Below are 71,103 nucleotides of genomic sequence, written 5' to 3'. Positions count from 1 at the left end.
TTCTTTGACCATGGGATGGTGTTCCAAGAAGGAGTGCTAGGCAGAGACGGGCTCCACCTAACGAAGAGAGGGAAGAGCATCTTCGCAAGCAGGCTGGCTCACCTAGTGAGGAGGGCTTTAAACTAGGTTCACTGGGGGAAGGAGACCAAAGCCCTGAGGTAAGTGGGGAAGTGGGATACTGGGAGGAAGCACGAGCAGGAGTGTGCAAGAGGGCAGGGCTCCTGCCTCATACTGAGAAAGCGGGGCGATCAGCGGGTTATCTCAAGTGCCTATACAAAAATGCAAGGAGCCTGGGAAACAAGCAGGGAGAACTGGAAGTCCTGGCACAGTCAAGGAATTATGATGTGATTGGAATAACAGAGACTTGGTGGGATAACTCACATGACTAGAGTACTGTCATGGATGGATATAAACTGTTCAGGAAGGACAGGAAGGGCAGAAAAGGTGGGGGAGTTGCACTGTACATAAGAGAGCAGTATGACTGCTCAGAGCTCAAGTATGAAACTGCAGAAAAACCTGAGAGTCTCTGGATTAAGTTTAGAAGTGTGAGCAACAAGGGTGATGTCGTGGTGGGAGTCTACTATAGACCACCGGACCAGGGGGATGAGGTGGACGAGGCTTTCTTCCGGCAATTCGCAGAAGTTACTAGATCGCAGGCCCTGGTTCTCATGGGAGACTTCAATCATCCTGATATCTGCTGGAAGAGCAATACAGCTGTGCACAGACAATCCAGGAAGTTTTTGGAAAATGTAGGGGACAATTTCCTGGTGCAAGTGCTGGAGGAACCAACTAGGGGCAGAGCTCTTCTTGACCTGCTGCTCACAAACCGGGAAGAATTAGTAGGGGAAGAAAAGTGGGTGGGAACCTGGGAGGCAGTGACCATGAAATGGTCGAGTTCAGGATCCTAACACAAGGAAGAAAGGAGAGCAGCAGAATACAGACCTTGGATTTCAGAAAAGCAGACTTTGACTCCCTCAGGGAACTGATGGGCAAGATCCCCTGGGAGAATAACATGAGGGGGAAAGGAGTCCAGGAGAGCTGGCTGTATTTTAAAGAATCCTTATTGAGGTTACAGGGACAAACCATCCCGATGTGTAGAAAGAATAGTAAATATGGCAGGCGACCAGCTTGGCTTAACACTGAAATCCTTGCTGCTCTTAAATACAAAAAAGAAGTTTACAAGAAGTGGAAGATTGGACAAATGACCAGGGATGAGTATAAAAATATTGCTCGGGCTTGCTGGAGTGAAATCAGGAAGGCCAAATCACACTTGGAGTTGCAGCTAGCAAGAGATGTTAAGAGTAACAAGAAGGGTTTCTTCAGGTATGTTAGCAACAAGAAGAAAGTCAAGGAAAGTGTGGGCCCCTTACTGAATGAGGGAGGCAACCTAGTGACAGAGGATGTGGAAAAAGCTAATGTAATCAATGCTTTTTTTGCCTCTGTTTTCACGAATAAGGTCAGCTCCCAGACTACTGCACTGGGCAGCACAGCATGGGGAGAAGGTGACCAGCCCTCTGTGGAGAAAGAAGTGGTTTGGGACTATTTAGAAAAGCTGGACTGGCACAAGTCCATGGGGCCGGATGCATTGCATCCGAGAGTGCTAAAGGAGTTGGTGGATGTGATTGCAGAGCCATTGGCCATTATCTTTGAAAACTCATGGCGATCGGGGGAGGTCCCGGATGACTGGAAAAAAGCTAATGTAGTGCCCATCTTTAAAAAAGGGAAGAAGGAGGATCCGGGGAATTACAGGCCAGTCAGCCTCACCTCAGTCCCTGGAAAAATCATGGAGCAGGTCCTCAAGGAATCAATTCTGAAGCACTTAGAGGAGAGGAAAGTGATCAGGAACAGTCAGCATGGATTCACCAAGGGCAAGTCATGCCTGACTAATCCAATTGCCTTCTATGAGGAGATAACTGGGTCTGTGGATGAAGGGAAAGCATGTTCCTTGACTTTAGCAAAGCTTTTGACACAGTCTCCCACAGTATTCTTGCCAGCAAGTTAAAGAAGTATGGGCTGGATGAATGGACTATAAGGTGGATAGAAAGCTGGCTAGATTGTCGGGCTCAACGGGTAGTGATCAATGACTCCATCTCTAGTTGGCAGCCGGTGTGGAGTGCCCCAAGGGTCAGTCCTGGGGCCGGTTTTGTTCAATATCTTCGTAAATGATCTGGTGGATGGTGTGGATTGCACCATCAGCAAGTTTGCAGATGACACTAAACTGGGAGGAGTGGTAGATACCTTGGAGGGTAGGGATAGGGTACAGAGGGACCTAGCCAAATTGGAGGATTGGGGCAAAAGACATCTGATGAGGTTCAACAAGGACAAGTGCAGAGTCCTGCACTTAGGACGGAAGAATCCCATGCACCACTACAGACTAGGGACCGAATGGCTCTGCAGCGGTTCTGCAGAAAAGGACCTAGGGGTTACAGTGGACGACAAGTTGGATATGAGTCAACAATGTGCCCTTGTTGCCAAGAAGGCCAATGGCATTTTGGGATGTATAAGTAGGGGCATTGCCAGCAGATCGATGGACGTGATCGTTCCCCTCTATTCGACATTGGTGAGGTCTCATCTGGAGTACTGTGTCCAGTTTTGGGCCCCACACTACAAGAAGGATGTGGAAAAATTGGAAAGAGTTCAGCGGAGGGCAACAAAAATGATTAGGGGACTGGAACACATGACTTATGAGGAGAGGCTGAGGAAACTGGGGATGTTTAGTCTTCAGAAGAGAAGAATGAGGGGAGATTTGATAGCTGCTTTCAACTACCTGAAAGGGGGTTCCAAAGAGGATGGCTCTGGTCTGTTCTCAGTGGTAGCAGAGGACAGAACAAGGAGTAATGGTCTCAAGTTGCAGTGGGGGACATTTAGGTTGGATATTAGGAAAAACTTTTTCACTAGGAGGGTGGTGAAACACTGGAATGTGTTACCTAGGGAGGTGATGGAACCTCCTTCCCTGGAAGTTTTTAAGGTCAGGCTTGATAAAGCCCTGGCTGGGATGATTTAGTTGGGGATTGGTCCTGCTTTGAGCAGGGGCTTGCACTAGATGACCCTCTGAGGTCCCTTCCCAACCCTGATATTCTATGATTCTATGATACTCTTCTGGCTCTATCAATCTGTTTCTTCACTTCAGCAGGTGGGTATTGTAGTAAGAATGCTTGATAGAGATCTTGTAGGTGTTTGGCTCTGTCTGAGGGGTTGGAACAAATGCGGTTGTATTGTAGAGCTTGGCTGTAGACAATGGATCGTGTGGTGTCATCTGGATGAAAGCTGGAGGCATGTAGGTAGGAATAGCGGTCAGTAGGTTTCCGGTATAGGGTGGTGTTTATGTGACCATCGCTTATTCGCACCATAGTGTCCAGGAAGTGGATTTCTTGTGTGGACTGGTCCAGGCTGAGGTTGATAGTGGGATGGAAATTGTTGAAATCATGGTGGAATTCCTCAAGGGCTTCTTTTCCATGGGTCCAGATGATGAAGATGTCATCAATGTAGCGCAAGTAGAGTAGGGGCATTAGGGGACAAGAGCTGAGGAAGCGTTGTTCTAAGTCAGCCATAAAAATGTTGCCATACTGTGGGGCCCTGCGGGTACCCATAGCAGTGCCGCTGATTTGAAGGTATACATTGTCCCCAAATGTGAAATAGTTATGGGTGAGGACAAAGTCACAAAGTTCAGCCACCAGGTTTGCTGTGACATTATCGGGGATGCTGTTCCTGACGGCTTGTAGTCCATCTTTGTGTGGAATGTTGGTGTAGAGGGCTTCTACATCCATAGTGGCCAGGATGGTGTTTTCAGGAAGATCACCGATGGATTGTAGTTTCCTAAGGAAGTCAGTGGTGTCTCGAAGGTAGCTGGGAGTGCTGGTAGCGTAGGGCCTGAGGAGGGAATCTACATAGCCAGACAAGCCTGCTGTCAGGGTGCCAATGCCTGAGATGATGGGGCATCCAGGATTTACAGGTTTATGGAAACTACTCTACTTGCGCTACATTAATGACATCTTCATCATCTGGACCTATGGAAAAGAAGTTCCTCAGACATTCTTGTCAACTGCTGGAAATGGCCCACCTTGATTATCACTATGCATCCAATGAAGTGAGCTGTAGCTCACGAAAGCTTATGCTCAAATAAATTTGTTAGTCTCTAAGGTGCCACAAGTCCTCCTTTTCTTTTTGCAAAGTACAAAGTTATCCTCAGAAATATTCTGAATGAGGCCTAAAGCATTTTCTGAGATGCAGCTGTACCACTTGCTTTATTTTACCCTGATAAGGCTGGATAAAATCCATATTCTTCCAATCCTTCACTCACAGCTGCCCTTAGAAAAGCTCCAGACAAGAGCAACAGTAAATGCAGATCCCAGCATTGCCACCCATCTCAGTGTTAATCCCAGCTTGAAGTATGACACATATCCAGACAGGAAGGAAAGTGATAAGGAACAAAGAATAACCCCTCTGATTCCCCACTGTCCCATGGCATGTGCTCATTCAAAGTTGTGCAGTGGGAGTAGAAATTCTACCCTGAGTGCGAGTGAACAATTCTGGGTGGCTTAGCATTTCATACCCATGCTGCACTCACTTTCCCGTGTGCGAACGGCAAGATATCAGGCATGGGAAACCAGCCCCAAGGCACACATCAGCTAGGTCGGGGGCAGAGGGAGTCACAGAATCACAGAATCATAGAATATCAGGCTTGGAAGGGACCTCAGGAGGTCATCTAGTCCAACCCCCTGCTCAAAGCAGGACCAATCCCCAACTAAATCGTCCCAGCCAGGGCTTTCTCAAGCCCGACCTTAAAAACCTCTAAGGAAGGAGATTCCACCACCTCCCTAGGTAACCCATTCCAGTGTTTCACCACCCTCCTAGTGAAAAAGTTTTTCCTAATATCCAACCTAAACCTCCCCCACGGCAACTTGAGACCATTACTCCTTGTTCTGTCATCTGCTACCACTGAGAACAGTCTAGATCGATCGTTTTTGGAACCCCCTTTCAGGTAGTTGAAAGCAGCTATCAAATCCCCCCTCATTCTTCTCTTCCACAGACTAAACAATCCCAGTTCCCTCAGCCTCTCCTCATAAGTCATGTGTTCCAGACCCCTAATCATTTTTGTTGCCCTCCGCTGGACACTTTCCAATTTTTCCACATCCTTCTTGTAGTGTGGGGCCCAAAACTGGACACAGTACTCCAGATGAGACCTCACCGATGTCGAATGGAAGGGAACGATCACGTCCCTCAATTTGCTGGCAATGCCCCTACTTATACATCCCAAAATGCCATTGGCCTTCTTGGCAACAAGGGCACACTGTTGACTCATATCCAGCTTCTCATCCACTGTAACCCCTAGGTCCTTTTCTGCAGAACTGCTGCTTAGCCATTCGGTCCCTAGTCTGTAGCGGTGCATAGGATTCTTCCATCCTAAGTGCAGGACTCTGCACTTGTCCTTGTTGAACCTCATCAGATTTCTTTTGGCCCAGTCCTCTAATTTGTCTAGGTTCCTCTGTATCCTATCCCTACCCTCTAGCATAACTACCACTCCTCCCAGTTTAGTGTCATCTGCAAACTTGCTGAGGGTGCAATCCACGCCATCCTCCAGATCATTAATAAAGATGTAGAAAAAACCGGCCACTGGACTGAACCCTGGGGTACTCCGCTTGATACCGGCTGCCAGCTAGATATGGAGCCATTGATCACTACCCATTGAGCCCAACGATCTAGCCAGCTTTCTGTCCACCTTATAGTCCATCCATCCAGTCCATACTTCTTTAATTTGCTGGCAAGAATACTGTGGGAGACCGTATCAAAAGCTTTGCTAAAGCCAAGGAATAACACATCCACTGCTTTCCCCTCATCCACAGAGCCAGTTATCTCATCATAGAAGGCAATTAGATTAGACAGGCATGACTTGCCCTTGGTGAATCCATGCTGACTGTTCCTGATCACTTTCCTCTCCTCTAAGTGCTTCAGAATTGATTCCTTGAGGACCTGCTCCATGATTTTTCCAGGGACTGAGGTGAGGCTGACTGGCCTGTAGTTCCCCGGATCCTCCTTCTTCCCTTTTTTAAAGATGGGCACTACATTAGCATTTTTCCAGTCGTCCGGGACTTTCCCCAATCGCCATGAGTTTTCAAAGATAATGGCCAATGGCTCTGCAATCACATCCACCAACTCCTTTAGCACTCTCGGATGCAGCGCATCCGGCCCCACAGACTTGTGCTCGTCCAGCTTTTCTATATAGTCCCGAACCACTTCTTTCTCCACAGAGGGCTGGTCACCTCCTCCCCATGCTGTGCTGCCCAGTGCAGTAGTCTGGGAGCTGACCTTGTTCATGAAGACAGAGGCAAAAAAAGCATTGAGTACATTAGCTTTTTCCACGGAGTCCCCACGGAGAAGCTGTAGCGTCAGGCTGGAGCACAGGGAGGACGTGTTCATCCATAGAGATACCCTGCACTCGGCCCACTGCTCAGGCTAGATGCTGGCATATGTGTCCAATTATGAGTGATCATGTCCTCCTCTAGTGGCTGGTCCTAGCAACTGTACAGCCTACTGCCTGAATCAAGAGTTAAAGAAATTCTCCTTTTGCTTAAGTGATAGAGACTTGTGGGTTTGGGCTCTGAAGGTCTTGTTCAATCCTGTTAGTGTGATAGAGGAGCTGTTATGCTGTCTCCCTCGTTTTGACCATTAGAATCCAGTCCTGCTATCTCCTAACTTCAACAGAGGCAGGATCCCCTGGCTAGCAAAGGTACTGGCCCTCAAAGTGGATTATGGCCATTCTGAGTTAATCCTTTGTTGCTGTGTCTGTGTAAGAAGTATGGGGCTGGAATGTTTTTTCCAAAAGTGCATTTTTCCCCACTTTCCCATAACTCAGAAATGGATGAAGGGATTTTCCAGAAGGTCACCATGTGGCCATGCCTGAGTTTGAGAAATATCAGCCCAAAAGGCAAAAGGTGACCTTTTTCTCAGAAAATTATGAACCTGAAAAACAGAGGGTTAAACTCAGAATAGAAACTGTTTTGCCATTTTAAGTAAAACAGTCACTACTGCCCATGCTATCTTATAACAGTTGCTAGGGGGACAAAACTTAGTTAACAGAGAGTTATAATTGTAAATATTTATTAATAACTTGAGAAAACACCTTTAAATGTCTCTCACTCCACACCTCCATGTGTGCTCTCCATTTCCAGCTAGTTGACATGGTGAGCCCCAGATACCTTGCCGTTTCATCTGCAGATATTCACATCTGAATCCACACTCACTGTGATTTACTCATAAAGAGGCTACACCAACAGAGGGTACCTAGATATATGGGGCTTAAGGTGACCAAGGTGGGATAATAATGGATTGAAATGGTTGTAAAATCTCCAGTGGCCAGCATGAGGGAAGTGTATTAGGAAGGTGGGATGGGAGGGTGAACTGGCACCTGGTTTCTGGTGGAGTAGTGGGTCAGTGGTGCCTGCCTTTAGTCCAATACAGTGCTGTTGAGTATGACATGATGCTTTTTCTCCACATGTACATACACTGCCTGTGTGTTCAGTGCAAGACATTAAAGCAACCTAGTATTTTGTATCACTATTAATTTATACTTTTTAAATGAAGGCTTGGTTGTTATATATTTTCTCCTTTTCGTATCATATGTATAGGGCAAAGTTAAGGTTGTTTGTGTGTTGCATTTTGGTTTAAATATTATGTTTATCTCATATGAGTTGTATGATTTGGCTAAAGAGTGTGTGCTCTATAAGTTGCTTGCTTTGTGTGTGCTCAATGGGGCTTACCTGTTAATTTCCTAGATATTTAATGTTTGTTATGCTGGTTGTTTATCTTGAGCAACATAACTGTTACCTAGTGCAGTGTTTTTGTGCATGAATATATATTGGAGCAGAGTGCAATTTAATCACAGCAAGAATATGCAAAAGATTAGCAACCATCCAATCTTAATACCAAAACTTTGTTTCATACAGCAGACACATTATGAATAAGTGTGGCACAGTCACCCTGACATGACAGTATAAGCCCTTCTGAAATAGCAGAATAGGAAGTTGCATGTGTGTTTGGGTTAATGAGCAAATGCAGAAAACAGGTGTACAACAGGGTGCAACAGACATTCTTAAAGAATCTGATGTGGTGTTGAACAGACTGGGATGGATTAAGGATATTAAACATCACACTGATATATATCTTAGTGTGGTACCCAAAATGTGTGCACTATGTAAAGTCCCATTAGCCCTGAGAGATAAAATATGAGCAGAACTTGATCAGATGATAAAATTAGCTGTTATTTAGCTAATTAAGACAGTAGTTGACTGAGTCAACAATATGGACACGATAATAAAACTACGCAAGTTAAAGATTTGCTGATATCCAAAAGATCTGAATAAGGCAAGTGCTAGCCCGAGAACAGTTGAGGAGGTTGCATTTGGCCCTTCAAACTTCAAGAGTATTTTCAAATTTGGATGCAAGCTGAGGTTGGGAAATGTTTTTTGTTCCTGTGGAAAATTTTGACAGAAATGAAAAAGATTTTGGTTGTGTTAAAATTTTTCTCCAAACATTTTCAAGTTTTCATCAAAAAACTGGAAACCCCCAAACCAAAAAAAAAATAAAAAAAATCTGTTTTTGGTAACCAAAAACTGAATAAAAAATGGACATTTCCACAAAAATATCCATATTGATTTTTTTTTAATAAAAAAATTGAGTGAAAATTTTTGAACAGCTCTAGTTTTGGCTGGTCTGATTCAATACAGGAAGAGCAACACTCTGCACCTACATCCCCTCCTTTACTAGCAACTTCCCTTTGTCATTGTCTCTGCACCTGACATGCACCAAGGCATCACATCCTGGATCTTTCAGAATGGGGATGGGACAGAAGTAACAGTTGGTGGTCTGTTAATTTAAGGCAAAAATGGTCAACAAAACAATGAGAGCCTGCATTTGATTCCGCAGCATAACAAAGAAAACAACCTTCCACTGAACAGGAATAAATGCCAGGTCAGGTATGGGTTGGGCTATGTATCATCCCAGAAGCGGCAGATGAAGTATATCGCTTTGTAACATGTTTTGGATTCTATCTCAGTGTATTATTGTTAGCATTAATAACAATGAGTCATTTTAGCAGTCACATTTGGGGCATGAAAGTTATGTTACAATTGTTTATATCTCATCAGTAATTTAACAGGGTTTCTCACTTGTGTTGCTATTCCCATTTCCTTCACAATGTTCCTTACCACTCCTGAGCCTTCTTCCATTTCATAGAGAAAAATCCTGACGAAAGTTGATTTAATGGCCCTGCCCTTGCTTTGGGACCTGGATGTAACAGCCTCCTTCTAAATCTCTAAACATAGTGCTGGATGTGCATTAATCTACAATGCTCAGAATGCACAAGCAATAAAACATGAACTGTGTTGTGATTAAAATTAACTTGGGATCAGTGGCACCAGAATGAGACAATGAGCAGGAAGGGGATCACACTCCAGAATGAGACAGCTGCTGTACTTCCTGGATTCATCTCAGATCCATAAAAACATCTCTTCTCACTACCTTATGCAGGATTCGTCTATCCAGTCTAGACTCGTTTGCTGTGTATGGCAGTTGCAACTTACCACACTAGTACATAGATTCTTCTTTGTTTTATTCACCTATTTTATTTGCCTGGTTCTTTTGAAGGCCCAGCCAATGCCAGGGCAGTCACCAAATCAGTGGATTGTTTAGAACTGAAAGCAGCCTGAAGAACTTGCCTTCCCCATAAGGAATTGGGAGCAGGCATGTACTAGACCTCAATTCTGCTACTCTGGCCTCCCTTCTTTTGCAAAATCCAGTTCCCACTGACACTGGTAGCAGTGGGAGCAGAGTGGTGGAGATAAGATCCAAAATGGATTGGAACCTCTATTGAGCTAGGTAAGATTTGGCTAGTTGGCATCTGGGGCCGCAACTATGACTTCTAATCTGTAGGTTGATTTTCAGTGCTAGTGTGCCAGCGCTGATGATCCATCCTGAGGGGACTTGCCTCAAATCAGCCAGTTGTCCATTTATGTGCAGATGTAATTTCCATTCTCTTGAGATGGGCTGTCCCCAGCTCCAGGCACTTGGCAACAAGCACCCACAGGGATGCAGACAAGCCAAATGGCAGGAGCCCATATTGACAGTGATAAGTTCCTACCACCAAGCAGAGGATCTCCTTGTGTACAGCATGGCTATGTGGGCATACACATCCTGGAACCAAGAACAATGAAGCAGTCATGAAGGTCAAGGGTGGGGATGGTATGGCCAGGACCACCGGCTGGAATTTCATCTGTTTGCTGAACTTGCTTGGACATCCACAGTGGGATGAAGGCCCCTTTCCTCTGAAGAGTCAGGAAATACCACAAGTGGAACCCCTACTGCCTCCATTCTCAAGGTACTTCTATGATTCCCAGCTAGAGGAAGGATGCTACATCTTCCCTCAGTAATTTCTAGTGCGAGGTATGAGGCATGGCTTGGAACTGGCTGTACAGCCTCATCTAAATGTTCCTGGGTCCATGGCTCTCAAGTGATTCCACTATGTGCTAGGAAACATAAGCTGCCAGATGGGAGTAAAACAGAGTACAGATCAGGAAGGTTTTATCTGGGGCTCTTCACTGGACCCCAGACTTGCTGCTTGTCTCCACATGCACCAGGAGCTACCTGTACCACTGAGCTAGAGGATACTGAAGAAATCCTCTTTGGGGAGAAATGTGGCTTTTCCTTGAGAGGCTCAGGTGGTCTGTGGTATGGCCTCTGGGCTGGTTTCTTCCAGGAGGGCCCTGACACTCGAAGAAGGATGTTTCCCTTCTGTGGGAGTGTACAGATGCAGAGAGCTGAAAGCGGCTGTAGAATCGTGCCCATCACCAAGGGGAGGCAACAGAAAGTGTCACTGCAGCCCCCAGCACTCAGCAGCCATGGGAGTAAAAGTGCCGCTCTGTCTGTCTGTCCTGCTGCAGTTGCTCAGCTGCCCCCTGCTGGCCCCCTGCTGCCTGGACAGTGGGGAACAGAGGGGGAAATAGGAGCTCTGGCTGCTCCCCAGCTCTGAAAGCCCCAGAGTGAGCAGAATAGGTGCTTTCCTGGCCTTGCCCAATCCCTGGGGAGAGTTCATAGCACGGGATGGCTCCTTCCCCAACACAGGCACCCATGACAGCATGGGAGAGGGGCATGGTGGTGCTGCCAGTACTAAAGACCCCTCCCCCAGGGGTTCTTTGTAAGTTAATTGGGGGGCTGAGAATCAGTTGTCTGGGAGGGGAATTGGGTGGGAGAGGTGGGGGGAGGAACTGAGAAGTAGTTTTAACAAGGGTTTCCTTAAAATCGTTCTGCCACTATTGGTGATACGAGTGCCGTTCCCTGGGTCATATGCTCTCCCCACACAGCCCCCCTCCATTCCAAACTCCTCCAGCCCCTCAAAAGTGCTTCAGCCAGGCACACTGAGAGCTTTCCCTGCCACCCACGCAGACCCCAGCTCGCAAATCTAGACAGAGCAAGGAGCCGATCCCCTTGGCAGGTATGAAAAATGTAAGGGGACTGTTGGCCCCTTACTGAAACTGAGTGAGGTTTGGTTGGCCCTCCCCCAGTACCAAAAGAAAGGGGAAGGGCCAATGAGAAATCAGGACCCTGAGACTGACCGTCCCCAGAGCCAATGGGAAGAGGCCAATGCTACAGGTCAGCCTGATAACAGGGCAGGCAGGCCAATGAGGGAGCCATGAGGCTGCGGGGGCTCCATCCTCCATGTGAGCTGGAGCTGCCTGGGCCAGAGCGGGGCTGAGCTAACGAGAGAGCAGGGGCCCGAGCTGAGCTGGGGAGCAGGGACGTGCCAGCCAGAGGGGCCAGAGAAGCAGCCCAGGGAGCTGGAGGCAGAGCAGCAGCCGTGCTGAGACAGAGCAGAGCTGGGGCTGGGGCAGGGCTGGAGCCATCCGGAGCCAGGTGCGGGGAGCAGCTGGGGAGAGTGAGGAGGGACCCTGGGCAGTGGGCCCAGCGCAGGGAGACGCCCCCGGCCAAGACGCCCTGCAGGCCAGACTGGGAGGGGGATCGTAACCCCAACGGGGCGGGGGCGATGCTGGGAAGAAGGGTCCTGCCAGCTAAAGCCTGAGGGCGTGTGGCCACCGCCAGAGCAAGTGTCCAACCCACAGCGTCCCTGCAGCACAGCCAGGGCCTGGGCAAGGGCCTGGGACGTGTGAGGAACAGACTGAACTTCCCTTACATTCCAGAGATGGCTGTTTGTGATGTCCCCATGCCACAGAGCGGGGTGATATGTTTTCCTTTGACTTTTCCCATTTTTCTTTATTTTTTTTAATTGGTTGGTGTTTAATAAATTTTATTTGCTTTGAACTGTATGCAATTATCAGGGGTCAGAGAAGTGTCCAGAGTGGAGACAGCATCCCGGAGCGGGGACACCCTAGCCCTGTGTTAAGTGACCACAACAAGATTGGGGGTCGAGTCCCTCAGAAATCCCGGGCCAACCCTTGTCGGGGTTACAAGGACTCTGCCACCCAGGAGAGTGGAAGGGGAGTCCTCAAGGTCAGGCAGGCCTCTGGGTAAAGGGCGTGGGAGTGAGGACTAAGATCCTTTTGCTATCCAATTCCACTAGGTGTATAAGCCAGGAAAGTTCCCCACAATAGCGGGACCATTTCCCTGCTTACATATAACAAGGAGTTGATGAAAAGGTATGAAAAGTAATGAGTATCCTCTGCAAATTTACACCACTAAGGGCAGAGATTCAGCTTTCTGATAAATGACAAGTAAATCTGTTAATTGTGTTAGGAGTGATGCAAATTGCTCCTTTCTGAAATGGAAACTTGAAAGGTGGCTCGCTTTACTTCTAACAAAATCTCCCATGGGAGATAGTTTGGGGTTTCATCTTTGATTAAAATTCAGAAAGCATTGTCCTCCCTACCTGTTTGATTTATTTTTAATGCATCTGATATCAAAGCAGCTGATGGTTTTAAGCACAGCTTGGAGTCACATTGGTGCAGGCACATTCTGGTACAAACCTTTCTCTCCCCCATCTCTTCACACCATAATACAGCCCACATCATTGACCTGTTTGGTCATCAGAGTAAACATTTAGGCCAGGATTTTCCCAAGTGGCCACTGACTTTGGGTGTCCAACTTGAGACACCATGATTTTCGGAGGATGGATGCTCAGCGATGCCTGGAAACCAGGACCCTCTGTGGTTTATCAAGTTGGGCACTGAAAATCATGAGTCATTTCTGAAAATCTTGGTCTCAGATTTTACAAGTGTAGAATGTAGGCGCTTACCGTTCATGCTCAGCAGGCTGGGCTGGATTTGGGAACAAGAAATGTCTCTGGGCAAGAGAATCAAAACTGACCAGAGTTCAGCCCTCCTAAAAATCCACTTGTCACAAGTCAACCCTCCTAACATTAACCAATACAACTTTTCCATTCTTCTTCCTTTCCACTTCTCCAGCTGCTGCTGCTGCTTAGCTCTGCCCCGCTCCAGGGAGAAAGTAAATTCTGTTGCTTGGCCTGTCCATTTATTCAAATCTCTATTATATAAGGGCCTTTGCAATCTGGTTTGTTTTGGATTATCACATGAGCACTCGTTTTGGGATTCAGGTGGGGAGACCTTATGTGATCATTTCCTGGTTTCTGAATATTTGAGATTGGGGTTTTGAAATCATATGTTTCAAAAGAGGATCAGGTTTCAGAGTAGCAGCCGTGTTAGTCTGTATCCGCAAAAAGAAAAGGAGTATTTGTGGCACCTTAAAAACTAACAAATTTATTTGACCAAAAGCTTTTGTGAGCTAATGAAAGTGATCAGTTAAGGTGAGCTATTATCAGCAGGAGAGAAAAAAAACCTTTTGTAGTGATAATCAAGATGGGCCATTTCCAGCAGTTGACAAGAATATGTGAGGAACAGTAGGGGGGAAAAATAAACATGGGGAAATAGTTTTACTTTGTGTAATGACACATCCACTCCCAGTCTTTATTCAAGCCTAATTTAATGCTGTCCAGTTTGCAAATTAATTCCAATTCTGCAGTCTCTCGTTGGACTCTGTTTTTGAAGTCTTTTTGTTGTAATATTGTGACTTTTAGGTCTGTAATCGAGTGACCAGAGAGATTGAAGTGTTCTCCGACTGGTTTTTGAATGTTATAATTCTTGTCGTCTGCTTTGTGTCCATTTATTCTTTTACGTAGAGATGATCCGGTTTGGCCAATGTCCATGGCAGAGGGGCATTGCTGGCACATGATAGCGTATATCACATTGGTAGATGTGCAGGTGAACGAGCCTCTGACACTGTGGCTGATGAGATTAGGCCCTATGATGGTGTCCCCTGAATATATATGTGAACACAGTTGGCAACGGGCTTTGTTGCAAGGATAGGTTCCTGGGTTAGTGTTTTTGTTGTTTGGTGTGTGGTTGCTGGTGAGTATTTGCTTCAGGTTGGGGGGCTGTCTGTAAGCAAGGACTGGCCTGTCTCCCAAGATCTGTGAGAGTGATGGGTCGTCCTTCAGGATAGGTTGTAGATCCTTGATGATGCGCTGGAGAGGTTTTAGTTGGGGGCTGAAGGTGATGGCTAGTGGCGTTCTGTTACTTTCTTTGTTGGGCCTGTCCTGTAGTAGGTGACTTCTGGGTACTCTTCTGGCTCTGTCAATCTGTTTCTTCACTTCAGCAGGTGGGTACTGTAGTTGTAAGAACACTTGATAGAGATCTTGTAGGTGTTTGTCTCTGTCTGAGGGGTTGGAGCAAATGCGGTTGTATTGTAGAGCTTGGCTGTAGACAATGGATCGTGTGGTGTGATCTGGATGAAAGCTGGAGGCATGTAGGTAAGTATAGCTGTCAGTAGGTTTCCGGTATAGGGCAGTGTTTATGTGACCATCGCTTATTAGTACTGTAGTGTCCAGGAAGTGGACCTCTTGTGTGGACTAGTCCAAGCTGAGGTTGATGGTGGGATGGAAATTGTTGAAATCATGGTGGAATTCCTCAAGGGCTTCTTTTCCATGAGTCCAGATGATGAAGATGTCATCAATGTAGCGCAAGTAGAGTAGGGGCATTAGGGGACGAGAGCTGAGGAAGCATTGTTCTAAATCAGCCATAAAAATGTTGCCATACTGTGGGGCCCCGCGGGTACCCATAGCAGTGCTGCTGATTTGAAGGTATACATTGTCCCCAAATGTGAAATAGTTATGGGTGAGGACAAAGTCACAAAGTTCAACCACCAGGTTTGCCGTGACATTATCGGGGATACTGTTCCTGACGGCTTGTCGTCCATCTTTGTGTGGAATGTTGGTGTAGAGGGCTTCTACATCCATAGGGGCTAGGATGGTGTTTTCAGGAAGATCACCGATGGATTGTACTTTCCTCAGGAAGTCAGTGGTGTCTCGAAGATAGCTGGGAGTGCTGGTAGCGTAGGGCCTGAGGAGGGAGTCTACATAGCCAGACAAGCCTGCTGTCAGGGTGCCAATGCCTGAGATGATGGGGCATCCAGGATTTCCAGGTTTATGGATCTTAGATAGCAGATAGAATACCCCTGGTCGGGGTTCTAGGGGTGTGTCTGTGCAGATTTGCTCTTGTGCTTTTTCAGGGAGTTTCTTGAGCAGAATGTGTAGTTTCTTTTGGTAACCCTCAGTGGGATCAGAGGGTAATGGCTTATAGAATGTGGTGTTGGAGAGCTGCCTAGCGTCCTCTTGTTCATATTCCGACCTATTCATGATGATGACAGCATCTCCTTTGTCAGCCTTTTTGCACATCAACCAATGTGATATATGCCATCATGTGCCAGCAATGCCCCTCTGCCATGGACATTGGCCAACTGGACAGTCTCTACGTAAAAGAATAAATGGATACAAATCAGACGTCAGGAATTATAACATTCAAAAACCAGTCGGAGAACACTTCAATCTCTCTGGTCACTCGATTACAGACCTAAAAGTCACAATATTACAACAAAAAAACTTCAAAAACAGACTCCAACGAGAGACTGCTGAATTGGAATTAATTTGCAAACTAGACACCATTAAATTAGGCTTGAATAAAGACTGGGAGTGGATGTGTCACTACACAAAGTAAAACTATTTCCCCATGTTTATTTTTCCCCCCTACTGTTCCTCACACATTCTTGTCAACTGCTGGAAATGGCGCATCTTGATTATCACTACAAAAGGTTTTTTTTCCCTCCTGCTGGTAATAGTTCACCTTAACTGATCACTCTCGTTATAGTTTATATAAGTTTAACTTGGATTTAAACTTGAAGAGTGGTCAGTTTGGATGAGCTATTACCAGCAGGAGAGTGAGTTTGTGTGTGTATGGGGGTGGGGGGGGTGAGAAAACCTGGATTTGTGCAGGAAATAGCCCAACTTGATTGTCATGCACATTGTGTAAAGAGTTGTCACTTTGGATGGGCTATCACCAGCAGGAGAGTGAATTTGTGTGGGGGAGTGGAGGGTGAGAAAACCTGGATTTGTGCTGGAAATGGCACACCTGATGATCACTTTAGATAAGCTATTACCAGCAGGACAGTGGGGTGGGAGTAGGTATTGTTTCATATTCTCTGTGTATATATAAAGCCTGCTGCAGTTTCCACGATATGCATCTGAGGAAGTGAGCTGTAGCTCACGAAAGCTTATGCTCTAATAAATTGGTTAGTCTCTAAGGTGCCACAAGTCCTCCTTTTCTTTTTGCGAATACAGACTAACACGGCTGTTACTCTGAAACCTCTCGTTATAGTGTGTATGATAACGCCCATTGTTTCATGTTCTCTGTATATATAAAATCGTCCTACTATATTTTCCACTGCGTGCAACCGATGAAGTGGGCTGTAGCCCACGAAAGCTTATGCTCAAATAAATGTGTTAGTCCCTAAGGTGCCACAAGTACTCCTGTTTTTTAAAAGAGGATCAGGAAGCAGAAGGCCCTGTCACCTGGGAGCCACCTGAATAAAGTGGGGGTCTTTTTTTTGGGGGGGTGCGGGGAGAAGCGGGTAAGTGAATTAATATCTTTGTTAGCTTAAGATCCTTCTACTTTGTCATGTCTGCCAGGCAGCTCAAATACATGTGTGTTTGATGGGTCAGCAGCCTATAATTCCTGTGAAGTGCCTGTCTTGTCATGTGTGTCTCTGGGCTTTGGTACATGCCTGTCAGATGATTCAGGTGCTTCTGGTGTTAGTGCATTTCTGTTATCCCAAGAGCATCATGTTTTCATGTATGCCTGGTTGAAATCAGGTCCTTGGCCACCTGGCCCTGGTGGAAGTTAGAGCATAGGTAGGCTACTCTAACATAGCAGTGGAGGATCAGATATAATGCACCTCCTCTCTCCCTCCCACACCCACAATACCCCATACATGCCCCTTCCCTGCCCTTGCAATGGGGGCATGGGGCAGCTTACGTAGGCATGGGGAATTTGCTACTATCTCTGGCCACAAAGTGGCCTTCGCAGACAGGAAAAGACTGGTTGTATTTTTCCATTTACATTTGGTTGCTTCATCTCCCAGAGGCTTCAGAAATCTTCATTAGACAGATGCATAGATCTCTCCTTTGACAATGATTTCTTTCTGCAGCGGGTTTCTCAAGCTTCCCTATCAAGTGTATTTATTTAGCCAGGTACTAAACCCTAAGTACATCACAAGATCCCTTCATTTTTGCTTGAATCTATTATTTCATTTTCCTGAAAACCCTGATTTGTACAAATATTTTAATAAAAGTCTAGAGCTTACTGATTTCTGTATGGCTTCTCTTCCTCTCAGAGAATAATTCCCCCAAATCCTCCAAGACACTAGAGAAAAATGCAATGGCTTCACTGTGTTATAAAAATATATGTTGTTCTCCTGCTGTGTCACTAGATCTCCTATTTGTCTTTGCCTCTTTGAATCTTTCTGTTCTCTTTTGACCACCATGTTTATGTACAAATGGTCGCCACACTTGATTTCTATCATCTCCTGTCTGGTTTCCGGTTCTGTTGTTTTAAGTGGTCATTTCTAAAAATTAAATGCAGACTTTCAACACTCAAACTCTGCTATGAAAAAAAAGATTCATGTTCTAATGTGAAAATAAAGTTAGAGGTAAAAAAATCTCTACTGTGACATTCATTGTCTGTGTGTTTATGAGGAAGCAACAGTTTGCATCTGGGATCAGACTGGTTAACATATCTCCATTTTGCTGATTTCTAATAGGTAGGTAAAGGGTAGGAACTGTCTGATGTGTTACATGAACGTTTTCAGCCAGTTGTGAGCCAGAACTATTTTTATTGACTGTACCAGTATTCGCTGTATTTTTTGTTTGGCACAATTATGAGACCAGAGTCCTTTCTACAAGGAAAGAGCATGTCTCCCTGTCACCTTCCAAAGCTCATACCTGCACGCTTCCTCCCAGCCGGAGTTAGACGTTCCACTCAGACAGCACTGCAAGGCCTTTGTTCCAAGAAGGAGGAGTGCTAGGCAGAGACTGGCTCCACCTAACGAAGAGAGGAAAGAGCATCTTCGCAAGCAGGCTGGCTCACCTAGTGAGGAGGGCTTTAAACTAGGTTCACTGGGGGAAGGAGACCAAAGCCCTGAGGTAAGTGGGGAAGTGGGATACTGGGAGGAAGCATGAGCAGGAGTGTGCAAGAGGGCAGGGCTCCTGCCTCATACTGAGAAAGCGGGGCGATCAGCGGGTTATCTCAAGTGCCTATACAAAAATGCAAGGAGCCTGGGAAACAAGCAGGGAGAACTGGAAGTCCTGGCACAGTCAAGGAATTATGATGTGATTGGAATAACAGAGACTTGGTGGGATAACTCACATGACTGAAGTACTGTCATGGATGGATATAAACTGTTCAGGAAGGACAGGTAGGGCAGAAAATGGGGGGGGAGTTGCATTGTATGTAAGGGAGCAGTATGACTGCTCAGAGCTCAAGTATGAAACTGCAGAAAAACCTGAGAGTCTCTGGATAAGTTTAGAAGTGTGAGCAACAAGGGTGATGTCATGATGGGAGTCTGCTATAGACCACCGGAGCAGGGGGATGAGGTGGATGAGGCAACTAACGGAAGTTACTAAATCACAGGCCCTGGTTCTCATGGGGGACTTCAATCACCCTGATATCTGCTTGGAGAGCAATACAGCGGTGCACAGACAATCCAGGAAGTTTTTGGAAAGTGGAGGGGACAATATCCTGGTGCAAGAGCTGGAGGAACCAACTAGGGGCAGAGCTCTTCTTGACCTGCTGCTCACAAACCAGGAAAAATTAGTAGGGGAAGCAAAAGTGGATGGGAACCTGGGAGGCAGTGACCATGAGATGGTCGAGTTCAGGATCCTGACACAGGGAAGAAAGGAGAGCAGCAGAATACAGACCCTGGACTTCAGAAAAGCAGACTTTGACTCCCTCAGGGAACTGATGGGCAGGATCTTCTGGGAGATTAACATGAGGGGGAATGGAGTCCAGGAGAGCTAGCTGTATTTTAAAGAATCCTTTTTTGAGGTTACGGGGACAAACCATCCCGATGTATCGAAAGAATAGTAAATATGGCAGGCGACCAGCTTGGCTTAACAGTGAAATCCTTGCTGATCTTAAACACAAAAAAGAAGCTTACAAGAAGTGAAAGATTGGACAAATGACCAGGGAAGAGTATAAAAATATTGCTCTGGCATGCAGGAGTGAAATCAGGAAGGCCAAATCACACCTGGAGTTGCAGCTAGCAAGAGATGTTAAGAGTAACAAGAAGGGTTTCTTCAGGTATGTTAGCCACAAGAAGAAAGTCAAGGAAAGTGTGGGCCCCTTACTGAATGAGGGAGGCAACATAGTGACAGAGGATGTGGAAAAAGCTAATGTACTCAATGTTTTTTTCCCTCTGTCTTCACGAACAAGGTCAGCTCCCAGACTGCTGCACTGGGCAGCACAGCATGGGGAGGAGGTGACCAGCCCTCTGTGGAGAAAGAAGTGGTTTTGGACTATTTAGAAAAGCTGGACGAGCACAAGTCCATGCGGCTGGATGCGCTGCATCCGAAAGTGCTAAAGGAGTTGGTGGATGTGATTGCAGAGCCATTGGCCATTATCTTTGAAAACTCATGGCGATCGGGGAAAGTCCCGGACGACTGGAAAAAGGCTAATGTATTGCCAATCTTTAAAAAAGGGAAGAAGGAGGATCCTGGGAACTACAGGCCAGTCAGCCTCACCTCAGTCCCTGGAAAAATCATGGAGCAGGTCCTCAAGGAATCAATTCTGAAGCACTTAGAGGAGAGGAAAGTGATCAGGAACAGTCAGCATGGATTCACCAAGGGCAAGTCATGCCTGACTAATCCAATTGCCTTCTATGGCTCTGTAGATGAGGGGAAAGCAGTGGACGTGTTGTTCCTTGACTTCAGCAAAGCTTTTGACATGGTCTCCCACAGTAATCTTGCCAGCAAGTTAAACAAGTATGGGCTGCATGAATGGACTATAAGGTGCATGGAAAGTTGGCTAGATTGTCGGGCTCAACAGGTAGTGATCAATGGCTCCATGTCTAGTTGGCAGCCGATATCAAGTGGAGTGCCCCAAGGGTCAGTCTTCGGGCCAGTTTTGTTCAATATCTTCATAAATGATCTGGAGGATGGTGTGGATTGCACCATCTGATGAGGTTCAACAAGGACAAGTGCAGAGTCCTGCACTTAGGACGGAAGAATCCCATGCACCACTACAGACTAGGGACTGAACAGCTCGGCAGCAGGTCTGCAGAAAAGGACCTAAGGGTTACAGTGGACGAGAAGCTGGATATGCATCAACAGTGTGCCCTTGTTGCCAAGAAGGCCAATGGCATTTTGGGATGTATAAGTAGGGGCATTGCCAGCAGATCGAGGGACGTGATCGTTCCCCTCTATTCGACATTTGTGAGGCCTCATCTGGAGTACTGCGTCCAGTTTTGGGCCCCATACTACAAGAAGGATGTGGAAAAATTGGAAAGAGTCCAGCAGAGGGCAACAAAAATGATTAGGGGTCTGGAACACATGACTTATGAGGAGAGGCTGAGGGAACTGGGATTGTTTAGTCTGCGGAAGAGAAGAATGAGGGGGGATTTGATAGCTGCTTTCAACTACCTGAAAGGGGGTTCCAAAGAGGATGGCTCTAGACTATTCTCAGTGGTGGAAGAGGACAGAACAAGGAGTAATGGTCTCAAGTTGCAGTGGGGGAGGTTTAGGTTGGATATTAGGAAAAACTTTTTCACTAGGAGGGTGGTGAAACACTAGAATGCGTTACCTAGGAAGGTGGTGGAATCTCCTCCCTTAGAAGTTTTTAAGGTCAGGCTTGAAAAAGTCCTGGCTGGGATGATTTAATTGGGGATTGGTCCTGCTTCAAGCAGGGGGTTGGACTAGACGACCTCCTGAGGTCCCTTCCAACCCTGATATTCTATGATTCTATGAAAAGCCTGAAGAGAAGGCAGCTAGCACTTTGCTCCGAGGAGCCATTTATCTAGTCTTCCACAATGTCACTCCAAGAGGCCATGTACATTCAAAGGAATGACTCAGACACTTAGGAGAGTTGTGTATATCACCTGAAGAATAGCAACACTTAGCTCTCATACAGCAGTTTTTGCCTTCTTAGATCTCAGAGCACTTTGCAAAGGAAGGTCAGGATCATCCTCCCCTTTTAAAGATTGGAAACAGACACACAAGGGAAGTGATTTGTGCAATGTCACAGAGCTGCTCAGGATTAGAGCTTGGGATTCATGACTCTGAGAGCAATGCCTCATCTATGGCCCCACGCTGCCATTCCTGGCGGAAGCTAGGCACTTGGCCTCAGTGCCTTGGAGAAGACTTTCAGCATGAGTTATCAGTGGTTCTTGCTGGCTTAGTTTACAATATCTTCTTTACAGCTGTTAGTCAATTCCACAGTTTTCTTAAGACTTTCACCTTCCCCGCCTCCAGTCCTGGGGGTTGACATCCTGGGACAAACAGGTCACAGGGTTTCTTCTTGCAGGGGGCTATATTTATTGTGCTTCTCGTGATTCAAAATGTCCTGAGTCAATGAGCCCTTTCTCCTGAGACAGGGCTCCATCCTGTGCTCAGTGCCATCAGGGCAGAACTTGCATTGACTGCAGATGTAGTATCAAGCCTAAAGAGTCTGAACCTGCAAGGTGCTGAGTGCAATGGCAGTCGAAGGTGCTGATCACAGCTCAGGGGTCACTCAGTTTCCTGCAGGATTGGGCCCATGGTGAGCAAGTACATGCTGAAAACAGACAAAAGATTAAATTGTTTGAACAGAAAATAAACGGGCCTGATCCTGGGTGACATTCACAATGTGCAAAGACCTCCTCCCCTCCCTGTAATGGGGGGTGACTGCCGTATCTGAGACCATGAGCCTGGAGAATAGTCAGTCATCATAAATGTGTTCTATTGTGGACCCAACTAGATGGATATTTTGCTATACCCATGGGCTGTGTGATAAATTTAAAGTGAGAGGGGTTGGTCCTCATATAGATGTTTCATTACAATTTATGACCAGTTGTTCAACATCTGAGTACGTTAGCTCAAAGACTTACTACATGTTTATTTAGTCCGGACAGTACCTTGGTGAGTCTTATAAGCCCACTATGATACCCCATCTTGGAGGTTGGAACCATGATTCAGTCAGAATCATAGAAATCTCATCTTAATACAGTACCATTCAGAATAGACAATTCATTTTCATTTCTATGAATTGGAATAAGTTTGTCCAATATGCAGTTTGGCCATTTTCTCCTCCTTTGTACAAAGTTCACATAAGAGCTCTGATTGCTGAGAAGGGATCTTTAGTTCCTCCACAGTTAATGCTTGCAAATCTGTGGTACACACTGAAATTCTTTCATGCTAAGCCACCTGCTATCGGGTCAGAGGCAGTATCTGGAAAAAGAAGAGGTCTCAAAGCATCAGCAACATTACTTTTTCTTTTGATGTGGTTCCTAGTAAACTCACCTGGTTGAATTTTCCATCTTAGGTGTTGGATTTTAGGTGATAGGTGGTAGCATGATAGATTAGCTAGGATTTAACCTTTGAATTAAGGGTTTATGGTGAGTCATAAACAAATGTACATCCCCAAATACACACATTAAAGTGTCCTATGACCTAGGCAAAGCCAGTGGGCTTCCTGTTCAGTCTGTAAAATAGCCTCTTCACATTTATAGTAAATCACTGGAGTAGGCCACAGCTTTCCTGGAATCATCATTTTGCACTTGGAACACACATATGTCAATTGGGCTAACGTCACTTACAGCAAATATTGATTTCATTTGGTTTATAATGTACCGGACACAGTTTATTTGTTAAAGCATTTTGAATCCTTGCAAAGCTGTTTCTGTATGTGAATTCCACTGTCATACAGCACCTTTGCTGACTGGTCATCAGAGTGGCTCTAAAATGTTTGGATAGTTTGAAATAAATTTCATAAGAAAACCACAGGTTTCTATAAAAGAGTGCAATTGTCCTGGCCTCAAGGCTTTAAGAACAGCTTCCCCTTTCTTTGGGACTGACTTAATACCATCTGCTGTGATGAAACCTTCTAATGTTTGTGTTTCATTCAGGTTAAAACAACATTTATTTCTACTGAGCGTCAATTCAATCCCCTTCCTTGAAATTTATCAAAAAGATCTCAACCTTCCCTCCAGCTGTTACTCACTGTCACAAAGATGACACCATCATCCATATAATAAACAACTCCAGGTAAACTACAGAGCATTGAATCCATAGCCATCTGATAAGCCTCAGGAGCACTGGGAAGTCCACAAGAAACATTAGAGTAACTGTAAGAGCTACAGCAAGTAATAAATGTCATCAGATTCCAGGAATCAAGCAATAATACTGCCTGTCAGAAACTTTTTCTTAGCATCAAGTTCATTGAAAACTTTTGAGCATTGTGAAGTGTGGAGAATATTATCATGTGTAGCTAGAAGATGATGTTCTCTAACTACAGCTTTATCTACTTCTCTTAGTCACCTTTTTGTGTGTGTGTGCCATCTATTTTATACTCATTCTGTCCTCTCCTGCTCTTCAATAATTCTGTCACCTAGCATGTTATCCACTTGCTGATTCACAGCTTCTCTCCTGGAGTGTGGAACACATCAATCATTGAGCTACTAATGCAACTTTGCCATCTCCTGTGTCATTATCCTTGAATTTCTACAAAGTCTTTCAATAACAAATCCGATACCTGGACAGGCTTATCAAACTGTCCTCTGGCACCGAGAAGTCTGCTGCTTGCCAGGGGCTAAGATTCGCGATGTGACGGAGAGACTGCCGAGACTCCCTGTTGAGGTTACAGGGACAAACCATCCCAATGAGTCGAAAGAATAGTAAATATGGCAGGCGACCAGCTTGGCTTAACGGTGAAATCCTAGCGGATCTTAAACATAAAAAAGAAGCTTACAAGAAGTGGAAGGTTGGACATATGACCAGGGAAGAGTATAAAAATATTGCTCGGGCATGTAGGAATGTTATCAGGAGGGCCAAATAGCACCTGGAGCTGCAGCTAGCCAGAGATGTTAAGAGTAACAAGAAGGGTTTCTTCAGGTATGTTGGCAACAAGAAGAAAGCCAAGGAAAGTGTGGGCCCCTTACTGAATGAGGGAGGCAACCTAGTGACAGAGGATGTGGAAAAAGCTAATGTGCTCAATGCTTTTTTTGCCTCTGTCTTCACTAACAAGGTCAGCTCCCAGACTGCTGTGCTGGGCATCACAAAATGGGGAAGATATGGCCAGCCCTCTGTGGAGATAGAGGTGGTTAGGGACTATTTAGAAAAGCTGGAGGTGCACAAGCCCATGGGGCCGGACGAGTTGCATCCGAGAGTGCTGAAGGAATTGGCGGCTGTGATTGCAGAGCCATTGGCCATTATCTTTGAAAACTCGTGGCGAACCGGGGAAGTCCCGGATGACTGGAAAAAGGCTAATGTAGTGCCAATCTTAAAAAAGGGAAGAAGGAGGATCCTGGGAACTACAGGCCAGTCAGCCTCACCTCAGTCCCTGGAAAAATCATGGAGCAGGTCCTCAAGGAATCACTTCTGAAGCACTTAGAGGAGAGGAAAGTGATCAGGAACAGCCAGCATGGATTCACCAAGGGAAGGTCATGCCTGACTAATCTAATCGCCTTTTATGATGAGATTACTGGTTCTGTGGATGAAGGGAAAGCAGTGGATGTATTGTTTCTTGACTTTAGCAAAGCTTTTGACACAGTCTCCCACAGTATTCTTGTCAGCAAGTTAAGGAAGTATGGGCTGGATGAATGCACTATAAGGTGGGTAGAAAGCTGGCTAGATTGTCGGGCTCAACGGGTAGTGATCAATGGCTCCATGTCTAGTTGGCAGCCGGTATCAAGTGGAGTGCCCCAAGGGTCGGTCCTGGGGCCGGTTTTGTTCAATATCTTCATAAATGATCTGGAGGATGGTGTGGATTACACTCTCAGCAAATTTGCGGATGATACTAAACTGGGAGGAGTGGTAGATACGCTGGAGGGGAGGGATAGGATACAGAAGGACCTAGACAAATTGGAGGATTGGGCCAAAAGAAATCTGATGAGGTTCAATAAGGATAAGTGCAGGGTCCTGCACTTAGGACGGAAGACCCCAATGCACAGCTACAGACTAGGGACCGAATGGCTAGGCAGCAGTTCTGCGGAAAAGGACCTAGGGGTGACAATGGACGAGAAGCTGGATATGAATCAGCAGTGTGCCCTTGTTGCCAAGAAGGCCAATGGCATTTTGGGATGTATAAGTAGGGGCATAGCGAGCAGATCGAGGGACGTGATCGTTCCCCTCTATTCGACATTGGTGAGGCCTCATCTGGAGTACTGTGTCCAGTTTTGGGCCCCACACTACAAGAAGGATGTGGATAAATTGGAGAGAGTCCAGCAAAGGGCAACAAAAATGATTAGGGGTCTGGAACACATGACTTATGAGGAGAGGCTGAGGGAGCTGGGATTGTTTAGCCTGCAGAAGAGAAGAATGAGGGGGGATTTGATAGCTGCTTTCAACTACCTGAAAGGGGGTTCCAAAGAGGATGGCTCTAGACTGTTCTCAATGGTAGCAGATGACAGAACGAGGAGTAATGGTCTCAAGTTGCAGTGGGGGAGGTTTAGATTGGATATTAGGAAAAACTTTTTCACTAAGAGGGTCGTGAAACACTGGAATTCGTTACCTAGGGAGGTGGTAGAATCTCCTTCCTTAGAGGTTTTTAAGGTCAGGCTTGACAAAGCCCTGGCTGGGATGATTTAACTGGGAATTGGTCCTGCTTCGAGCAGGGGGTTGGACTAGATGACCTTCTGGGGTGCCTTCCAACCCTGATATTCTATGATTCTATGATTCTATGACTCATCAAGCCCTTGGATCGCTACCCCTTCCTGCTTCTCCACATGGGCACCAATGATACTGCCAAGAATGACCTTGAGCGGATCACTGCGGACTACGTGGCTCTGGGAAGAAGGATAAAGGAGTTTCAGGCGCAAGTGGTGTTCTCGTCGATCCTCCCCGTGGAAGGAAAAGGCCGGGGTAGGAACCGTCGAATCGTGGAAGTCAATGAATGGCTACGCAGGTGTTGTTGGAGAGAAGGCTTTGGATTCTTTGACCATGGGATGGTGTTCCATGGAGGAGTGCTGGGCAGAGACGGGCTCCACCTTACGAAGAGAGGGAAGAGCATCTTTGCGAGCAGACTGGCTAACCTAGTGAGGAGGGCTTTAAACTAGGTTCACTGTGGGAAGGAGACCAAAGCCCTGAGGTAAGTGGGAAAGCGGGATACCGGGAGGAAGCGCAGGCGGGAACGACTGTGAGGGGAGGGCTCCTGCCTCATACTGAGAATGAGGGGCGATCAGCAGGTTATCTCAAGTGCTTACATACAAATGCACAAAGCCTTGGAAACAAGCAGGGAGAACTGGAGGTCCTGGTGATGTCAAGGAATTATGACGTGATTGGAATAACAGAGATTTGGTGGGATAACTCACATGACTGGAGTACTGTCATGGATGGTTATAAACTGTTCAGGAAGGACAGGCAGGGCAGAAAAGGTGGGGGAGTAGCACTGTATGTAAGAGAGCAGTATGACTGCTCAGAGCTCCGGTACGAAACTGCAGAAAAACCTGAGTGTCTCTGGATTAAGTTTAGAAGTGTGAGCAACAAGAGTGATGTAGTGGTGGGAGTCTGCTATAGACCACCGGACCAGGGGGATGAGGTGGATGAGGCTTTCTTCCGGCAACTCGCAGAAGCTACTAGATCACACGCCCTGCTTCTCATGGGGGACTTTAATTTTCCTGATATCTGCTGGGAGAGCACTACAGCGGTGCATAGACAATCCAGGAAGTTTTTGGAAAGCGTAGAGGACAATTTCCTGGTGCAAGTACTAGAGGAGCCAACTAAGGGGGGAGCTTTTCTTGACCTGCTGCTCACAAACCGGGAAGAATTAGTGGGGGAAGCAAAAGTCGATGGGAATCTGGGAGGCAGTGACCATGAGATGGTTGAGTTCAGGATCCTGACACAGGGAAGAAAGGTAAGCAGCAGGATACGGACCCTGGACTTCAGGAAAGCAGACTTCAACTCCCTCAGGGAATGGATGGGTAGGATCCCCTGGGGGACTAACATGAGGGGGAAAGGAGTCCAGGAGAGCTGGCTGTATTTCAAGGAATCCCTGTTTAGGTTACAAGGACAAACTGTCCTGATGTGTCGAAAGAATAGTAAATATGGCAGGCGACCAGCTTGGCTTAACGGTGAAATCCTAGCGGATCTTAAACATAAAAAAGAAGCTTACAAGAAGTGGAAGGTTGGACATATGACCAGGGAAGAGTATAAAAATATTGCTCTGGCATGTAGGAATGAAATCAGGAGGGCCAAATCACACCTGGAGCTGCAGCTAGCAAGAGATGTCAAGAGTAACAAGAAGGGTTTCTTCAGGTATGTTGGCAACAAGAAGAAAGCCAAGGAAAGTGTGGGCCCCTTACTGAATGAGGGAGGCAACCGAGGATGTGGAAAAAGCTAATGTACTCAATGCTTTTTTTGCCTCTGTCTTCACTAACAAGGTCAGCTCCCAGACTGCTGCACTGGGCGTCACAGCATGGGGAGTAGATGGCCAGCCCTCTGTGGAGAAGGAGGTGGTTCGGGACTATTTAGAAAAGCTGGATGTGCACAAGTCCATGGGGCCGGACGCGTTGCATCCGAGAGTGCTAAAGGAATTGGCGGCTGTGATTGCAGAGCCATTGGCCATTATCTTTGAAAACTCGTGGCGAACGGGGGAAGTCCCAGATGACTGGAAAAAGGCTAATGTAGTGCCAATCTTTAAAAAAGGGAAGGAGGAGGATCCTGGGAACTACAGGCCAGTCAGCCTCACCTCAGTCCCCGGAAAAATCATGGAGCAGGTCCTCAAGGAATCAGTCCTGAAGCACTTACATTAGAGGAAAGTGATCAGGAACAGTCAGCATGGATTCATAAGGGAAGGTCATACCTGACTAATCTAATCGCCTTCTATGATGAGATTACTGGTTCTGTGGATGAAGGGAAAGCAGTGGATGTGTTGTTTCTTGACTTTAGCAAAGCTTTGGACACGGTCTCCCACAGTATACTTGTCAGCAAGTTAAAGAAGTATGGGCTGGATGAATGCACTATAAGGTGGGTAGAAAGCTGGCTAGATTGTCGGGCTCAACGGGTAGTGATCAATGGCTCCATGTCTAGTTGGCAGCCGGTGTCAAGTGGAGTGCCCCAGGGGTCGGTCCTGGGGCCGGTTTTGTTCAATATCTTCATAAACGATCTGGAGGATGGTGTGGATTGCACTCTCAGCAAATTTGCAGATGATACTAAACTAGGAGGAGTGGTAGATATGCTGGAGGGCAGGGATAGGATACAGAGGGACCTAGACAAATTGGAGGATTGGGCCAAAAGAAATCTGATGAGGTTCAATAAGGATAAGTGCAGAGTCCTGCACTTAGGGCGGAAGAACCCAATGCACTGCTACAGACTAGGGACCGAATGGCTAGGCAGCAGTTCTGCGGAAAAGGACCTAGGGGTGACAGTGGACGAGAAGCTGGATATGAGTCAACAGTGTGCCCTTGTTGCCAAGAAGGCCAATGGCATTTTGGGATGTATAAGTAGGGGCATAGCGAGCCGATCGAGGGACGTGATCGTCCCCCTCTATTCGACATTGGTGAGGCCTCATCTGGAGTATTGTGTCCAGTTTTGGGCCCCACACTACAAGAAGGATGTGGATAAATTGGAGAGAGTCCAGCGAAGGGCAACAAAAATGATTAGGGGTTTGGAACACATGACTTATGAGGAGAGGCTGAGGGAACTGGGATTTTTTAGTCTGCAGAAGAGAAGAATGAGGGGGGATTTGAAAGGTGCTTTCAACTACCTGAGAGGTGGTTCCAGAGAGGATGGTTCTAGACTATTCTCAGTGGTAGAAGAGGACAGGACAAGGAGTAATGGTCTCAAGTTGCAGTGGGGGAGGTTTAGGTTGGATATTAGGGAAAAAAATTTCACTAGAAGGGTGGTGAAACACTGGAATGCGTTACCTAGGGAGGTGGTAGAATCTCCTGCCTTAGAAGTTTTTAAGGTCAGACTTGACAAAGCCCTGGCTCGGATGATTTAATTGGGGATTGATCCTGCTTTGAGCAGGGGGTTGGACTAGATGACCTCCTGAGGTCCCTTCCAACCCTGATATTCTATTATTCTATGATTTACCGTTTCATTTTCCCACTCCCTGCTGGAGAATTTATACATCAAATCTGGTTTTCTGACCTAAAAGGGCTTTGATTTTCCCTTCAGTAACATACATGTCATCTCTCACACTGATTCAGTAAAGCTTTATGTCAGTGGAGTGACTGGTGTGGGTACGGTTATTATTAATGATGTTTATTACATTAACACCTAGGTCAGTAGCATGGTCTAGTGGCCTGAGCAGTGGACTAGCACTCCAAAAACCTATGTTCTAGTCCCAGCTCTGCTGCTGGTGACTGAGGGAAATCATATCACTCTCCTGTGCCTCAGTTTCCCCATTGGTGAAATGGGAATAACAATAATGACATCCTTTGTGATGTGCTTTAAGATCTGTGGATACAAAGCACTGTGAAAGGCCTGAGTATTATCATTTATTATACAGGGCAGCACAGAATGGGCTTTGTGCCGCACGGTCCATGTCCCAAAGCATTTACAGTCTAAATAATATTCATAAAATTAAAGACAAGCTGAAATGCTTTGCTGAATCAGCGCGTATGTGGTTTCCAACTGATCTGCACTTCGAAATATCCCATACAATGAACTGGTATTGTCCAACTATAGACAAAACATTGTTTCTTACTGGATAATAATGTATCAATGTACAAACTGGGTTCTTTAAAGAGACAAAGCTATGAAAGATTCACTCCCCAGATCAATGACCATTTCCAGCTTTTGTCCGTTAACAGTTATAGTTTCTCATACTTTTGAGTTTGTTCATGCTCTCCTATTTCCTTCGGGAACGGCTTTCATTCAGAACTTCTGTGCCCAAGCTTTTCGCGATTCACTTTCTTTCGGCAATCTCTAATTTACTACCCCAGCAGCCCTGCTTTCTTCTAGCACAGACAGTTGGCATTACTAGCCCCCCATTTATCTTGTGGCTATGCAGACAGTCCACAATACCAACAAATGCTGTGATCATTTATCGTAGTAAAATCCATATGCTGCGCATATGCTGAAACATCTTTTTGATGGAAACAACTGGTAGCAAAACAGTGAGACTGCACTCTGTAAAGGCTCATGGCTACAGGCACAGCACAGAGGAAGCTAGATTCGGCCCTGCTAAGCCACATGGTCACAGATGAGCCAGCTCTATGAGTTGTCCCCATAGACTGTGGGTTTTCCAACCCTCCTATGGGTCTACGGGGGAAATTCAACCTGTGATTTCACTATTAGAATGGCTGCCCTTCCCCATTCGCTTCTCCTGGAGACATATGTTAGTGGACAGACCCAGTCCTTCAACATGTGAAACAGGAGGAGCTCCTACCACCGACCTCCAGTTGGACAAAGGCCTCGGAGCAGGCGGAGGAGTGTGGATTGCAGTAGCAAGGCTGGTCACATAAGTCAGCAGGAGCCAGTTGGGCGGGGGAGGGGAGGGATTAACAAAACTTTATTTAAAACATCATCAGATTCCTTGCCCAGAGCCCTTTACTGAGAAGAGAAGCCCTGCCTCGACTCTCTGGATGATTGGCAGTTTGTCTAGCCAACCTGCTCTCTTTCCCTCACTCCTAGTTCTATAAGGGCTTCGACCCATCACAAAGTACCACTGACTGTAGCAGGTGGAGGTTACAGACTCAGCAGGTGAGGCTGCTTCACTCTAAATCATACGAAGCAGCAGCACAACTGAAGAGTTTGGCCATTTGATCTTAAAACCAGCAGGGGAACACCTCGGATCTGATAGCATTACTGCTCCTCACTCCTCACCAATTGGGGAAGATGAGGAGGGTGAAGATTTGGTACTGACTTTCACCCACAACCTGGGAGAGTGAAGATCCCAGATTTCCTCTCCTGCTGCTCAGGGGAGAAAGATGCTGCATTGTAGTTTCCAGGTCTGTTTCACCTTGCTCTACTTGGGAGCAGCAGCCTTACCCAGGAAGGGGGGAGAAACCAGGGCCAACCTGCCTCACTGAAGCCAACAGGCCTCCCAGGCTAAGGTAAAGGGAGTAGGGGCAGAATGAAATGCTGCAGGAGGAAGACAAAGGGAAGAGGAGGCAGGAAGTGGTTGTAAGCAAGGATGAGATGGGGAGAGAGGGTCAGCATCCCATTGCTTGTTTCAGGCAAGCTATTGGCAGCCTCCCTGGAAGAGTCCAGCTGCCCCTTCTATTCTGCATAGAGGTTGGTTGTATTTAAGCTGGAAGGCAGAGCAGTGATACAGGGGGACTTGCTGTCTTTCTCAAACTTCTTTCTCAAACCACTGCTCGTTGCCAAACTGCAGTATCAGCGATGATGCAGGGAGTCTCAGGACTCAGCACAATGCCTCTGTCTAACTATCACATCAGCACTGTGATGGATAAAACCAGATTCAGAGTTCTACTCTGAGAATCCCTAAACTCTGGAGGTTTCCACTCCAAGTCTCTCCCCTCTACTTCCTCCGGCCTCTGCACTTCCTGACAAATGCAGGCAGTGGCCACAAGATGGCACTGTGCAACATGCTCAGGGAACCCACTGGTCTTCCTATGCAACACCCCTGGGTGTGAGGGGAGATCAGCCATTCCCTCCCAGGGCCCAGTTGGCATCCATGAAGCACAGTGGGCAGCTAAGGAAGAAGGAAAACAGCTGGGACTGCTAGGCCAGCTCCCAGTGGTGTGTACCCAGCCCTGCACCTCCTGTAGAGCCATTCGATTTTCCCTTACTATAGGAACTGTGCTTTTGATTTGGTTTGGTGGACCCCATGAATCCCACAGCCATTCATGTAGCTCCAACCTCTTCCTTCCCTTTAGCCTTTCAAATAGGTCTTCCCTTCACAATGACGCTACTCAAAGCTGAAAAGCAGTCACAAGCTGTAGTAACCCTATATTTCTTTAGTCTTGTCTTGAATGAAGAGACGGATTAAACATCCCTGATTGCACCAGGCAGGGAACTACATAGCTGGGGCACATGGTTACAAAATGTCCTGCTTCCCATTGACTCACATTTATTAGCAGAGAAAACCAGATAAGCTGCTAGTTCAGATCCTTATAATCAGCAGGAATATAAAGATAGAAAGTAGCTGGGCAGAGTCAGGTACAGTCATTCAGGATCTTGAATATAAATCATCGAATCATTGAAGATTAGGGTTAGAAGAGACCTCAGGAGAATTTTGAACCTCTCTGAAAATCAACGAATTTTGAACTCAGATACTTGATTTGACAGGGAATTAATTCAAAGACTTTAAAATAGGAGTAATATGCTCTGACAAACATGTGCCTAGAAGGATGCGAGTTGCTGTATTTTGAATAAGTGCATCCTATTGCTCTACTGCAAGCAGGTGCTCCTGCAAATCAAGTTGGAAAGACAAAAGAGGGTGTTTTTCCCTCCAATAGCTCCACAGCAGCTTGACAAGGTTTTCTCAATGGTAAAAAGGGGTTTCAGTAATGGACCTAAGTAATGTGTTCTCTTTGAATGCTCTTGTCATGCCGGATGATATTGGCTGCTCTGGATCTTGGATTTCATGTTAAGCAGACACCTTACTTTGTGGCGCTCTATCATCCCTGCCACCACTTCCAATAATAGGCCACTTATATCTGTGTTGTATGTAAGTGAATGGGCAGGGGTCTCCTGCAGGTGAGACCCAGTCAGACCAGGTTGTTGGGGATTCCTAGCTGGATTTTGAACCATTCACTTCCCCAGACAAGTTCAGACTCAGATTTAATTCTTGATACCTGGTTGACAGTCATCTTCCTTAATCTTCCTGGGAGCAGCACTCCCTGTACAAATGAGAGACAACTCAAAACCTAACAGAGCATTCTAACACAAGAATTTTAACTGGTTGTTGGACACAGTGATAATTCTACAGAAACACCCAGGTCATTGGTGGTACTGTGCAAACACCCAGCTTGTATAGTTCTTCCCTGCTGATAAAAACACCAGAGAGTTAGCTAATTTTTCCCAACTCCATTTGGTTGTGAATTTCTAAGCCTATTAAAATACTGAAGATGAAAACCAGACATTTGATTGGCGGCTGTAACTAGATGTGAATTGCCCGCAAATGTCCCAGGGGCTGCCATTAATTTATCCCCTTTACTTTAATGAAAATTAAAACTTTCTATACTCAGATATTCTAAGCACAAGTTCTACCTTCCTGTTCCCATAATCTTACACTACTCTCCCCCCACTTTCTTCCAGGATCTGCCTTTAACATTAGTTGAGAGGCAGTCTTGTTGTCATGCTACGCTTAAGATTTAGTCCCTGGATGCACCATAAACCCCTGTTATTGGAAGCTTAGAATCTAGCTATAAAACTGTCAAAAAGAGGAGAGTCTTATCCTTGAACAACTGTCAACTGTATTGCTAACAATCTTTAGCTAATGGAATTTGGCAATTTGCAAACCCTACAAAGGTAAAAAACACAAGTTGGGAGTTCTAGATGTAGTTTTGGAAATTTCTGAAAACAGTGGGGTTAAACTGCTTTAAGGCCTCTTCATAACAGTCCTTGGAAACAAAAAGAGCATTATTAAAACTAAAAACCAAGCATTACAGTTTTTCACAGATAAATAAGAATTATTTTTACATCCTGAAATAGGGCTATTCTATGTCTTCCTTCCCTCAAGAATTCTCTGCACTTATTCTCCCTACATTCAAGATCTGTCCAAAGGCCATTCAAGACAGTGGAACGTCTCCCACTGATTTTCATAGAGGGTCTGAGAGCCCCCCAAAACCCAGAATATTCCCACATCTTCTTCACTTTCAGGGGTAAACAGAGATCCTAAACCCCTTGACACCAGAAATCATCAGAACAGCAGAACAAAGCGGTCATGATCTGGGGGTTGAAGGGGGGAGGAGGGAGAGAAGGTAATGGTACTTTCCAGGGTCCACCCACAACATATCTGCCCACTTGACACGAAAATGAGACACCCCTGTTGGTGGCTTGTGCGGGTGTTCAAAAGTGATGATATGGGATCTCTGGACTCCTTGATTTTAGCTCTCCCTCACTCAAGTTTGAATATACCACGGCTGAGCTCCTTGAGAGGCAGGGGGCAAGAGGGACAGAAAGAGAAAAATAAAGGGCCATATCTCCCAAGTTCACCCACTCAGGGTACCAAAGTGAACTGCCACCATAGAACATGTAGCTCTGGAAGCAATGCGGTCTAGTGGTTAAGAAACTGGATTGAGGGATTGTCTACACAAGGAAATTTACTGGCATTATTTCTGTGTAAACTCCCCCTGTGGGCACACTTATTCCAGAATAAGAGTGTGCATACTGGGGGTTATACTGGTATAGCTGTATAATTATGCTGGTAAATTTTCCCCACAGTCCTGGGAGTGAAAAGACCTGGGTTGTAATTTTGTCTCTGCCACTGACCTGCTGGGTGATCTTAGGCAAATCCCTTCATCTCTGTGCCCCAGTTTGCTCCCATCCTCTGTCTGTCTTGTCTATTGAGCTTGTTGTCTCCTTGGGGCAGTGTCTGTCCCTGATTGGGTGCATGCAGTGCCCAGCACAAAACAGTCCTGATTGCACTTATTGCCAATAGGTGCTACTGGAATCTAAATAATACTGCATAAGCTCCTCATGGTGTCATTGTCCATTTTCTCACCTGCTTTGAGCAGTGACAGAGCAGTGCAAGGGCGGCATGTGAAGGATCCTCACTGGTGTGTCAGTCAGCACCTACTGAAATGAACCGGGCAACTCAGAGCTGCTGTTTCAGGCTCTCTGCAAACTCAGGCAGACATCTTCCTTTCAGCTGCACTCAGCTCACATTTTCAACATTTGCAGCTAGCCAGTGACTTTGAAGGCAGCTGAAATTCGAGAGCAAGAAGCCAGCTTAGGAAAGGTCCCGGAACAAGGGATCAGGGCACACTGGCCCAGTCCGAACCCCGCCAAGAACCAAGGGGCGCTAACCCTCCTCCCAGCCTTCCCGCTGGCAGGGCTCTGGCTCTCTCACTCCCCGCAGGATGAGGACCGGGGCTCTGGCCTGAACCCCAAGAGGGGGGCTGGCCACAGCGGCGAGCTGTGGAGAGACCCGCCGAGGAGCAGGGCTGGGAGGAGGCAGAGCCGACGCGCCGGCCCAGGTCGCCCAGTCCGGCTGGCTGCGCCGCCCGCAGCACTTCTCCGGAGCCGTCCCTGTCCCGCCCTGGGGGTGTCCCCGGCCTGCGGACCCGCCCAGGTAGCCGCATCCTGGGGCCGCCCCCGCTCCTCCTCCCGCCCCCGGCCCGCCCCCCGCTCGCTCTCCCCGCGGCTCCATCCTGGGATCGGCCGGCCGAGCTGACAGTCTGGCTCAGCGGTAGCCGCGGGCGCATCAGCCGGGCAGCGCCCCAGCTCTGCGCCGCACCTGCCCTGCCAGCTCCTGGGCGCCGAGGATCGGCTGCCCGGCGGGGCGCCCTGCCGCCCGGAGCAGGGGGTCGTCCCGCCGCCGCCGCCGCCGCCAGGGCTCCTGGCTCGGGCAGGGCAGCTGCCCCGCCGGCTCCCTGCCCGGCTGCCCTCCAGGATGAGCCCGCAGTACTCCCTGCGCTCCCTGCTGCTCGTCATCCTCGCCGCCTTCTCGGCCAACGCCAGCAACTGGCTGTAAGTGCGGGGCCGGGGAGCGGGGCTGGGGGCGGACCCGCCGCGGAGCAGGTGCCTCCGGGGCCGGCGGCTCCCTGCCCGGCGCCCCCGCGCTGAGCTCTGCGGGGGCGCCGGGAGGCTCCGAGCCGGGACCCTGCCCGCCCCGGGAGCCGAGCCGGCCGCTGCCGGGCAGGGGGTGTCCGTGCGGGCGGCACTTGCTCCGAGCCCTGCGGAGCCGAGTCCGCCTGGGAGCTCGCTGCCTTCAAGGTGCGGCGCCGGAGCCTGCCTGGCCCCACGCTTGGGGGGCGGGGAGTCCCTCTAGCCCTTTTGTTCCCTCCCTAGGGCTGGGATCTCCCCTGCGCCAAGCCGGCCGCCCCTCGTCTTCCCCACGGAGAAAATCCGAGGGGGCAACCGACTAACCCGCCGGGAGCGGGGCTGGCCGGGCTCGAGAAGTGACCCCCAGTGGCTGCGCACGGTGCTTCCTTTCTCGTGCTCCAGGCTCAGCAGCGACTCGGCAGCGGGGCTCTACCTGATCAGCAGCTGCAGGCGCTGACATTGGCCGCCCGCCGCACTCAGCCCCTTTGCTTGCTTATCTGCCCCAGTCCCAGCATGACCCTTGTCTCCTGCGGCCGCCTCAGGCAGCACGACTCGCAGCCCTCCTGGGACCCCCCTTCCCTCTGAGTGTGCTGGTGTCCTAACCAGTTAGAGAGCAGTAGGGGTGTAGCCTGGTTTACAGGGAGAGCAGGGGGTGCAGGACGGTTTCTCCATGTGGGGAGGAAAGAACAAATGCCCCCAATGAAGTTGCCCTATATGTCCTCCCTGCTGTTGCTCTGAGGTCATGGCCTGCTTCCTGGGTTGCGGTGTGACTAACTGGGCTGAACTCCAGCACTTGTGTGCCCACAGAGGTGAGGCAGAGCTCTTCCTCTGAAGAATTATTATTTATTATTTAGGCTAGTTATACTATAACTTTATGGAAGCAGAAGCTACATCTGCATTTGTTCTTAAGTTACTAATCTGTGTAGCACCAAGGCCCTGAGGTCAGAGCTCAGGTCAAAATGCAGCCTGGGTTTTGCTGCGGTTCTGATAAGCGAGGGAATGGCCGGGGACAGGATTTGGTGAAGTGTGGAGAGAGAAAATGGCAAAGTTACAAATCTACAGCCCAATTTAGCAGAAGTCTTTTCTCTTCCCCACCCTCAGGGCCTGTCTGCGCTGATAGACACTGGATCTCTCCTGGCCCTAGTTAGAAGAGTAGGGGTTTGCTTCCCCTCCTCCTTGCATTCTCCACCTGGCTGGCACATGCTGCCCCAAAGCTCTGGAGATCAGTGGTGCTGTGGGGCTCTCTGGGATGAGGAGCTCTAGAAATGCGAATCCTGACGGTAGGATGTGGAGGAGCCCAGTTAGATTAGGAAGACCTGCAACAAACACTGAGATAACTTGTAAGGTAAACAAGGAGGGAAACTGCCACATGTTCTAGAAAATTCCACTAGAGCTTTGCCAAGTCTGAGGGAAGTGCTCCCTGAAACAGGCCTTTTGGGGGGCTCTGCTGGGGGTGGGGTGGGGGAGGGGCAGCATCTTTCTCCAAACTTTGAATTAACTATTGATTTGACTAATTAATTTCTTCTGGTGGGTGGGGAGGCTGCTGCTCCCAGCTTTTATCAGCCTGGGAGGCTGTGATTGAATTCTAATTAGAGCCCAGTTCAAGGGTTTAACAAATCTAGTCTCTGGAGCAAAGTGACTGTTGCACTGTCGATGGCTTGGGTCACAGCAGTAGCACAAGCCACCATGGCTACATTTACCACTTGTAGCATAACAATAAAGATGAAGGGCCAGTTTGCCTTTTCCTCTGCACCTGAATCTCCCATGGGCAGGAACAGGAGTGATGAGTGTTTCAGGAAAGGAGATTAATCTCCAGAGACATAAAATTTCAGCTACCACAATGAATACCCAGTCAGCCACAGCACGTCTATGCCCCCCCCATTCCATTCTGTAGTCCACAGGGGCCAATGCTTTATCCCTTGTTTAAGCCAGTGGTGGCTGAGTGGTGTTTAGAGGATGCTACTCAGCCCAAGGAGACCAAGGTGCTGACCAGTCTGTGCCTGGAGTGGCCACTGTCATCCTTCAAATGGATGGAAGAGAAGGGTGCTATAAAGGAGCCTGTTTGGGTCACACGGGATAAATTGTCCCATGCTCTATTACTGCGCTCCCCCTATTTTCCCTTGTCAGATGGAAAGAGTTTTGTGGCATGGGTCTCTTGCAAATGCTGGGTGGATTAGAGCAGACCACAAGGCGGCACTGCCTCACGTTTGGTGAAGACATGTCATGGATCTCTGGTGGTGGTTTCTGCAGTGGACAGGACTGAAAGGGGAAGTACTGGCTGAGGATAGTGGCCCTACCAGGAACTTTGCAGAGGTGCTGGCACAGATGCTTGCCAGGCTAGCTTTTGGGAAAAGGGGAAAATTCTGTAGGTGGAATCATCTTAATATTTGGGGATTTTTACAGGGACTCTGAGCTCTCCAGCACTTCCAGGCTTCTCCCTGCACTCTGTTTTGATGCAGTACCAACAGAAACTGCTGAGCTAGGTTTCCCACACCCACCCAGCCATTTGGCCCATACACACAAGGTTACCAAAAATTGAAGGAGCCAGGGAATGTGTGGCTGTTTATCTGCCAGTGGGTGGGATTTGTGTGTAACAGGAAGGTTGTCATCGTGTTGTAAAAGTAGATGTGTGTAAGAGGACAGCAGCGTGGAGATGCAGTGGTGGGAGTGGAGGCTGCTTTCCTCAGGGCTTTCTTCTGGACAAAGAGGGTTTGGCTCACAGGAATAGCGGGCAGGAGAAGTTGTGTTGTAACCAATGAAAATGGCCTTCAGCGAAACCACCCAGGGGAGTAAGACTCCCCCCCCCCCCAAATAAGGGTTGGCTGTACTGAGAGGGATTTCTACTGGCTGGGTGGGATTATGCATTAACTTGTGTATTTGTATTACAGCAAGGCTGAGAAATGCCTTATTATGATATGTAGTCCTGGTACCTAGGCCTCTATACACTGCGTGACTGGAGCTGAGCGTGTTGCAGCATTGCAGCCCACTTGGTTCATGTTTGAGAAAACCGAGCATAGGCGGCTTTAGCTGCCAGCGACTGGGGGCTTGTGTGCAACAGCTTGTACTTTCTAGGTTATAGTGGATCTTTCTAAGAGGATGGACATGTGGGGATGAAGCTCTGTGGGAGTGGAGGGCTCATTCCAAGCACTTACTTCCAGGCACCAATTCCTGCCAACAGTGTGGAGGGAAAGCAGAGATTCATTTCACTGCTTTTGGAAGAAAAGAATGGAGTCTGGCATAACAAATGTAGCTAGTCCAATAAAAAGACAATCTACAACTTGGTGTTTTTATTCTTTGCCTATTGGACTCAGGCAAGGCCCACTCTTGACATCAAAAGGAAAGGGCTGTCCTCAGGCAGTAAACAGGGAAAGAAGGACCTGGGAGCTATCAGATAGTCTGAGAATGAGTATACCCTGCATGTTTCCTACATACCATGTGTATTCTGTGCAGAGCTCTGTAGTGCTCTGCTTTATCGTAGGGTTGTGTCTTGCTTTACGCCTGTGTATACTGCATATATGTGTATGTACAGCACACATGGCCCATGTCCATTGCATGCAGCCTGGACAGGCGGTGTGTGGCTCTTTTGGGTATGTGTGTTACCTTTATGCCCAGCTGTGCAGTGTTTGTATGCATGTTTCTTCAGGCTTGTGTGTATGTTCCGTGGCACAGCTCTGTAGCGAGTTTGATTTTTCCAGAAACCTGCTGGATTAGTGATTAAGCTCAGTGAGCATTTCACAAGACAAGAGGTTTTTTTTCTAAAGCTTCTTTTAACCTGTTGGAACTCGCATTCCCCAAACGCTTCAGAGACAGACAGCTTGTAACAGTTGAATTGGACATTTTCACAAACTCCTTGCTTTGCATGGAAGAGCTCTAAGGAGGTCGCTGCGGAAAGGCTGTTTAGATTGGTTTGTGTGCCAGTGTTTATGCGTTTTATAATCTGTAAAGGAGAAGCATCTTGGGATCTTCTGGAATGACTGACCTGTAGTCCCTCAGAGGGATCATTCTGCTACAGAGGCTTTCAGAGTTGGAAGGGAGCTTGAAAAATCTGATCGTTGAACAAACCAAGATATCTGGCTAGAAAGTAAACCTCAGGCATATTTTGTCAGTCTCTGGATTTTGGGAGTTGCTGCTGGGTTTGCTGCATGTCCTGGAAATCTCTGTCCTTAAGCCATTTCCAGATTTGGAACTAGAAACTTTCTCCTTTTTGATAACACCTGTAGCCTTGCTTTTCCTCCGACAGTTCCAGGCTCAGTAGAAGCCTCATACTAAACCACTATACTGAAGTGAAAGGTCAGTTCCCAGTAGATCTGAGCCCCAGAGTGAGGGTATGTGCCAGGGGAAGAAAACATCTCCTTTTGGCCTCTGCGTGCCTCTCACAGTTGGCCAAACATTATCTCCAGGAGTGCTTAATTTGTGCAAGGGATGAGCCCTGGCACCTCACGGCTTGGCAGTTCATAGCCCCGGCACCTCTAGGCTTCCTGCATCAGTTATGAAAGTAAAAAAGGTTGCTTGAGCCCTGGCACCTCTTTCATTACAAATTAAGCTCTGATCTCCAGAGGAGCACAGAAGCTTGTTGCATGCACAGGCGTTTCACTCCTGGATAGTCCATGGCTTGTGTTACTTTCCGACACATTGCATTGCAAGTGTTACTGTGACTGGCGTATAGGACTGAATTCAATTTTTGATTCATTGTGGTTTTGCGCTAAAATATTCCAAACCCTGCACCCTGTGCATGCACTCCAAAACATGGCTTGTACGTGCCAGGGCATTTTCTAGGTGGTGCAAATGGGATGCATGTGGCATTTTTCCAAAAGGGCGCTGACCCAAGCACTCAGCAGTGTACTAGCTGAGCACCTCTCCGAAGTGGGAGAGGATGGTCAGAGTTCTGACTCTACGTGCGCGAATGAAATCATCACAGAACAACTTTGTTGGCAAGTTCCAATCTAACTGGGTAACCATAGCCAGTAAACTAACGGTCACTACAAAGCCTGGTTTCTCCTAACTCAGTATTTGACGCTATTGGCTTTTAAGATGTGACTGGTTGTTTGGATTATTAGGATGACTTTCTTGAAGCTCTAGAAAAAAGATCCCTTGTGTGTGGAGAATCCTGGGCACCCACTCATCGTGAAACCATTAGCGACTGCCTTCATTTTCATGCCGTTATCCGGCTAAAACTGTGTTGGTCTCTGGGAGCTTTGCAGGAGGCTCTCCATGTGAGGTAAATATTCTGAGATGCGGTTAAGCTGCTGTATAGCAGGGTGTGCCGCCAGCAGCTCTTTAGCCCCTGTAAATAGGGGGTAGAGATGTGGCAGTAACATTTCCCTCTGGGCTGAGATTTGGCTTAAAGTGCCAGGAGCACAGTTGTTGGGGTTTTTTGTTTGTTTTGAGGGGGAGGAAGTGGGGAGGTGTTTAAACTTTAAGAAAGTGGATTTGACTGTTCAATGAATACCTAAAAATCTGTGACTTACAAAGTGAGGCTGGCTGGAAAGCTGGTCTCTGTGGTCTCATTCTGTTTGCGTTATAGGGCCAGAGAGGAAGGAATAATGCTTAGCATTTCTACAGCCCCTTTCATCCGGAGATCTCCCAGTGCTCTGCAAACACAGGATGTGATTCTCCTGTGCCTGGCTCCTCATCTCATGGACACCTTTGTAAAGTTGGTGTTGTGAGTGCAGAATTCTAATTTGGTAGCGCTTACTCTGATGGTGCTGGTGCAAATGGCTATCCATGGTGCAGGGCGATGGGGAACTGGGCCCTGTGTTGATAATTCTCTGTCTGGTTGGCTCTGCTTTTACAACTACCTTGATGTGGATGACTGAGTACTCTTCAGCTAGCAATTTCCCAGCTTTCTTCATAGCAGCAAGAGGCCCTGATTCTCAGGTCTGGCTAAAATCCACTCATGGATTTTACCTTTACATCATCCTTGTGGCTCTAGATTTTCAGCCCAGCTGTGGCCTGGTCCAGTCCCTGGTATAGAGCAGCCCTAAGGTGTACTAACTGATGTCTGGCTGCCGAGAGCCCCAAGATGCTGGCTGATCTGCGCAAGTGGGAGTGTCTGGAACATAGAGGCATTCTTGCCATATCCCCTTTCCCCTGGCCACTCTCCCTGTTCCAGACCTTACATAGTGGACACTCCCAGGTAGCCAGCCTATGGCAGCACAAAACAGACAGACCAACACTGCAAGTTAGACCCACAGTTTCTTTGCATACTGAACATCTTGTGAGCGCTATCCTGGAGGCAGAATGAATGGCTGACTAGGAGTATTCTGGGAGAGGAGAGATTTGAGGACCCAGATTTGGGAACAAATTCGGTGAGTGGGGTGAGGAGCTCCCTTGTGCTGCCCCAGGGTTCCTTTGGAGACCCACCATCAATGCTTTGTCACTTCATATTTTGCTCTCTAATCCTGAGGGAGGCATTGCAGCAAGCTCTCCCCAGAGTCTTATGCAGGTGGGGACACCCTTCCATGGAGGGCAAGAGGAGGAAGAGCTAAAAGCTACAACTTATTCTGTAGGACATTTATATTTCAAAATAGATTAAAAAATCTTGCAACAGTTTATGACAAGCCCAGCCAGCTTTAGTTCCCCCCTCACCCCCCCCCCCCAAAAAAAAAACCAACAAGCGAGTGGCTTAAAGGTTTGTATCTTGGTGGCAGAAAAAACATTTTGAAATCTCCCAGACTTTGGAATTAGCTGGGATGGGCAAGGCCCTGATCTCGGGCTCCTTTTAAAAGCTAGTAATGCCATCAATAATCAGGTCCTAGCTGGCTGGGAATCTCCAGGACTAAGTTTGTCAGGACACAGCAGGTAAATTGATCAGTAATATTCAGATAGCTAGTGATGGTGAGCATCCTTATTTGGGGCTTTTTGAGCAGGTGGTCCCTGGTGGCTAGTGGCATGCTGGAACCACCCTGAATCTGGGTGTGAAGGAGGATATCTGAGAAATGAAACTGGAATAGAAAGTGCTACCTCCCAGGCTGAGAAGGGGAAGGTTCCTGTGAGCTCCAAGGCCAAAACAATGGTAAGGAAAATGGACTTCTGTCTGCCTCGTTCCTGGCACTGCCTGTGATGCTGGTTTCTGAGCCTATAATGGACCCTGCAGTTATCTGAGCCTGCGATGGACTGTTACAGTTGCTGTTATTCGTGTCACTCAGCTATAGGAGTGTCACATGTGTGCTGGAACAATTTTTATAGTGCGGGTGCTGGAAGCCATTGAACCAAACTGTAAACCCTGTATATGAAGGATTCAAGCCAGGGGGTGATGCAGGGCCCCTCCCTCTCCCTCCCCCCCAATTCCTGCATCTCTGGTTCATTGTCATCCCCTTCACTAACTTGTCTTGGATGGCATACGTGGAAGCAGTCTATTGACTTTCTTAAAAGTGATAAAAGTGCCAGACAAACTCAAGAATCTGTTTCTGGCATGTTTTCGTATGTTTTCACCAAGGCAGGTTCACTGACTTTCATGGTATTTTGTGGATATTTTTAAGCCTTGGATCCTGGAGTCATGTGAATTCAAGAGAATCTCAGCTTTCACTTAAAAAGTTTCTAGTCCTCTTGGTTTCAGAGAGAAGCTTGAAAAAATGACTCAAGTGGTCCCTAAAGACTCAATCCAGAAGGCAAATAAACCCCCCCAAATATGCTAGTTTTTATAAAAATCTGATGACCCAGGGGGCCCTGACTCAGGATTTTTAGACACTCGGGTTGGCAATATTTACGGCTGTAAGAAAATTGTGGGCAGTGGTTTTGTGGTGGCAATTGCAACTTTTAGCAGACACAGCAACTTCTTAGAGTTGCTGCAGATTTCAGAACGGCCAGCACTTGGATGCTGCAGCCAGCAGAGGAGCAGTTCCTCTTCACGTGTTGAGGAAGACACAATGAAGAGTTAATATTGTGAGTTTTTGCATTTATATTCAGTTAAGCCAGTTCATGAACTCCTGTAAGTTCTGTGCAAGTTAGTGCTGCCCCTGGGGTCTTGTCGGCCTGCCAGTGTGCACATTGGGGTAATGGCATTGTAAAGTTGGACTCTCTTGCAATGTTTCCTGATTTGAAGGTTGAGCAACAAGATCGAGTCAGTGCCAATGGCACTTTTCTCCTTTAGAATAATAGCAATTGGACCATATTCAGCACTGCATGACAAGCTTGTGACAGTGACAGCTTTTCTCAGACTCTGTGACTGTTGTGGCAAAGAAACCTTGGCACAGAGCAGTGTGTGTGGCAGGAAACGTCTGTGTGCCAGCATGCAGCAATAGGTTTGCAAGGTGTGCAGCATGCGGCCGTGCAGGTGTGCCATAGCACAGAGCGGTGTTTCCCAGAGTTGTGCCTCCCGCAGTGGATCTGGGGAAGGTTCTAGGTGGGTCGTGGGCCTGCACGAGGGTGAGTTTGTCCTGCACTCACCCTGCAGCAGTGGCTCCTATCCCACGGGGCTGGGCCTGGCTCCCTGCTCCAGGCATTGTGACAGGTTTGGTCTGGCTGATTCCCTGTTGTGATGGGGGGTGGGACGGTTAGCAAGGCCAAAGTTGAGGAGTGGTGCTGTGACTGGCATGCGAGGGCAGGTGACGAGTGTGAAGCCTAGTTTGGCAGAAGCTTGTAATCGTGTGGAAGTGTCACACCGAGAGCCTGACTTGGTCACTTTTAACTAGAGGTGGAAATTGGGAGCTGAAAAGCAAAGCCAAGAGAAGAACAAATGCGTGGCCGATGTGACAGGAAGATCAAGATATAGACACATCCTGGTCTAATGCCCAAAACAGAATTATTCAAAGAATCAATTCAGGGACAACGCTTTCCATTAAAAAACAGTTACAGAAAACAGTGTCTGACTAGCGGGAGATGGCAAAAGGCCTCTCTAGGTAGGACGCATAGTGAGATGTTGCCACAGAGCCATGAATGACAAATGGCCATGGGTGAAAGCTCCCAGACTTAGGCAGGTGCTTGATGTATTGGATCCAGCTCCGACAGATCCCTGGGTTTTGTACTCCCAGCTCTGGCCGCACACGCAGCTGATTGTGCTAATCAAGGGTTGCTGAATTGTGTTCGTGCATGACGTGGTGTGTCTGTGCAGCAGCACAGACGTGGTGTGTCTGTGCAGCAGCACAGAGGTATTGCAGCATGCCCCGTATTGTGCAATGTACTTACTGCTACAGCACTGCAGAGTTTGTGAGTGGGCTGACGGACGCTGGCGGTGTGCGGCATCACTGGCTGGGCAGTGACAGTAGTGCAGTGTGTGGCAGTGCAGAAGCACATGAATGTCCTAAGGAGTGAGCATGAAGTGAGCTGTAGCTCACGGAAGCTCATGCTCTAATAAATTGGTTAGTCTCTAAGGTGCCACAAGTACTCCTTTCCTTTTTGCACAATACAAATGTGACTCTTCAGCTGTTCACAAGGACTTTCTCCTCTGCCCTCTCTTCACTGTCCGCTCAAGGCCTATCAGGAAACCACAGGAAGTGGATTCCCTTCTCCATGTCCTGTAATTCACTCCTGAAAGAGTCATGGGGGGTGGGGGATTGCTCCAGCCCCTTCTCCCTGGGTGGGAATGAGAGAATCCTCAAATTGCCCCTCTTCCTTCCAGGTGCATCCAGTCAGGACCTTTCTCTCCTTCTGGCAGCAATGCTGTGAGGTCCTTTCCCCTTCCTGGGGAGCCTCCCCTTTCTCCCAGGAAACCGCTCTGCTTGTGGCAGGTCCTGGGGAAGAGGGGTAAACCCCTGGGTCCTAGAAGAACCGGATGCCAATGTGGGGAGATATCTCTCTCTGTGGAGGAGAGAGCTCCTTCTGCTCTGTGCAGATGCTGGGGTGGGGGCTAAGGTTAACTTCCCCCCTTGCCAGCTCCGACAGCCTCTGGGGCTGCTCCAGTCACGCTCCTTTGATTCTAGAGGCCAAAGTCTCGGTCTCTCCCCTGCATTCCATGAGGCATCATCCCTAAGGCACAAACACCTCCCTGCTCCCCAGTGCTGCTGCTGCTTCTCCCCACAGCGACCATCTGCTACCTAGCCCTCAGGCTCCAGCGTCCCGTCCGACTCGTCTCAGTTACAGCAAGAGCTTAAAGAAGCTCCATCTATCGAGTTTAGCCAAGAGAAGGGTCAGAGGTGACCTGAGCAAGCTGTAGGTACATTGGGAGAAGATTTCTGATGGCAAAAGCCTCTTGAATCTAGCAAACAAAGGCAGAACAAGAACCAGTGGCTGGAAGCTGAAGCTAGATGCGTTCAGACTGGCGATAGGGGCAGATCTTTAACTGGGAGGGTAATTAACCATTGGAACAGCTTAGCCAGCAATGAGGTAGAGTCTCCATCACTTTAAGTCAAGATGGGACATCACTGTTTCAAATATCAAATTGAGCTAGAGCAGAAGTTCTGGGCTTGATGCAGGAATTGCTAAGTGAGAAATTCTCTGGCGTGCGCTATACAGGAGGCCAGACTAGATGATCATAATGGCTCCTTATGCCTTAAAAGTTGTGACTTGCCCTTTTTAAACTCACACAAATCAATGTAAGACAGACTGCTTGAAACGATCACTTTCAGAGGGCCTCAACCTTTTATAGCAGTGTGACTGTGTCTCATCATGTGCTGTAGTCCAGGAGGATGAGAGTGGTTGTGTGGATGAGATTATGTTAGGCAGAAGGGGCCATAGTCAGTGTAACACAGGCCATCGTCTAAACAGAGGGCAGCTTTTGTGCTATGGCCAGAGTGAAAACCAGCCTGGTGCAGGTTGTTGTGTGCGAGGTCACATGGGAGATTAGAAAAGGCACCTTTCTCCAGCATTTTGCAGAGTGGGGTGGATGGAAATAGGGCAGTGACTAAAGAAGGTGTCTGAGTCAAGGAGAGCAGAACAATTCAACCAAAACCAATCCTAGGCCCCATCTAATCCCAGCCAGTGCTTTCCATTGTACACTTACTAGTGTTTTGCCCAGTCTTTTAAAAAGTTCTAGCCGCCTGGTCTGCTTCCCCTGCCCTAGGCGAACTGTTCCACAGCCTAACGAAGCTCACTGTTGGGGTGTCTTTCAAACTGAGGTTTCTGTTTAATTCTAAACCAAATTATACATTCTTTATTTAACTCTTAATCGTTCCTCGATCCATCCACCCTTCTGCTAATTTCCGTGACTCTTTGGAGCGCCCTCCAGTGTGTTGTAATGTTTCTGGAAATAAGGTCTGGTGGCGCTAGAATCACAGAGATGGCCCCGTGCTCATTCACTACAATAGTCACAGAACAAGAACATCAGAGGCACCAACACACCCAGAATAGATATGTTTAAAAATCCAAATGGCTTCTTCTCTGCAAGACACTTGATATGTCTTCCCTGATCTCTGCCTTTATTGAACATCTCAATTACTCAGATTCTCAGTAGTGGGAAATGCAGAGGTTTATCTCCCCTAATTTCTGTTTTATCTGCCAACCTGAATGGCTTTCTCTGTCTTGTTCTTGCTCCTGGAAACTCTCCCCTGAAGTTGCTATTATCCTTGGGTATATTTTAAATAAAAACAAGATTAATTTTTAAAAGAGCCCTGGGGTTAGGAGGGATCTTGCAGAATTGCAGACAAAACAATTGCAGAGGAGATGAGTCGCAGACGTTTTTAAATTGTGAGATTTGGCCTAGTCTAAACACAAAGTTGTACCAATATAACTAAGGTGTGTCTTTATACTGCCTTAGTTAAACCAGTGCAACTTTTGTGTAGAAGAGACCTTTTTGGTTTTTAAACAGGGAACTACAGTTGTGGACAAATTCCTGAGACATAAAGGCTAAAGGAAAGAAGAGTAACAGGTATACACTGCAAGCGACAGTGTCACTAAAAGAAAGCCAGCCCACTACAAATGAACCATGGGATTAATTGGTTCCTTTGCTATGTTCTAGACCCAATATGAGAAAGGAAGGAAAATACCTATCTAAAGTAGGATCTAATGCCTTCTCTGTGGTGCCTTGCTGTTTACTTATTGTGCTGAGGGACTTTGTAGAGGAATAGTTCCAATGGAAACAGTCAATATGTAGGTGGGGAGAACTTTAAGGAAAGTTTGAGAGACTCTGGTTCTGATTCTGGGCCATCTTCTAGCCCTGGAAGGACTTCCAGGTGGTTACTTGGGGAAATAGTTTGAAGCAGAAGTGACTTAAAGAGTCCCTTACTTTGGGAATCAAATGATGCTTGGGTTATGCATTTTCTTCTTCATGGTCCACAAAGGTCCAGCACCTGTACTCAGGTGGGTCAGTTTACCCAGGGGAATTTGACTTTCTGATCTTCATAGGATCTATTTGCTAATTGGATCCCTAGACACATCTTACTGAAAAGGAAATTCATAGATTCCAAGGCCAGAAGGGACAATTATGATCCTCTAGCTTGGCCTCTGTATAACACAAGCCAGAGAACTGCCCCAAAATAATTCCTAGAGCAGGTCTTTTAGAATGCGATCCAATCTTGATTTCAAAATTGTAGGTAATGGAGAATCTATGACAAACCTTAATAAATTGTGACAATGGTTAATTAATCTCACAGTTAAAAATTTACACCTTATTTCTAGTCTGAATTTGTCTAGCTTCAACTTCCAGCCATTGGATTGTATTACATTATTTGTCTGTTAGACTGAAGAACAATTATGAAATATTTGTTCCCCATATTGGGTACTTACAGACGGTAATAAAGTCATGCCTTAATCTTCTCTTTGTTAAACTCAGTAGATGGAGTTCTTTGAGTCGATCACTGTAATGCAGGTTTTCTAATAATTTAATCATTCTCATGGCTCTTCTCTGAACCCTCTCCAATTTATAAACATCCTTCTTGAATTGGGGGCACAAGAACCGGACACAGTATTCCAGCAGCAGTCTCACCAGTACCAAATCCAGAGGTAAAATAATCTCTAACTACTCAAGATTCCCCTGTTTGTGCATCCCTGAATCCCACTGGCTGCAGCGTCGCACTGGGAGCTCAGGTTCAGCTAACTATCCACCATGACCCCCAAATCTTTATCCGAGTCATCCTCTGTCAGGATAGAGTCCCCCATCCTGTAAGTATGGCCTGCATTCTTTATTCCTAGATGTATACATTTACATTTTGCGTATTAAAATGCATATTGTTCGCTTGCACCTAGTTTACCAAATGGCCCAGATCATTCTGAATCAGTGACCTGGCATCTTCATTATTTACCAGTTCCCCAGTTTTTGTGTCATTTGCAAACTTTATTATTGACAGTTTTATGTTTTCTTAAGACATTGATACAAATATGAAATAGCATAGGGCCAAGAACTGATCCCTGTGGGACCCCACTGGAAACACACCCACTCAGTGACAATTCCACATATACAATTATATACTGAGACCTGTCAGTTATCCAGTTTTTATTCCATTTAATGTGTGATATCTTAATTTCATATTCTATTTTTTTAAAATCAAAATGTCGTGAAGTGTAAGTATATTACATCACCTTTATCAATCAAACTTGTAATCTCATCAAAAAAAGAGATTGCTAGTTTGGCAGGTTCTATTAATTACATTACCCTCCTTTAATTCTTTATTAGTCAAGTCCCATATCAGCCACTTCACTCTCTTGTCTGGGACCAATGTCAGGCCGATAGGCCTATAACTACCCAGGTCCTTCCATCTCGACTGAGTTTTAGTTGTGGGTTTGCTGTCTGGCATTGCCCAGTGGGACTGGCCTTGTACGTAGAGGGGTTCTCTGAAGACTTCAGTAGTTTGCCTCAATTTGTCACATGTTGAAGGGATGAGGCAGCCATTGGTCAGCGTGCTGGCTCTTGCCCTCTGAAAATATGCTTCTCGTTCCTGGCCCAGCAGTCTCCAGTACAATTGCATGCCAGGTTTAGGAGCCCAGGGTCTTGAAACTAACCCTATAGACTTGAGAATTTGCAGGCCAATGCAACTGGAGTTGAGCTGGAAGACAGTAGGAGAAGGTACAATGGTCTACAGCAAAGGAAGGGAAATTCTGTGGTGTTTTGCAGACAGCTATTGGCAGTAAAAGCAATTGTGTGGTGGAACAGACTGCAAGGCAGGCTGTCTAGTCATGAGCACTGCAGCAGAGCATGTTAGATATGGTACTGGTGGGAATGAGGGGTGGAAAGTGGTCCTACAGAATGCAGGCATTGGAGTAATTTGCTCCTGCAGCCTTAGCTTGTGCATGTGCAAAAGGGAAACGACTGTCTAATGCCAAAATAAAAAATGCTACAACAGTGTCCCTTTTAAGGGCCAGATGGAATGGTGGAGCCCAAAGTTTCCATGGTCACAGTGAGGAGAAGCTGGCGAGATGATTATGCCTCAGCCCAGGGCCTAAGGCAGCTTGGTCCCCACCTCAAAATGGTTTAGAAATGCTCCGTAGCCTCCACTGGGACGAGGGCTGATGCGCCACAAAATGTAGGCATGAAACCTGGAGCTCTGTGACCATGGGAATGTGTGGTGGGAACAGCCCCGGAGATGGCGGATGGGGGACTGCCCTCTTCTCCTAGAGACAGGGAGGAAGAGGGGATATTTACCTGCTTCCCCTCCTAACCTGTGCCTGCCAAGGATCAGGAGGAGAGCAATGTGAGATGCACCTATTTTTCTTCTTCCACCTCAGGGGAGAGAGGAACCTGTGCCAGGGCCAACATCTCTCATTCAGCTTTGTCTATATGGAGCCACAGAAGTTTCCCGATGCTTGTGGGTGCTGACTGCACCCGTGCCTGACGCATGCCATGCTTTGCTGGCCATGTAACTTCTCCTCCCACTGACTGTGGTAATCGCCCATCAGCAGTCACCGGTCTCTGCAGTTCCTCTCTAGTAGGGTGATGCAAAATGGCCCTTTGGCCTCGCTGCCGGGCTCCAGAAAGCAGCACTCAGCCTGCTCCCAACTCTCGTCTCGCCGCTCCCCGATCCGTGGCTCGCCAGGCAGCTGAAGCCTGGCTTTTTCTGTAATGGCAATACCCAGAATGCTTTGTATGCAAAAGACAGGACAGGAGTGGAGTGGGATGGAATACAAGGAGACCACCCCTGGATGCTAAAAGGCAGAGTAGGGCTGCTCTCCGGTACCTGAGCACAGAGGGAGAAGGGGAGTGAGAGCTGGAGGGTATCCCTGAATTTACGTTGGAGAGGGAGGCTGGAGAGCTTGTCAGGCTGGAGTCAAAGCAGGGGAGGCTAGAAAGATCAGAGCGGCCTGCAGAGATGGACATGAGCTGAGTAGGCAAAGGCATCCCCAGTTCAACCAACTTAGCTTGCATAACCCACCCCATCTCGTGGCTGTGATGCGATGGCAACTTTCCTGGTGCCCCAGAACATTGCTCTGTCATGACCCCCCAGATCCCAGCCCTGACAGGAAACAAGTGTTTCCAGAAACTTCTTACTGAAATGTATGTGTTTGGTTTAGTTCTCAAGAGGGGAGGCTGTTTCCCCTGGGAAGAGGCCCCTAAGCTATCTGGAAAAGTGACTGGGCTGTACACATCCACAACTGAAGCCATGGTTACTTGCCATAGGCCCACGTAACTTGTGGCTGCTGGGGTTGTGCGGTGTGATTCAGGACACCGGTTTGAAGTTATAGAAAGAAGTGCTCTGTTGTCTCCTGTCGGCAGACCTTCTCCTTGGCTTCCAAGAGGCCCCCTAGTGGACTGTCTGTGGTAGTAGCTCAAAGCACCACATTTCACGACTCCCCTCCTTCCAAAGAGAGCAAGATGTTTTTGTCATGTTTATCTCTTCAGTTTCTCTGGCTGGTTTCTTGGGGACTGTCTTGCACTTTGGCAAGGATTTTTTGTTGCATCAATGACCTGGCTGGACTCCTTCAGCAACAGATCTGGTGCTATAGCAAGGTCTCCTGAAAGAGCTATGAGAGGAGATGCGTTTGGAAACCAGGTTCTGTGTAACAGTAGGTGAGGCCACCCTTAATAGATCAGGCCCATGTTACGTTGGCAGTCTGTGCTGTCACCAGCAGCGGGGGTGCATGCTTGTGTCTGTGTGCTGTGCTTGGAGCAGTGCTGAACAGCACTGAGGGGTGGGTGCATAGACATGGTGAGTGGCGATGGAGGCATGTGGCTAGCCCCCATGGGTGAGCGTTCTGGATAGCTTCACCCAGCCTGTGTGTCTTGTGTATCAAGTTAACAGCTCCTCTCTCAGTGGTGGATGCAGTTCTCTGAAACAACATCTTTTGTCTTCGTTTTATCTTCTTAAACAGTAATAAGTATTTGTTTGGGAAGCGTCTTATCTGGAGCATCTGCTTGGAAAGGTTTGAAAGAGCCCTGTCACGCTTCTCTTCCGACGCTGCTTTGAATTTCTGACTCCCCATCGCCTGGAGAATTCTGCCGAGCTAGAAAGAACATTGGGTCTCTGAAGTAATTTTCTCCTCTCCCATTTGCCAAATAGAGTTTCCCCATATTCTGAACAGAGCTGATGCTAACATGGCTGCCTCCAGCAGCTGCTTCACCTGTGGCATCACTTCCTCTTGCCAGCTTGTTTGTGTTCAGACCAGTTGCGGAATCATCAGTGATGCTGGCTGCACAGCTGTGGGAAGTGTTAATTAGGGGGGTTTCTCTGAGCACTAGGAGGTGCCCCAAATACTGCATTTGTGGGCATGGTCCAAGAACAGGGAAAAGGAGAACGTTCTCCGGAGTGGGTTAGGAGCCAGGAGTTCTGTACCTCACTCTGTGGCCCTGGTCTGTACTTTTTGTGGCACTCCCCAAGGAGATAGCAAATACTCTTTCAGAGAGGAGAAAGCCAAGGCACAGACATACTGCATGGAGTTGGTGCTGCAGTTAGAACCCAATTTTCCTAACTCCTACTTCCATGACTAATCCACCAATCTGCAAGGTCATTGTGCAAGCCTCTTAACTCTTCTGTGCCTTTACGTCCATATCTGTAAAACAGGGATAATAGTTACTGAACTCAGGGGAAGGTGGGGGTTTCAAGGTAGGTTAATGTCTCTTCAGAAGCAAAGTAGTGATGTATTATCTGCCCCTGGCATCTTGGAGGAGTAGAGAGCAGCACTGCATGGGAACAGCAGACATCCTTCCCAGTATCTTAGCCTGCCACAGATATCTGAGGACCCTGGCTTGATGGAAGGAGGTGAGGCTCTGAGAGAAAGATGTCAAAGTTAGTCTCTAAGGTGCCACAAGTCCTCATTTTCTTTAAGCCAATAATATACATTAAGGAGTCACTGAGCTGCTTTTGCATAAGCAAGTAATTGTCTTAAAAGAATGTAAATTCTTGGACAAATAGATTTAACTGGGGTTAAGGTTGTAAAAGAGTTTCATTCTGAAAATATGGCAGCAAGACACTCCATGTTTGTCTGTGTCTCATTAGCTCCCTATCAAATGTGCTCAATTTACAAGTGAAAATTGCATGCTTTTTCTGACTGCCAGCACTCCCCTGAGACCTGAGAGTCAAGCTGGGTTCTCTGTCTTGCACATAATTAGTAATAGGGATTCCACAGGCCAGATTCTGCCTTCAGTGACACCTGTGCAGCCCAGACACCAGAGGTGATTTTGTACAAGTATAACCGATTGGAATGTAGTGAACAACTCTCTTGATGCACAGGAGAGAACAGAATCCAGCTCCCTCCTGCTGAGCTGGCTCCACAGAGCTAACACACTGAAAACGTATGTACTGCTGAAGTCAGCAGATTTGACACTTGAAACCCAAGGGGAGCAAACTGTGCAATAAGGAATCACTCCTGTGTAGTCCCCTCTCAGAACAGAGCTTCACTTTGTAAGGGAAGGATCCTTAACAGAATGTTGTAAGACGCAAATTCCTGAAAATCAGGAAATTCAAAAACAAGATTCGACTTTCAAAAACAAATTGACCTGAGGTGCTTCAAACAATCTTAACTGCCCTTGCTGCTTCATAGTGTAGCTAAATGTAACTTTGAATTTTTCTGGCTGTCAGCTATTTCAGGGGTGATTTTCTGTCTGTCTGTCCAAGCACTGAATGGTGGTAAGGATTCCCCCTGGGTTTATTGATACATATTTAGTCCTAACTCCAGTTTCAGTGAGTAACTTGTCTGGAACTCTGCCCTAAGCTGTAGGAGCTCCCTACCCCTAAAGGCAGCACACTGCCATCACCAGCACGTCAGCGGGAGCCAGCGGCTGCAGAGAGGAGAGTGCTGACATTAGCCTTGAGCCGTGTGAGGGCAGAGTTTGCCGGGGGTCCCTGGCTGAGTCTGCTCTGGGAGGCACATGGGTGCAGAGGGTCTGCGATTACCAGGATCCGGTAGGAATAACGTACCAATGTCCCGAGCTATTCAGAAATAGTGACTGGGGGGATCAAAATGCCCAGGCAAGAAGTGGGGCTTTGGGAAGAAGGTAAAACAATGGCTCTCCAAGAGACCTAATGAACCTCCCCTCTCTGGACTGAGCTGGGGTGGGATCGCCAGCCCCTCCCTTCAAGAGCAGGTGCTCACAGTTCTCTCCTGTGCGTGGAGGAGCCCAGGAAGGGGCAGTGGGGTAACCCTCTGGAAGCCCATGCAGTCTTGTGGGGGAGTGATTCCAGTAACTGCCAGGAACCCAGGAAGTGGAGTGGGCCTGGAGAGTGGCAAGGGGATAAATTGCTGGAAGTCCAGGTAGTGGGGGGGGGTTACACCCCCACGTGCACCTCTTCCCCAGAACACTGTCACTAAGCCAACCCCAGGCTGGCGCAGCAGCCTCCGCATGTCCTCAGTCCCGGAGAGCAATGTGCAAGGCAGCAGGAGAGTGCAGCCTGGGATGCACAGGGAAGCAAAGGCAGCGTTTTTCAGGTTGGTGAGTCCTTGAGGCCATGTTTGCAAGCGGGGACCTGGAAGGTGCCAGTCACAAGTGGTTTTGCCCACGACAAGCTTCTGACTCCAGCTTCCCCCCTTCAAGCCCCACAGAATTCCGAGTGGTGAAAGACCCAGCGGTCTCCCCCCGCCACCCACCAGGGCTGGATCCCCACGCGAAGGTGGCTGGGGAAGCTAAAAGCAGGACTAAGAAGGGAAGTGGTTTGAGGGAGATGTTTGTCCTGAGTAGAACACAGCCAGCGCTGAGGGAGCAGTGTGGCAGCTGTAGCTGGCAGCCGAGCTGCTGTCCTGCTTGCTTTGGCTGACTTGAGAGACCTCTGGCTTTTCCTAGTAGCACTTGGATATGCTGGTACTCGGGAGACTTGACAGGGCATATTCAGAACATGCCGAGAATATCCCCCTCCATGCTAGGCGGACAGAGCAGAGCTGTTGAGCAGCCTCCCTGCTGAGAGATGGAGTGAATGTAGTCCATGCTGTAGCTGGGCAAGAGGGCCGTACTCTCCCCCAGTGTTGCTGTCAGGACCCTTGCTCTGTTTCGAGGCAGAAAGGCCGTTCTGCAGAACTGTCAGAGCCAGCCTGACGATGCAGAGGGACCCAGTCAGGCACTAGCCTCCAGCTCCAGTGAGGAAAGAAGGAGAGGAGAGCAGACGGTGTGTTTATCCAGGCTACTGGAAGGGGCCACGCGGGTAGAGATCTCACCAGCCCTGGAGGTTGTCAGTGCAATGGCAAGGGTTCTTCCCAGCCTCAGGACTGCAGGTGTCCGTGCCCAAGGCTGTCCCTGATTTCCCCTCCCAGGCAGCTGTATGGATATGAAAAGGCAGCATTTCCCAGGGAGAGGCTGGGACAGTTCTTTCTCCTGCTCAACAAACCTTTCTAACAGATGTTGCTGGGTGTGCTGACAGGTACCTGGCAAAGTTGTCCTCAGTGGGGAGTATTTCCGAGGAAGAGACCTGTGAGAAGCTGAAAGGGTTAATCCAGCGCCAAGTGCAGATGTGCAAGAGGAACTTGGAGGTGATGGACTCAGTGCGCCGGGGAGCCCAGCTGGCCATCGAGGAGTGCCAGTACCAATTCCGAAACCGTCGCTGGAACTGCTCCACACTGGACACCCTGCCGGTCTTTGGCAAGGTCGTGACACAAGGTGAGCGAACTGTCCAGAGGCATGTGCTCATCTGGGAAAGGGAGTGAACTTAACTGAGGCATGAGCTTCCAGGTGGGAGATAACGAGCATCGAGCTGGGGCTGTAGCAGTGTTGCAGACCGAGGCAGAGCTTTGGGGAAATGGCTGCATCTTGTAGACCCATGCAGCGTGTGCACACTAGCACTCCAGTGTGGAGTCTGGTTTATTTGGCAGCGTCAGAGCTACCATGTGGTGGAGGGCAGGAGATGGCCTGATGCTATCCTTTCGCTTCAGCCATAAATGCCATCTTTCCCTGCCACGCACCTGTTTTATAGAATAGCAGTGTGTTACTCTCCCAAAAGACAGGCACATGACTGAGAACAGCTTTGTTTTGCTGGGTGTTGGCAGCGAGCAGTTGGGGGTTGGATACAGCAAGTAGCCATCACTGGGGACTACCAAGGCGTGCAGCCATGGGATTCTGGCACAGTCCCTGTTTGCGGCTCCGGGACTGGCTCAGCTGGCTGCGGAGAGCCACGGGAAGCTGGCAAGGATGTAGAGAGAGTGGCAGTAATGCACATGGTACCTCCTGGTCCTGGGACTCCCATACATGCTGTATCGGAGGGTTCGTTGGGGCTGCTTTTAAGCTTGCCCAGTTCCTTAGCTGCTGTCTGCATTTCCGTGGTGGACCCAATTTCCTTGCTCATGCTGCAGAGCCCTGCCTTGTATGTACTGGGCACAGTGGCGTAGGCTGGGCATGGGCTCTCGGCCTGAACTCTGTATTGCAGGGTGTGTTGAGTTGGAACTAGCCCTATAAAGCTACTTGAGTAGCTCTGCAGCTTCATTTGCCTCACCAAGAAGCTTCCCCTTGCAAGGGTTCAGCAGCAGCAGCAGCAGCAGGATGCTTTATTTATTTGGTCTCTTCTCTGGTCAGTGAACAAGCCGTAAGCTAGGGCTGGAGCGTTTTTGTTACTCCTGAGTGAAGCAGACTGTGGGTGAGACCTTGGGATGATGCCCTCTGCTGCCCAAAATCAGTAAAACACTCCTCGCTCTCTTCAGCGTAGCATACTGCTATGCCAGCTCTGGTTCTCCTCCTTCCAGCTGCAGTGTCTCCTGTTCTTATAGAGACTCCAGCACCATTCATCTTCACGCAGTGATCTCTGGCGTGGACCAGCCCCGCCTCCTACATGCTAACCGTCTGCGAGCGTTGTGTTAACTTCATGACAACGCTGCGACCAAACAGAGCGAGCCCTGTTCATGTTGTAAAGCAAGGAGGGGGGCAGGATGTAATAGCTGGGGGCAAGTGGGGCAGAGCTCGGTGTCAGGACTCCGATGTATTTGTAGAGCTGAGGAGCACTAGAATAGTGTGGAGGCGCGTCAGTATTGAGGTGCATTGGCAGAGCTGCAGGGTGGCCAGGACCATAAGCGCAGACTTTTATTTCCCCTGCAGGTGCTCCATCCCCATTCCGCCCCCACTCTGCCCCTTCCCCCAAGGTCCCGCTTTCACTCCACCTCTTTCCAATCCTTTCTCCATCCCCTCACCAGGCGCCCTGCCCTTGATCCGCCCCCTCCTCCATGACACCACCTTCGCTCCACCTCTTCCCATCCCCTCCCTGAGGCCCCTGCCTGCTCGCTTCTCTCCACCCTCCCCCAAGCCCCTCCCCAAGCTGCCAAACAGTTGTTTGGCAGCACTCCCAATTATCTGTGGCTGATGGGTGTTGAGCACCCATTCATTTTTTTTTCCATGGGTGCTCAAGCCCCAGACACCCACAGGGTCGGCGCCTCTGACCGGGATTAGAACAGCAGGAGGGTACAGGGCAGAGCAGATGCGCTTTGGCAGAGCTCGGGAGGAGTGGTGAGTTTTCTCCATGGCTGGCTGCATGAGGCCTGTTTCCAGAGCCGAGTTGTTCTTTCCTGAAGGCAGCACTAGTTTCTATGGCAGAGGGAGCTGCAGTGACTTCCCCCTTGTTCAGATCTCCCTCTCTCCTGGCAAACTAGTGACCAGAGGCATCTCCACTCTGACCCCCTTTCCTCTGTCTAATTGCTCTGTGGGTTAGATTAGCTCCTGGGTGTCCCGACTCCTGCTGTTCCCTCTTCTCTGAAGCTCTGGGCACTCTCTGCTCTGACATACCAGGACCTGCAGGCCCCAGCCTCCCCCAGTCCAGCCTCAGCTCCTTATTTAACTTTCCTTCCCTCAGCATGGGGGTGAAGATTTGTGCTTGTGAAGGTTCAGGACTGGAAATACCAGAAATACCAGAAACTGAAGTCGTCTCTTTTTAGGCAGCCACAGCACAAACCGACCAACATGATCCTACTATTAACCTCGATTAACTTGGAGGTGATTCAGTCCCACGCTGGCTGGGTCCTCACCAGCCACTGCCGCCCAGGCCAGATTACAGCCTTGGCCACCAGAGTCTGAGTTGCGACCACCAAAGTTGCTCCCCTTTGTCTGACCAGTCAGTTGTGAGCAAGGGCCCGAGAGGTGAAGGGCAGATCTCTATTCACAATGGTATTCTCCAGCCGCCATTGAAGTGACCCTGGGGCCTTTTGCCCTGAGCTTCCAAGTAGCACAGCCTGGACTTTAAATGCTGATCCCTTCAGTCAGCACATGTTCTGAGACAGAAGGGCCTGTTATGTCCCAGCTGCCTTGGCTTCAGAGCATGGCAGGAGCCAGGGAATTGGGTGTTGCATGATTTAATTGATGACCACTAAACCCACAATCCTCACACACATGCAGAGAGATGCTATCCGTGAGAGAGAGAGAGAGACACAGACCTGGGCACACCCCTTATATGCACCTTTGCAAAGCTCCCTCTTCTTTTGCAGCTTTGCTGTAGCTCTGCTTTCACACAGGCCAGTCTTTGCTGGCACAGCCAGCTGGCCAGCCGAAACCTGGCCATGTGTCCTGCATGTTTGCTCTCTCCCCCATAGAGGTTTGAAGTTCTCAAACAACTGCTTCCTCTGAGGAAGTGAGCTGTAGCTCACGAAAGCTTATGCTCTAATAAATTGGTTAGTCTCTAAGGTGCCACAAGTACTCCTTTTCTTTTTGCGAATACAGACTAACACGGCTGTTACTCTGAAACCTGCTTCCTCAATGTGAAGTAACCACTCTGGTAACCGTAAAAAGCAGCATGAAAGGGGCTCTGTCTCCAGCTGACGGAGGGATAGGGTTCTGAGAGTGGGGCAGGGTTCTAGAGCAGAGCAATGTGAGAAGGATTTTGTAGGTGGGTTGTGGGGATGGGGTGTGCAGGCTATTCTACTTAGAGCTGTTAAGGCAGAGGGAAGCTTCTTAGGCTCCAGGGGCAGCTCGATGTGGGATTCAGTCTGGAAGGAAATGGTTTGGGTGTGAGGGCTCTAGGTGAGGATGGAGGTTGGATTCTGGTTGAGATGCAGTCAGTGCAGGGGTGGGTGGAGGGTAGGCAGTGGTGGGCCTGATGTTCTAGGCCTGTCTGGGGGCTTGGCTAGACCTTGCAAAGCTAGAGCATCCTCAGGGTTGATCTGACTTGCCCATGGGCTTGCATATGTCATGTTAACTGGACCATAGCAGTGCTTCAAAAAGCCCTTGGCTGGGATGATTTAGTTGGTGTTGGTCCTGCTTTGAGCAGGGATTTGGACTAGATGACCTCCTGAGATCTCTTCCAACCCTAATCTTCTATGATTCAACTCAGCTCCCAGAACTTCCTTTACAGCATGGGCTGGAAGGGGATTTTACCAGAGCTATTCTGGCAAGGAGCCCCATTATGGCACTTTTTCATTCTATAGGGGAAGAGATCCACTGCCTGATTATTATTTATTTGTACTGTCATAGCAGCTAAGTGTCTCAATCATGGACCAAGACTCCTTGTGCTAGACACTGTATGAAGGCCCCTTTTGCACTGCTCCTTAGTTCAGTGGAGAACTGGGCCCTGGAGGTTCTGTGAGACTGTTTAGGGTGTGAGTCTGCTTGGGGCTGCTCTCGAAGGGCTGTTGGGGACAGGTTGGTGGGCTTGTTCTGTTTGATCTCCTCTGGGAGACTGGGTACAAAGGGCTGGGGAGAGTTTTCACCATTTTAATGGTATTCCCCTTCGCTTTGATTCTCACAGTCAACTTAAGCTGGTTTAATTGTTTGCGTCAACTGCCTGGGCCCCAAACAACAGGTTCCAAATTATTAGTAATAAAAATTAGTTGTAGTATGAAGTTGAATTTATTGGGACTGCATCAGGGTCTCCAGCTATAGGGTTTTCTGTGCAGGGCTTTGGCTGCAGGCATCTGTGAGCAGGAATGATCTGTGCTGGGTTGCTGTGTGAGGGGCTCTGGGGGGGTTCTCTGCCCTAGACTTGGGGTGAGAGGGGAGAGGTCTGCATACAACGGCTGGGGGGGGGCGGGGGACTCAGGATCCATGGCTCTCAGTGCTCGGTTCTGCATGGTGTATGTATTGGGTATGTGCAGAGATTTCTGCCCATAGGTTCAGGGTATAGGCATGCAACATATATGGCCTTGTGTGACAGGGGACCTGTAGGTAGGTTCTAGGTACAAGTATTCTGGATGGGGCATGTGATGATAGGAGGTTCTGAGTGCCAGGCTTTTGGATTGGGAGGAGCTGATTGCCAGGACCTCTGTCTGGTAGGTAGCATGCAGGGCTCCTCTGTGCCACACAACTGCATGTGGCAGGGGAGGGTCTGGATCAGGCAGTGGCGTCAGTCTGACAGAGACATGCATGAGTGTGTGGGCATGGACATCTCTGATTGGAAGGGGAGCTGCCCTCTACTGTGCGTGTGAATTTGCAAACGATTCCCCACTGCAACTTTTGTCATTCCAGGGACACGGGAAGCAGCTTTTGTGTATGCTATCTCCTCCGCGGGGGTGGCCTTCGCAGTGACGCGAGCCTGCAGCAGTGGAGAGCTGGAGAAGTGTGGCTGTGATCGGACTGTGCATGGTGTCAGTCCTCAGGGTAAGTCCTTACAGGAGTACGATATGGGCAAGTAAGAGTGGAGGTGCCAGTCGGTCACTAGAGGCCTTCTCTAGGCTAAGCACAGGATTGCACAAGATCCACTGGGCCCTTGCCCGCCAGCTAGAGAAGAGAGAGGAAGAATAAGGACAAAGGAACAAAAAGGATCCCTGCCCCAATCACTCCATGCATGTCCCTTTCGGAGGGGATGGGTGGGCAGGTCACCCATTTGTCTGGCTGTTCGGGCACACAAAGGCTCCTAGGCAGCTTCCACATTTTTTAAATGACCTTGGATGGTTTTCTCTTGAGAGGGTCGTCGCCCCACGGCCCAGTGCTCCAGGTGTGCCTGGGTAAAGCACTCCTGCTGCATTGCCTGAGTGTGTGCCTACCACATTGCCAGTTGTTCGCTCTGTCTGGGTACAGAATGGTGCCCCCTGGGAGAATCCCTGCATACTGCTGAACACACTCCCAAGCCCTGCAGGTGCCTTTAGTCTGAGTGACTCCTCTGCCCTGCAGGGCAATCACAGTACATATGCTCTCCGCTGTGCTAGTGTTCTGTGTGAGTCTACACGGAGTGCTCACCGCACAGCCATCAGAGTCCAGGGACCAGTGGGACTTAGGGGAAGGTACAGCCCAGCAGGCAGCATGGCAGGCCAGCCGCACAGGAGATAAAAATCCGATATTAGCTTCATGCCGCAGGTTACGGCTTCACAGTTCACCTCTGAGAAATATTTTTCCTATGTTTCCAAAGAGCTCCAGCAATTTTGGGGTGTGTGTTGCTTATTTCCTTTCTCTAGAAGGTCCTAGATGGCAGAGTCCTAGTTCTGGAGCTGCTCTTTGCCATAGCAGCTCTGGCACATGAAGTCCTTTCACTAGACACTGGAGGCAGCTGTCCAGTGTGAACTCAAAGGAAACAGACCTTTGCAGGGAGAAACAGGAAGTGGCCAGCTCCTCTGTAGCTAGACTGTGGGGATTGGAGAGGGAGAGGACAGGCCAAAGAGCCAACTGATTGTCCTGTCCTCCAGCTCTGCCTCACCCTCATTTCTGCTGCAAATCACTCTTACCAATCCCTGCTGTGCTTTAGGCTTCCAGTGGTCTGGCTGTTCTGATAACATCGCCTACGGAGTGGCCTTCTCACAGTCGTTCGTTGATGTCCGGGAGAGAAGCAAAGGCGCCTCCTCCAGCAGGGCGCTCATGAATCTCCATAATAATGAGGCTGGAAGGAAGGTAATAGCTCTTCAGAACACCAGGGCAGCTGCCAGACTTGAGCCGGTGGCCAGTGCCCAAGCTCCATTCCCCTTCATCTGATAGTATGATAGATAATGGCTCCAGCACTTCATTGCTCACTGTCATGTCTCTTCACCTCAAGCAGGCACCTCCATTCACTGTTGCGCTAGGTCACACTTACATCACACTTCCTGGTCTTACTGCCATACTGCCTGGTCTGCAGGCAGCTGATAGCTCTCTTCTTTGTGTGCTCTTTCAGGCTATCCTGAACAACATGCGGGTAGAGTGCAAATGCCATGGTGTGTCAGGCTCGTGCGAGGTGAAGACCTGTTGGAAAGCCATGCCTCCCTTCCGCAAAGTGGGCAACATGTTAAAGGAGAAATTTGATGGGGCCACAGAAGTTGAGCAGAGAAAGATCGGCTCCACCAAAGTCCTGGTGCCAAAAAACTCCCAGTTCAAACCACACACAGATGAGGACCTGGTCTACCTGGACTCCAGCCCTGACTTCTGTGACCATGACCTAAAGAATGGGGTCCTGGGGACCAGCGGCCGGCAGTGCAACAAGACTTCCAAAGCTATCGATGGCTGTGAGCTTATGTGCTGCGGGAGGGGCTTTCACACGGACGAAGTGGAGGTGGTGGAAAGGTGCAGTTGCAAGTTCCACTGGTGCTGCTTTGTCAAGTGTAAACAGTGCCACCGAGTGGCAGAAATGCACACGTGCCGGTGATGCCGGGATGGGCGCTCCCATCAGTCCCCTCTGGAGCTGACCCTTCCTCTCCCCTGCTGGTTGCACCGGGACTGGAGGAGGGGATCCAGACACCTCAAGGAGAGGGTTGTGTAAAGAGACACCGAGTGCAGGAGAAAGATATTTAAAGGTCCAAAAGTGATGGTTGTATTTTCGCTTGCTTTATTTATTGCCGAAGCCAGAACCCTCCTGAACTGCATGTGCTGGAAGGGTCGCACATGCGCTCGATGCTGCTGCTGGGCTGGGGCCAGGCAAGGGACCTTTGTGGTGCTTGCCCCCAAGTACCTGCCTCCGTCAGACGAACTCCCACTGACTGACCAAAGGAGCGTTTCGGTCCGCGTAGATTTTAAACTGAAACGAAACTTAGCGTTAGGCACTTTTATATTGGTCTTTTATATTACAGCTACTTCAGCCTAAAAACAAACCGCAGGCCTGGCCTGAGGCTCCTGGAGTCTTTGTTCTCATATTGGCTTGTTCTGTACCACATGCCAGTAGAAGAGAGAGGACAGAGCCAGCGGAGCATCCCAAGCTGCCCTGGGTGTTGTGCTAGAACCAGGAACTCTGCTGCTGAGCTGCTGGGACCAGTGGATTCCGCAGATCAGAGATCTTTGTGCAGAAGTTAAAATGTGGGGAAGGACAAAACTAGTGGTATGGTTCCTGTTGGTGTTTCTTCCTGTTGTTCTGTGGTAGGGTTCTCCCTTTGGGTCTAAGCCACTGGAAGGGGTGAGGGGTGCTGTCCACCACAGAAGCAGGAGTCTGGAGAACAGAGACCCAACTGCACAGAAACTACTTCATCTACGGTGGAATCTGCTTCACCAACAGCCCCCCTGGTGCCAATATCCAGTCTTGCTGTTCAGCTCACGGCCTGTCATCTCTTCCCATTCCCAGCTGATGCCTGTTGTGGTAGCAGCCTCTTACTTAGAAATAAAAGAAAAAATAATCGTGCTGATGAGTAAGTCCATGAGTGCTTCCCAGGTCCCCCCACCCTCCCCATAGCCTTCACCCACAGCAAAGCCCTGAGCCCGACCTCTCCAACACTATTGCAAGCTTCAGTCCAAGCCTTGCATGTTTCCTGCCACCACTCCCCCACCCAGTCCACTGCAATCGTGGTGCCTTCTGGGCTCCTGACCTCAGATGTAAGAGCTCCTCTGGCTGCCAGGCCAACCCACGGCCTCCACCCCACATGTACCTGGGGCTGCCTAGAGTAATGGTCCCTTTCATCTTACAGCCTTTGCCTCACTATGGGCTCCTGCCCAGCCTGCTAACCACCCTGGGCTCCTCTCTCCACATCCCTTCCCAACAAAGCTCAGTCCTGAGCCCAGCCACATCCACCCCTCTCCACGCTCTGCTCCTCCTCCACAGCCTTGAAACCACAGAGGGCTCCTAGCACCACCCCCACCCATTACCCCACAGAGATCAGGCCTGACCCCAGCAGGTCCGGCCCCTCCCCCCAACCTTTGCCACGGGGCCCTGGCCTGACCCCAGTTGGCCTCCCCTCTGCTGTTCCTTCCAGGGCAGTTTCCCCCACACCCCTGAGATCCGCGCCCCCCCTCCCCCCAGACATCTGATCCTGAAGCCCATGTGTATCTCCTGGGGTCCCTAGGCACTGCAGCACAGAAACTGCAGCCTGGACTAATTGTCTGCAAAGCGACCTTGATGCCTCCCAGGTTCTGGGTGCTGCAGGAGCAGCCAGGACCCAGCTAGGCTGGGGCAGCTCCAGGGCTGCTGTGCTGCCAGCCTAGCTGGAGGCAGGCTGCTGCTGCTACACTCTCATACCCTCAGTAAACACTGAGGGCCATGCTGGGGGAAGGATATGGCCCAGCTATGCTGGGGCTATTCTCTGGGGGCTGTTTCTATCCCTTTCCAACATCAGAGCAGCATAATGGAGTCTTATAGGGGTCAGAATCTGCCCCAGCCTTTTAACAAAGGAAGTCACTTGATTTCTTCAGTTTTTCCAATTGCTGCATCTGAATCAGCCCCGGTCCCAGTGTGCAGGGTCCCAGAGACCTGGCCTCCTCCTTCACTTTCCACGTCTCTGCTCCCCGAGGGGCCCATTCTCCCTGGCCTCTCTGATGAGGACTCTGTGGAAAGAGGAATCTGGATGTGGCCAGAACCATATCCATTCTCAGCCTTTGGCTCGTAGGAGGGTGGAGTGAGTTCCAAGGAGGGGGAAACATTGCTGGAGTACTACATGCATATTGGCCTTTGCTTACTGCTGTTGTCCAGCCCTAAACACAGGCGCTGCAGAGGGGATGAGGGGCACTGGGCTATCCTTACTGGCAACCATTTGCTTTATAAACATAATGAAATGAACACTCTGAACACACCAGGAGGCTCAGTTTTTCTTAAGGCAGAGACCTAAATGCTGCTCCTCCCCCCAGCCTTCACCTTGCAGCCACGCTGGCTAATGCACTGTTCAGCTACGTGCTCTCTCCTTCCGCCCAAGACTAGGGTAGTACAGAGCCCTTGCTGCTGCTCGACAGTGTGAAATATTTGGAGAATTAATAAGCTGTGGGGCACTGAGGGGAGGTGGCACATGAAACAATTTCCTTCTGCATATCACTAGGTGAGAGGGAGACAGTGGAAAACGCAGATTAATCCCCAAAATCACGCCTCCAGGTGAGGGAGAAATCTGCTGTTGGTAGAGACCAAAGCAGGACTCTGACACTTGCTAACAGTTCCTCTCCTGCTAGCTGAATGGAAAACTCTGTGTGCTGATGGTGCCAACCCTCCATCTCAATGGAGTGTGGCCAGACAGACTGCCGTTCCCGATCCAGAAAAGCCCAGACTCTTCTGCTTGCCCTTGATCCAGTCTCTTTAAGACAGAGACAGAGGGTTAAGAGCTGAATCCATGCAGACCTTAGGCCTATATTTTCCCCTCTTCTTCCCCTTAAACAAGAGAAGAGGGGAAGGTTAGAGGGACACGCAGACATACATGAAATCCTGTCTGTGCTATGGCAGTGATGGGATGGGGGAGCGGCTGTGGTCGTTGGAAGGACTCCAGACACGGTCCGGCTGGAACTTTTCTGACAACTGACTCGGCGCAGCAGCAGATGCTCCTCCAGAGGCTGAACTGTGTGCCCAGAATGGGCCCCTGCTCACTCTGCACGCTACACTTCCGCTTTCTGTGCAGTATGGGACAAGAAAGGATCCCGTGGAGTGAAGCCGCGCAGTGGCGCAGAAGATCACTTCTCCCTTCAGCCAACTCCACTGTAACCTCTTGGTATGTCTTGTAATAGCAAATTGCTTCAGTGCTGTGCGGAAGGGCTAAGCAGCAGACTGCAGCTCCACTGCCACCTCCTCTCCAGTAAGTGCAGGCCTCCTAAAGGCAAAGAGGAAACTTCACCTGGTGGACTCAAGCCCCTTCTAACCTGGAATGCACACCTCTTGCACCAGTTCATTCACTCTGATCTAAACAGGAGCAAACCTGCTCTGTCCTGCACTGTGGGAGTGATTTCTGTTCTGCACCACTTTCGTTTACATATGTTATGATATTAAATCACCTTTTGCAGGTATCTGGGTTTTAACTCCCATGTCAAGCTGCTGCCTCAATTCTCTGGGCTCCAGTGTGTTAAGACTGTGAGCTCTCAAGTGCCTTGAAGATTCTTTATACTATTTCCCAGCTAATGCAGTGGGGGCCGCTGACCTCAGGACGTTGGCCAAGTTTTCTGCTCGTTGTCCAGCTAGGCCGAGGGCCAAAGCTGAACAAGTCAATCCAGATCAGTGTGGAGATAATCTCTCTGCACAGGGTTTTTTCAAACTGCGATGAAAGCTGATCCCTGGAAATGTCACCCCCGATGTCCCCTGGCTCCGCAGCTCTCTGGCGCTTCTCACAATTGTACGTTTCATCACCAGCACAGCAAAGTTCCCTTTTTCTGATTTACTTTGTCTATTAAATTATGATTTTGTGCTAAATTAGCATAGGGTATTTTCCCCCCTAGTAACGGAGCTGCACTGTGCTATGTAAAACCAGTGCTCTCTGCAAACAGCCCTTCCTGGCTGTTCTGATATGCTAGGACTCCTGCATTTAGAAAGGGAAGAACTGGTGTGAGTGAGGTCTCAGTGCCTATCTCCTTGAAATGTCTGGGAAGAGGGGCCTTCAGCTGTCACTTGATGAGCATCACCTGGGAGGCCGTGCCTGCGTCTTACCACATTCATATTCTGGAGGTCTGGGAGGATCCTGATTTTCAGGCAGTGGCGGTCTCCTCTTGGTACTCCCATCACAAATGTGCGGTCTGGGTCTCTCATCAGTGCTAACTTGGTTACTGTGATCCCAAGTACATTCACATCCTTCCTGTTGCCAGAGGCACCCCCACACACAAGTACTTTACAAAGGCAGGTGGGTATTATCCCTGCTTTCCAGGGGGAGAAACTGAGGCACAGGGAGACAGTGACTTACCCAGAGAGTCACTGCTGCACATGGGAACAGAACCCAGTTATCCTGACTGTTAATCTCCTGTGTTAACCACTAGACAGGCTGCCTGCTCAAGAGGGGCATGTAGCTTAAATCTTGGTAACTCTGCACCGTCATGTTGTCAAGAGTGTGGGGATAATGATCAGTTTAAAACAGTCCAACATCCTCAGCCTGCAGACAGGGGTCACAGCTGATGCTTTGCAGATTCTCTGCCCTACTCCCCACCCTTTGTGCTACACAGGCTGGCAAGGGAACCAGAAAAGAGATTCCCTGGGTGTGGAAGAGTCCCCAGCTGGGAGGACAGAGACTGTATTTAGCTCTGACATCATCTTGGGGTATGGAGGTGGGGTGAAGGTGGCTGGAGCTCTAGCCGTCTCCACCTGATGCAGTCTCTGGCTCCTCTTGTTTGTGCCGGGGCAGAGATCCAGGGGCCAGAGCTAGTTGCTCATTCTTGACTTCTCCTTTTCTCTTCCCCTGGGGTGCCCTGGAGGGCTGTTGGGGAGGGAAGCCATCCTGTGCTAGTGGCTTCCCTACACTCACCAGAGTTGGCCAAGCTCTGATCCGGCTCTCCCTGAAGCTCCTAGGGCCTGGCAGTGAAGCAGGCAAGGGAGCAGCCAGAGCTGTGCTCCTCCCTCCCCTGCGATGCAGATGGTGGTCGGGGGCAGTGCTGAGCAGTTGTAGCAGGGAAGGGGCAGCAGCTGTTCTGTGCACTCCTGGGCTGCAGGGGTGTTGTTTTGGAGGTGGCACCCCCAGTTTCTTCCTACATCAACAGGGCTGATTCCCAAGTGGCTCAGGGCTTTGCTGTCAGTTCAGAATCAAATGCATATAATCTCTTTAGCACGGTTGTCCCATGGGCCATGAGTTGGAACCCCCGGATTTGAAGTGAGCACTAAGGCCAGAATTTTCAAAAGGGCTCAGTACTTGCAATCGGGTCCAGATTTTTAAAGGCGCATTGAGTGCTGAGGGCTTGAAAATGCCTTCTTTCTGTGGGCCCCTGGCGTCTGACATCTCCCAGGGTAACAATCTTCCCAGCTCCCCCAAATCCTGAGATTTGGCAATTCCTGTGCTCAGGGGGATTTGAGGAGGCATGTTCCCATAAACCAGAGAACCGGCCCAAGGAGTTACTGCTCCCTGCAGACACCAGGCTACTTAACTCCTTCCCCTGCATGAGTATCTTTGGGCCTCTGTTCAGGAGACATTTGGCACGAAATCCTTGGCTATTTACCAAGGCATAGAACCAACCCTGAGGCCGAGCCCTAGGGCAGTCAGAAGCCATCATTACATGGGATCCTGACACATAGAGAACTAGCCCCAGAGCTGTGTTCTTGTTCTACCTCTCTTCATACAAATGCCTGAGCAACAACACAGCTGAATCCTCCAAAAACCATGGCATTTCTTGAACCTCAGGCATCTGGAAACAACCGGCTCTGTTATCTGCACACACATGCGGAGCAGCCTGTCAGGGCTCAGATTCTGGCTGTTCCCATGCTCAGCATCTCTGATTGACACTGCCAAATACATACATAACCCTGGAAAGGTGTCAACCCATGCTGCTCCAGGTCTCTGTGTGTCATGGAAATGTAGCTAGAAACCACTTCCCGTGTGTGTTCCCCCATGCCCTTGCCATCTGGCGCGGAAGCTGGGTTGCTGTAGGATATTGGATGCTGCTATCCCAAACTGTGTGGTACTCTATTATTTTTGAATTTTAGTGTCCTATTTTTATACTATATAATTGGCTGTAATGTTTCCATCACATAGTTTGACTCACATTTTGGTGGCATTCACTATAAAAATGATTACTTCTTGCATTCTGGCATCTGTGTGTGGTTTGGTTTTTTTAAGCGTGACCATTGTTGCAGAAATAGAACATCTAACAAATGCAGATTCTGCAGGAAATGGCCTGAGTCCCCTCCTCGTTCACATTGTTCCATGCAGCGTTATTTCTCCTCCTGGAGACTGGCTGACTTCTCTCTTCTCCTATAACCCCTCAGTCTGTCCCACTGGACTCTGTCCTTGCCCACTTCCTGCGCGCCTTCCCTGATTCTCCTCATTCCTACTTTCTCTTCCTCATCTGCTTCCTTTCTATCAGCCTTCAAACATGCCACTGCCAACTGCCTGAAATCTTCCCTTGACTCCTATCTAGCTGTGCCGCTTATATGGCCCCTATTACCAGAATGCCTGAGCACCTCCCCATCTTTATTCTATTTACCCTCCTAACACGCCCGTGAGATAGGTTCTTATCCCCATTGAGACTATGGGCTAGATCTTTAAAGGTAGTGAGGCATCTGAAGATGCTGATAGGCACCTAGAGGGATTTTCAAAAGCACTTAGGCACCAAGGCACTTTAAAATATCTTTAAAAATCTGGCCCTAGGGCCTTGCCCAAGGTCCCCTAGAGAGTCAGTGGCAGAATAGGTCTCTTGAGATCTAGGCAACCACCACCACACTCCATCTTCCTCCTCCTTCCTCTTGCTTTGCAGGCCATTGGTCGCCCACTGAGGCTGCTCTTGTCATGGCCAAGCCTCACTCTTCCTGGCCACATCTATTCCACATGACTTCCAAGTGGCTCATCCTCCTTGTGAATGCCATGCACAATTCTCCTCACGGCTGGCCACCATTCTCCTTTTTTGGAGAAACTAAATAAGCTTCTAATAATTAAATAAATGGTATTTTTTATTGTTTTATTGATTAGAAATTTAATTACTACTCAAATCCTGTCTTCAAACAAAATAAAGCAAATCCCCTTAGGTACTTGGAAAGAGCAAGCTCTGATTGTGCCACATAAGCAGCTCCATAACTTGTGCATGTTCCTTGCTCCCTTGTTGTAACCAATTCGATTATAAGTAAGGCTCTATGTGAATCGCAGGATGATTGTCAAATAATTGTGGCTGAGTTACGGACAAGACATGGAAAATCACGGAATTTCCATGGACCTTTATTAAGTGCAGTAATTGGGAAAAGCCAAAGAAGACCAATTTGTTTAAGAAAAATTTGCTGGACCGATATAAACACTCAAGTATTATGTTATGTCTCCTAATTTTTTTGATAATCAGACATTTTGCTGCAATAATGTTACAGTCATTGATGCATAGGGCTGACAGCCCAAGCCGCAGCCGCTGTCAGCTCAGATAGATGGGGTTCTACTGTACTAGTGGAGGGAAAAGTGTGTTACAAACCTCAAAATATATGCAAAATTGTGGACTGTGCAAAGTAAGCTAATTAAAATCAAAATTGCAGTAGAAGCCTAATATTGCGGGATCCACAATAGCACATAATTACATAGGGCCTGTGGGGCTCAGACTGTCCTTACTTGCTGCGTATAGTACTGTGTACACCCAAGGCACGTGATGACTAATGGTAATGAGTGCTGTGCTCCAGCATTTTGAGAGAGTAATGACTGAACTCTGCTCCCCTATGTAATTAATGTTCTCCAAATTGGCATTCAGCCACCTGGAATTTAATGGGGCATCTACATACGTATTTATCACTCAGTAGTAGGGGAATCAGGAATTGGATCCAGCAGGCAGTGGGGATCCTAGGAAGGCATGTGAAGAAGGGCGGATTCATGCAGACAGTGCAGGCCAGGAGCCTGTTCCAGAGGTACCGTGTTGGTTTTATTGGTTCTGACCTATGTCTTCAGGGCCCTACACAGAAGATGGTTGGTAAAAGCTTGTTCTCTGGCCCTTCCATGTTATCGGATTTGGCAATAATGGACCAGATTCATCCCTGCTGTAACTCTGCTGAAGTCAATGGACCTACACCAGAGCTGAATCAGACTCAGTGTTACTATTGATTCCTGAAGATCCCACCTTGCACTTTTTTCATCACCAG

General features: G+C 48.5%; 1 protein-coding gene across 1 annotated transcript; it reads left to right on the top strand.

Annotated features, from left to right (window-relative positions):
- Window positions 1–35,775: 35,775 nt before the first annotated feature.
- On the top strand, window positions 35,776–63,804 carry WNT4 (Wnt family member 4). Its single transcript, XM_084651530.1, has 5 exons — window positions 35,776–36,082; window positions 55,750–55,985; window positions 60,759–60,890; window positions 61,972–62,114; window positions 62,374–63,804. The coding sequence occupies exons 1-5, from the start codon at window positions 36,006–36,008 to the stop codon at window positions 62,839–62,841; spliced, it is 1,056 nt and encodes a 351-aa protein (XP_084507656.1). The 5' UTR covers window positions 35,776–36,005; the 3' UTR covers window positions 62,842–63,804.
- The last annotated feature ends 7,299 nt before the right edge of the window (window positions 63,805–71,103 follow it).

Source organism: Lepidochelys olivacea, assembly GCF_965140295.1.
Source record: "Lepidochelys olivacea isolate rLepOli2 genome assembly, chromosome: 18".
In the NCBI taxonomy this organism is placed as follows: domain Eukaryota; kingdom Metazoa; phylum Chordata; order Testudines; family Cheloniidae; genus Lepidochelys; species Lepidochelys olivacea.
The sequence above is the reverse complement of the archived record's forward strand: the minus strand, read 5'-3'. Positions and strand labels throughout refer to the sequence as shown.

Coding starts and splice junctions, on each gene's coding strand:
- WNT4 (XM_084651530.1), top strand. CDS start 36,006: ATGAGCCCGCAGTACTCCCTGCGCTCCCTGCTGCTCGTCATCCTCGCC. Junction 60,891..61,971: donor GCATGGTGTCAGTCCTCAGG/GTAAGTCCTTAC, acceptor GCTGTGCTTTAG/GCTTCCAGTGGTCTGGCTGT. Junction 62,115..62,373: donor ATAATGAGGCTGGAAGGAAG/GTAATAGCTCTT, acceptor GTGCTCTTTCAG/GCTATCCTGAACAACATGCG.